General features: G+C 40.0%; 1 protein-coding gene and 3 pseudogenes across 1 annotated transcript; 3 read left to right on the top strand and 1 right to left on the bottom strand.

The window, feature by feature from the left end:
• Positions 1 to 4729: 4729 nt before the first annotated feature.
• LOC116591973 lies at positions 4730 to 5527 on the bottom strand (annotated as a pseudogene).
• Positions 5528 to 20654: 15127 nt separating this feature from the next.
• Positions 20655 to 21559, top strand: LOC116589967 (annotated as a pseudogene).
• A 9072-nt stretch (positions 21560 to 30631) lies between these two features.
• On the top strand, positions 30632 to 31570 carry LOC116589966 (olfactory receptor 4F15-like). The gene has a single exon (XM_032341694.1). It carries the CDS (start codon positions 30632 to 30634, stop codon positions 31568 to 31570), a length of 939 nt encoding a protein of 312 aa, XP_032197585.1.
• Positions 31571 to 57312: 25742 nt separating this feature from the next.
• Positions 57313 to 58294, top strand: LOC116589964 (annotated as a pseudogene).
• Positions 58295 to 65253: the final 6959 nt, after the last annotated feature.

Genomic DNA, 65253 nt, shown 5'->3' with positions numbered 1-65253 from the left:
GAGCCCAGATATGGACCCTCAACTCTATGGTCAAATAATCTTCGACAAAGCTGGAAAAAATATACATTGGTATAAAGACAGTCTCTTCAATAAATGGTGCTGGGAAAATTGGACAGCTATATGTGGAAGAATGAAACTCAACCTTTCTCTTACGCCGTACACAAAGATAAACTCAAAATGGATAAAAGACCTCAACATGAGACGGAATCTATCAGAATCTTAAGCAGTAACTTCCTCAATATCAGCCACAGCAATTTATTAAATTAAGTAAATTAATTAGTTTTTAATAATTATAACACTACTATTATATAAATAATAATTAATTATATAAATAATAAATAATAAATAAATATATAATAATATATTATATAATATATAAATAGTAATATATAATAAATTATATAAATAATAATATTTAATAATTAATTTAATTAATTTTAATTAAAAAATTAAAAAATATTGTTTAAAACATATTTTTTCTTTCTGTTTGTTTTTCTCTTTCTTCTCCTTCTGGATTCCCATTACACATTTTTAAACCTTCTTTAATTGTCCTACAAGCCTTAGATATTCCTGGTTTTTTTTATGCTTTGTTCTCAAGGATTCTATTGATATATCATCTTGCTCAGGGATTATACCCTCTTCTGTGTTCATTCTACTAATAAGTCCATCAAAGGCATTCTTTATGTCTGCTATAGTGCTTTTAACCTCTAGTATTTCTTTCTTTCTTTCTTTCTTTTCCATTAGGATTTCCATCTCACTGCTTTCATTGGCCACTTGTTCTTGCATTCTGTCTGATTGGTCCATTAGAGCTCTTAGCATATTAATTATAGTTACTTTAAATTTCTGGACTGATAATTAAAGCATTCTTCTTTGTCTAGTTCTGATGCTTGTTATGTCTATTCAAATTTTGTGCTTCCACCTTAATTATGTCTTGTCATGTCTTCTTTTTTTAAAGATTTATTTATCTATTTGACAGACAGATATCACAGGTAGGCAGAGAGGCAGGCAGAGAGAAAGGAAGGGAGGCATTCTCCTTGCTGAGCAGAGAGCCCAATTTGGGGCTCGATTTGAGGACCCCGGGATCAAGACCTGAGCCGAAGGCAGAGGCTTTAACCCACTGAGCCACCCAGGCCCCACTTGTGATGTCTTATTGATAACTAGGTATGATGTATTTGATTAAAAAAAAACTGCTATAAATAGGCATTTGGTAATGTGGTGATGAGGTGTGAGCAGAGGGAAAGCATTCTGTAGTGCTAGAATTAGGTCTTGATTTGAGTGAGTCTGTTTCTGGACTGTAAACTTCACAAGTGTTTCTCATTTTATTTCTTTTCTCTTAGATGGGACATGATGGCTAGAGTGGTTGAAGATGGGTATTGTCTTCCCCAGGTCAGTTAGACTCCTATAATACCTTAGTAGGCAAGGTTTTGGTTAACTAGTGTCCCCTGAGGTCAAGGCTTCTAGAGAAAAACAGAGTGCTCTGGTACATTTCTAAATGATTCCTTTACCCCTCCCTGTGACAAAAGCCTGAGGGAATTTTTTCTCAGATAGTTATTGGGTGAATCTGGTCCAGCTGCTTAAAGTAAATTTCATAATATAATTGATGTCACCTCTGGATAGGTCCCTCTCACCAGTTCTTAACACAGAGGTCTCTACCCTCCAGCAATTCATCAGTTATGGTTTAGCTTTGTGTCTGCTTGGCAAGCTATGCTGTCCTTATTTGCCTGCCTATCTCTCTAATCATGGGGTAGCAGTTTGCCCTGTCTCCTCCCCTCTCTTCTGGATCAAGAAGAATTGTTTCTTTTCACTCTGTTCTACTTTTAACTTATTATGATGGAATAGTGATTCCAAACTCCTTACATGCAGAACTATAAAGCAGAAATCTTTACATTTGTTTTTGACAAATTTAAAGCTAGTGTGGTAAAATATAGTCTTTTCTTTATTCATGTTTTCTATTTTTGTTGCCTTGCTTAAAATTGCATTTTTAATGCAACTACTATATACATTTCACCATACTGAAATTTATTTAAAAACTGCTTTATGACATAATTTAAAAAATATTTTGATCCAGTTAATTTATTTTGAAATATATGTATCTGTTTTTTGTACGTGTGGTGTGAAGAATCTAACCTTTTTGTTTGTTCAGATGCCTAGTTATTTGTCATTATATGGATTTATTCACATCTATTTAGAGTCATAGAATCCACATTTATTATAGGATAAAGCTTAAATCTCTTCTGGACTTTCTTTACTATTCTAACCATTATATTTTTATTAGTGTAAGTCTGTATTCAACAGCACTGATTTCCTACCTCAAGTTTTTCCTAAATGCTAACATATTGGTTTCTGGAGTTGATATTTCATTCATTCTCTTATTTTCATACCGAATGGTTTAACCAGTTTATTTTATGTATTTAACAAAAGCAAAAGAAATTAACCTAATACTTTGATGGGAATTTTCTAATTACTCTAGTTTATGATATTTGTCCTCATAAATGTGGGTTCAGTTTTATAATTTTCATACAACTAGAATTGTCACTTAAAGTGGATAGTGGTTACTTAACACATGGGCCACATTAAGATATGATATAATTTGGGTTTTTTTTTTGTTTGTTTTTTGTTTTTGTTTTTTTTTTTTTTTTTAGCCAGAAAAAGCAGGAAGAAATACATGTAACTTCTTATTTATGTTTCTGTTCTTACTATAGCTCAAGAATAGTGTTAAATAGCTGCGTTGATAACCTGGCTCAGCCACTGGAGTACTTGCACAATGGGTGATGGATGAAGTAATTATAAATAGCTGGGATGAGTCCACTTCATGTGTTCTTTCATGTGCAATGGGCCAATATGAATGAAGTAATTATAATAGCAAGGATGAAATCTTTCCATGGTTACTTTCTGTGCAATAGGCCCTTGGATGAAGTAGTTATAAATGGCAAAGTTGAAGTCTTTCCATGGATTCTTTCCATATGGTCTCTTTTCAGTTAGGCAGGTATAGTGGCAGGCACTATGGAATGTCCTTCTGGAAGGACAAGTGGATACTGAACACCATTGTGGTTTCATCTTTTGACACATTTAATCAGCAACTCAATTGCTAGCTGTTTACATTAGATCAGCGGATAGTTCTTACTGGATAAACATGTTTTCCAAGTATGGTTTTGACTGTCCTTACAGCAGTACCTTGGCCTTTAAGTGATCCAAAGACACATAGAATGTCCAATGTCCTTTACAACATTGCTTAGGAGAAAGAAATATCTTTGCAGCTAAGAAAGTACAATAGTGAGCACACAACAAAATGACCTACTGCTTTGGCAATATACATATCATGTAGAAGCTGTCAGTCTGATAGAATATGAAGAATAGCTTTTAATGGTGCAAGTAAGTGTGTTTGGGGATGGCACTTTGTGTTTTATGCATGATATATAGTTTGAATAACTGAACATTATAAGGTATTGTTTTGTGGATTGCATAGGCCTGGACACCAAAGATAGGTGGTGAGAATGGCTCCTTTCACCATTACTTCCTTGGAGAACTTGAGCTTTCTAGACCTACACATTTGACCTCACTGGGGTGAGTGCATCCTTCCTCTGGGGACAGAGTAAGCTCTTCAGTAAACCTAAAGTTTTAGTAGCTCACTGGTCATTTTGGTTTTCTTGTGTTTATAGATTCCTGAGTGTTCTAGCATGGCAGGTATTATTAACCTCCATTATAGCAGAGAAATAGAAAGGGCGCTACATTTGATGATAACTCTAAATGGGCAATTGCAGCAATTACAGCCTGACAAAAGCATGGTAATCATGGATTTAGCCTTCTTAGGTGGGAAGATATGGATCTGGGCAAGTGATCTAGAGCAGCAAAAGTGCTGGACAAATGTGAGGAAAATGTAGGATGGGTTGTGGTGGAGGAAGATGAGTATCTTCCTGGGAACATGTGCAGTGGTGGAACCCATTAACACTTGTTTCATTAACAGTCCAATGTTTGAAGGATCAATGATGGAGTAAACTTACATGGAACATGAATGCCTCTAAGCATGAGAAGAAAGATGTGGAGTGTTTCTGATGCTTTTGATGCCACACGCATATCCCAAGAATGTAGACTTTCTTATACCATAAGCTGCAGAAATTTTTCTGCCTGAGGATTTTTCTTTAGATATCGGAACTGCTCAACCCACTCATGGGGTAGCTTGGAACAGCTATGGAGTTAATGCCTTAGAGCTACCCCAAAACAGAAATACACAGCTTCATAGAATTTCAGGTGAGATCACCTAATGTGATAGAGTACGTAAAGTCACTTAGGGGGCCACAATTAGGATTGTGCCCCAATGTCCACAGTAGGAGGGTGCTACTTAATACTAGTTAATACATCTTCTATTACCTTCCTTCTTTTCTCTGACTTATGTCCTCACTTTTGAACCAGTGTCATCTAGCAGTCCCTTCTAAATAAATTCCTCGCCTCTTGATTTTTATCTCTGGGTTTTCTTTTAATGTCATTGAACCTATATATATATACATAACAATTCAGTATAATGATGCTTGTGATTCATTACAACAAATTTACAGGTTATTTTTAGACTTTATATAGCAAGCTTAGGATGGCAGATGATGACTTTGTTCAGGATATGTTAAATCGGTGGGGTCTAAGTTGAGATGGGCCACCATGCAGTTGGATGTTTAGTTGTAAAGCTCCAAAAATATATGTGGTCAACAAATTCTGGAGTGAGATTCTCTTTGCACAATCATTTTATTGCTGTTTTAATGTCTTTGTTCCTTAATGCATAGATGGCTGGATTCAAGACAGAGGTGATAGAAAAGTCAATAATGAACAGGTATTTGTCACTTGATGATGTGGGGAAAGGCCATACGTAAAGAAGCATGCATGGAGTGAAAAATAGAACCACGACAGCCTGAAGCACATTTCTAGATGGTGACTAAAATGAAGACATAGGACAAGATTAGCAGCAAGAAGGTATCCATGTTCATGAAGCCACTGTTGGCAGCAACAATAAACTTGGCTTATAATAAACTATAATGAATATTATAAATTCATTATTCAATATAAATTAAATTCAATATATTATAAATAACTATAATAAACTATAATGAAAGCAAATTGAGACATAGCATTTTAGGATTCATGATGTTAAGATAATGAAGAGGCTTACAGATTGCTGTTTACCTGTCAAATGCCATGGCTACGAGTAACACCATCTCCACTCCTCCCATGTTATAGATGAAGCATATCTGCGTCATACAGCTTTGGGAAGAAATTACTTTGCATTCATTTAAAAGCTCTTTGATTGTCTTGAGAACTATGATGGAAGAAATACCCACATCAATGAGGGACAGGCTGGCCAGGAAGGAAGGACTTAGGAGAGTGTAGGTGAGAATCAAAGATTACCAAAAACAGAACAAAAATGTTTTCCAACATGAGTGCTAAGTAGAGCAAAGCACATAACAAGATGAGAAAAAGTTTTTTTCTCCCAACAGCAAGAAAGGGCCAGTAACACAACTACAGAGTCATTTAATCCACCCATTGACTGGGACAGGAAAGCTGATTTTCAAGTGACCTGGGGATAAAAATGAAAAAGACTAAGTATCACTGTCAGCAACATGGATTTCCTGTTTTGTTAATTAAGTTAGATGTTATTGACTGAGAGAGGAAAAAGAAAGATTTGGAAAAAATAAGGTAGCAACAAATTCATTATATAGAGGGGGTATTTGAAGGAAAAAAATGTGACACTAAATTTTGCAAATAGAGCAAGAGGGATTCCTTTAATTTTAATTAATTCCTTTAATTTTAATCCCATAGTTAAAACTCATTTTAATTTTTCTCAAAGATTCTGGATCATTTACCTGACCTTTTCTCTAAATGTGTTCTCTTATGATTATTATCTTTTCCATCACATCCTTATTAATACTTCCACACTAATTTTATATCCTCTTACCTGAACTTTTCTTAGCCCCTTAGGTTTTTCCTTTTCGCTGCAATTAGAGAGATCACCATGACAAAAGTACTTGAACATATCCCATCACTCCCTACATGGGCTTTTCTTCTTTTCTTTTCAGTGTAACAGAAGTCATTGTTTTTGCATCACACCCAGTGCTCCATGCAATAGGTGTCCTCCTTATTACCCACCACCTGGCTCCCCCAACCTCTCATTTCCTGCCCTTTCAAAACCCTAAGGTTGTTTTTCAGAGTCCATAGTCTCTCACGGTTCACCTCCCCTTCCAATTTCCCTCAAGTCCCTTCTCCTCTCCATCTCCCTATGTCCTCCATGTTATTTGTTATGCTCCACAAATAAGTGAAATGATATGATAATTGACTTTCTTTTTAAATTTAAATGGAACTCAGGTGCACAGGCTCATTAAATTTTTTTGAAGATTTATTTATTTGTTTGAGAAAGAAGAACAAGTGAGAAGGGGAGTGGAGGGAGAGAATATTCAAGCAGACTCACTTCTCTTTGTGAGCCTGGAGCCTGACTTGGGGCTTGATCTCATCACTCGTGAGATCATGACCTGATGTGAAACGAAAGAGTCATATGCTTAACCAATTGAGCCACCCAGGCAACCCCAGGCTCAATAACTTTAACATTCAGTTCACGACATGATTATTATTATGTTTGGTTCATGACCACTTTTATTAAACTGATTACTTCATGACAAATTAAACTAAACTAATATATTGTATATCTCAGAGTAAAGATTAGTAAATATAGTTATGATTAATACTTAATAATCAAGTCTAATGATCCCAGAAAACAGAGTTGAGTGTCTTCAATATTTAAGGCATTGTTTTAGATACATTATTATTTTCAAGCCTCCTAATGACTTCATAAGATAGGTTTAGTTTTATTATCACCATTTCATAAATGAAACTGAGCCTCAGAAAGATGAGGTGGCAAAACCAGTAGTGTATCAAGAGTTCTAGGACTTGAGAATATATTCTTCTAACCAACCCTCTGGGCTCATCAAGGCCAGCACTTCCAAAAATACTCTAGCTCTCCTGAAGGTTTTAGATGCATCAACTTTTTACTGTCATCTCAACTTTTCAATTCCCTTGATGGGTTACACATAGAATCTCTCCTTCAAAAATCAAATCTGTTAGGGATGAGATGGAGGGCAGCCTTCTTATTTTTCTTTCTCTCTCAAACCCTTCACAGGTGAATTTATTAATCTTACACATTCCATTTATTGAACAAGCCCAAACAAGCTAGATTGCATGTCAGAAAATCCTTTTAAAGATCTCACCAGGGATTCAGCACACAATAGTCTACATGTAAAAATATCATATCGAATAATCAGTTTTTAGTCTTTGTCTTACAAACTTGTTCTCCAAATTTGGTACTATTGATCTTGAATTGTTTTTGAAATTTCTTCTGCCATTGGTTGTTGTGTACATATTGGCTGCCTATCCCAAAGTCTTTTCCATAGAGTTTGTGCTAAGAGAACACCTATCTGATTAGATATTTGATGGACATTTCTGAATTTTGGAAGAACGTAGGTTCTTATCTTAGCCCTGGGATGAAATATGATAATCTATGTACCTTGGCCATGATTGGTGTAAGAGAGGCATGTAGCTGTTTTGATGAAATATATAACAATGTCTCTTGTGGAAGGCTTTCTTTCCCAGATTAAAGTGGAAAGATTAATATGGAGAAGTCTCTTTTTCTGGCTCTCTTATCCCTGCATTCAATATTAATGTGATGCCCAAAGATGCAGCAACCATGAGCTTTGGGCATTTACATGTTACAGATGATATTATGAATGGATAGAAAAATAATCCAGTGAAAAGTTCTTTGATGTCAGCAAAGGTCTACCTTCTCATAGCTTGTAATGTGAAAAAAAAAAAAAACTTACTTTAAGAGTCTGTAAATAAGGCAATGCTACTTGAAACTGGATGCATTTTTAATATTTGTATATCTAAGTTCTCTTGATTTTTCTTCTATATCTCTAACTTCCTTCTTGTGTTTTTCACTGATGCATGGATTTTTTTCCCTACATATTTTTGAGTGCTCATGTAACTCAGGAGATATAAAATATATATTTTTTCATTTCAAACTTGATTTGTTGTTTTAACTACTCTCCACTTGTAAGGATTTCTATATCTGTAGTTCTATTCCTGGACTCTAGCATAATATTTCCAAGACTGTACTTCAGTACATGAATGACATCCCTTGAGCACTTCAAAGTTAAATTGCGCAAGTCTGAGCTCAGGATGTTATCCTCTTTTTAATGTCTTAGGAAATATCATGACTATTATCTTTCAGGTGCTTAATCCAAGAATCTCTGAGGCACCTTTTCTCCTCTTTCACCTTATATGTCAGATAGCAAATTGTACCTCCTTCCTGAATATTTCTGTTTTGTGTCCTTCTCTTCATTTCCACTTTCAGTTTTATTTCAGATTTATTTATTTTTCATTTCTGAATGATCTCTCTGCCTCCAATCTTAGCGAAGTGTAGTCTGTTCCATACTCTGCTTTCAGATTTATCTATCTAAAAATCAGATTTGGTCATATTTTTAAATGAAGCCTTTGGTTCTATCATCCAGGATATTTCAAATTCAATTGCATATCACATAAGAATCTTTATGGACTGAACATATTAGTATAGTTTTTTTTTTCACATTTCTCAATTCTTTCATATACTTTCATGTGTATTATTCCTGCATTACAGTGTGGAGCCATCTTTGGCTCTTAAGCCCAATAGACTTGGTTGCCATTCTGGGTCTGCCACTTGTGAACTATATAAACTAGGGTGCACTAGCCAATTATGCTGATGGCATTTATTTGTCCATAAAATGGGAGGTGTCTAACTTACTTCCCTAGATGTTATGAAGATTTGAGAGTATATATGTAAAACTATGTGGCAGAAATGTTAATTCCCTTTTTCTTTATCTTTCAAAATGTAGATCAAATGCTAGCTACTCTGAAGTATATCTTGGCTACCCCAAGTAATGTCTATGAACTACTGTTGTACCCTATACCTTCTTTATAATAAAGTATAATTTCTTATGCATATTAGTTCTTCAGTATCAATTATGATTTCTTTGAGAAAAGGAGCCTTTCACTAATTAGCACAATTTCTGGCACAAGGTAGGCACTATTAAATGAGAGTCTTCACTAATATCATAATTGGAAGTTCAAGAAGACATGGTAATCAAAATCAGGGGCTTAAAAGCCCCTCTGGGAGATTTAGTGGAGAGGAAATTTTTAAATGACTTTGAAAATTAAGCTCACTGATACCTGCACACAGCTGGGAGAATGGAAACCAGCGACCTCCTAGTCATGACAATGTCCTCACAGAGTGACCTCAACAACCCACATTCCCATGGAGATCCTAATCTACGTAAAAGTAGCAAAAGTACAAACTTTCCTCTTCATTTTTTGCGTCAAATGAAATGTCATTACAGATATCTGGAACTTTCCTCAAATTATAGTGTAGTAGTATTGTGTGCTATGGAAATATTGCTGAACAGAAAAGCATCACAATATGTTTGGAAAAATTCAGTAATTTAGAAGGACGAGACAGTTATCATAATAGCCCATGAGAAGCTATTTGCTACATGTATAAGGAAGAGAACTTTTATATATACTTAAACTATGTTTATAAGATTTTAATACAAAATGAAACAAATTTAGAACTTGGCATAAATGAAACTGAAAAGGTATATACTTTGTCATTAAGTTAAAATATTATAAAACACAAAACATTACATGTTATGTTAATTTATATATGGAAATATTTAGACTTTCTACCACAATGTCTCTAGGTTATGGGATTTTGGTGATTTCATTTTTTTCCTAAATATGAACTCTTATTTTCAATATTTATTATAAGTGAAATTCATAGATTTTCTAATTTCCAAAGAAAATTTGAAATTAGTGGAGGAAATAGGAAAAATGATATAGGAGCAATTTTATAAATAGCAGTATTATGTAGGAACTAAAAGCAAACATTCTGGAGACAGACTACCTGGATTCGAATCTCCAACTCCTTGATTTATGAACTACATATCCTTGGGCGAGTTGCTTCACTTCTCTGTCCCTGAATTTTCTCATCTGTAAAATAAGGATGATAATATCACTTAACCTTGTGGTGGTGTTGTTAGGAGTAAAGGAGTTAATACATGGAGAACAATAGAGTGTGTTGTGGTATATAGAAGTACAAAATAAATTTTTTTTTTGTGGGGAGGGGTTAAAAAATTTATTTTTTTAAATTTCTTTTCAGTATTCCAGAATTCATTGTTTATACACCACACCCATTGCTCCATGCAATACATGCCCTCCATAGTACCCACCACCAGGCTTACCCAACCTCCTGCCCCCCATCCCTCCAAAACCCTCAGATTGTTTTTGTAATAATGATAATGTTTTTTAAAAACTTGATTATTCCATGCTTTCCAAAGACAGATCTTGCTCTGTTGGAATGAAATTTCCAACAAAACAGTGTTTTATTTCCATGAATCTAATAGAGGAAAAAAAGGGATGAAAAATTGAAGCCCCTTTACATGTCAATTTAATAAAGATACAGGCTCTTTGAAGAGAAGTTCACCTCACAATACAATTGGAATTGTGAAAATGAGACCAGAATATATATAAAGCTATATGAGTAAAAATGATTCAAATAAAGAGTATGAGCAAAAAGAACCTTGAAATAAAGAAGAAAGAAGGTTTGGGAACAAAATGTTATCAGTCGCTGAGGAGTTAGAGAGCAGGTTTATTTGTACCTGCTCAGGAGCAGGTCTCACTCAGCAGGAGCTTCAAGGGATTGAGACACACAATTCACACCCTTTTGAATCACCACCATTTCTTAAGACAGAAATTTATAAATAGTTCCTACCATTTGGAAGGGAGTCAGTTAGCTGGACTGGATGGTAGGACTGGGTAAAGTCTGTAATTTCTTCTAATGGAAACCATGACTTTGTGTATTCTGGTTTCCCCAAAGGTAAATAATCTCAACGTGCAGAAGAGATCCAGGGGAAATAGAGCGGTTTAATGTAATGATCTGTGATTCTGTGCTCTGATGTATTTTTTTCAAATTAGAGAATTTTAGGTTAACTGTCCCCCATGGCCTAGAGTGATTTCTTGCTCGGTTCATGTCACGGCCATCCAGAAAAAGCTCCAAGACAATGCTGCCCACCCGAGGGCCCCTGAACAGGGGAGCTTACCCAGAGCAGATTTGAGGGAGGGGTTGTGGCCGGGCATCAGCCTCCGACTTTCTGGGCCACTGTGGTGCTGAAGTTTGGGGATAGCCTCAATGGGGGCATGAAGGTTTCTCTTGCTCTGGGGGTTTTCTGCAGCTTCAAAAGACACCATTTCTTCCTGGGTGGCAGGTGGACTCATGGCCTGTGACTTAGGGCTCCCCAGTTGGAGGGCTCAAGGAACAGGACCCTGGAAAAGGAAGACTGAAAAAGTAGAGAAGGGTTAGGGCCTGGGTCTACGAGCATGGCAGGCCCCATCTGCCAGTGCCAGGGAGGGTACCCCAGGAGGCTGAGTAGCAGGAGGCATTGACCTCACCTGCACCTGACTCATGGAGGGCTTTCTGGCAGGGTTCAAGATGCGACTACTCGGGATCCTGGGCCAGGCCCAGGGGGCAGCTCTGCAGAAATGTGGTGCACAAAGGGAGTTCGCTGGGCATTTTCCGATCAATTCTCACCAGCTTTCTGCCCAAATTGACATCAACATGGGTAGATATTGGGCGGCCCTTTGGACCACACTGTCTCCCGTGGCCTAGAGCAATTTCTTGCTCGGTGCATGCTGTGGACATCCAGAAAATGCTCCAAGATGACCCTGTCCCCCCCCCCCCCCCCCGGCCACTATGCAGGAGAGCTTTCCCAGAGCAGAGTTGAGGGAGGGGTGGTGGCCTGCCGTCAGCCTCCGACTTTTCGGCTGCTGTGGAGCGGAAGGTTGGGGTTGGTCTCTCACTCTAAGGCTTTTCTGCAGCTCTGAAAAGCACTTTTTCCTCCTGGGTGGCAGGTGGACTCATGGCATGTGACTCAGGGCTCAACACTTGGAGGGCTTGAGGGTCAGGGCTCTGGGGAAAGACATCTGAAAACCCAACTCAGTTTAGGTACAGCGCCTAGGGTCATTGCAGGCCTGATCTGCCAGAGCTGAGGTGGGCTCCCCTCAGGGCTGAGTTGAGAGCATTTGTCCAGCACTGAGGCAGAATCCAGCTTTATTACCGGGGGCCGGTGATGGTTGGTGTAGTTCTTGAGGAGCATGCATGTTTCTCCTGCTCTACATGTTTTGTGTAGCCCCGATGGGCATGATTTCCTCCTTGGTGGCAGCCAGAGTCCTGGGGTGAGGCTCAGGTGTCCCCAATCTGGAGGGATTGGGGGCTAGTTTTCTGAGGATAGAAACCTTGAAAGCCAACATCAGGTTAAGGTTAGGGCCTAGGGGCCTGGCAGACCTAATCCGCAGGACTGAGGCAGGTTCCCTGATTGGCTGAATGGAGAATGGGGTTCAAGTGGCACACAGGGCCCTTGGTTTCTTTGTCGTTCGGTCTGCGGTGAGGGTGGCCTCAGAAATGCATGCGTGTCTCTTGAGATCTGAGTGTTCTGGGCAGCTCCGAACCAAAGGGTTTCCTCCTGGATGTCAGGCAGAGTCCTTAGGTGTGGCCAAGGGGTTCCCAGTCTGGAGGGCTTGTTGGCCAGGTCTCTGGGCATGGAAGCCTGAAAACACCAACTAGGGTTTGGGTTAGGGCTTAGGGGTATCCAGGCCCAATCTGCCGGCGCTGAGGTGAGAGCCCTGGGGGATGAGTTGAGCACAAGGGTCAGGCTGTGAGTTTGTGAGGTTGGGGGAGGCATGCGGGTTGTTCCATTCCTGTGGTTGTACATAGCTTCAAATGGCACAGTTTCTTCCTGGGTGGCAGGTGGACTCGTGGGGTGTGGCCCAGAAGTCCCCAATCTGGAGGGACAGTGCCAGTGTGGCTTTAGACCTGTGGAGGGTTTGTGAGCTGCATTAGGAGTCTGTGAACACCTGGCAGTGCCAATTCATGCCACTGGGGGGAGTGGTGAACTGTGGTGCAAGAGAGCACGGTAGGCATGGCAATGCTGCTTGCCACCACCGGAGGCAGTGGCGAGCTGCTGTGGAAATAACACCAAAGGCGGAGTCAGAGCAGCCTGCTGGCTCTGAGAGCAGTGGGGAGGTGCTGGGTGAGAGACTCTGAAACGTAAGGCATTGCAGCTTGTTTTTACAGGACAGAGTGTTGAACTGAAGACTCTCTGTTTCCCCAGGCTCAAGAGTGGTGTTAAAAACCGCTGGAGCCAGGCTCCCACTCAGCACTGTGCTCCATTGTCCCAGGTTTGATGGGAATGTGCTGTCAGGATGGTTCAGGAGAGTCCTCCCGGTGGGGGTCTGGAGCCAGGGGGAACCAAACCCGACATATGGTGCCTTTGGAACCAAGAAGTTGAGTGTTTGTTTGGAACAGTCTATTTGCTTCTCCAAAAAGGACAAGGGCATTGGCTGGCTTTAGAAGGAAGTGAATGACCACCACTAGGCTGTGGTGGAATGGCCAGCATCTAGAGTGAAGTGGCTGTGGTCAGACAGAGGCTAGGATGATGGCTTCTTCTTTGTTCAAGGTGATGTATCCTAATGGATTCGTCTTTTTTATCCAACGAGTTCTGATGAGGGCAGAGGGAACATTCAAAAGGATTCCAAGGAGACTTGTATGATTGAAAAGGGAATCTTGACTTTCTACTTTCACCCAGTGGACCATCTAGAGAGTTGGACATGTCATCCTTTCTCTGCAGTTTCATGGATGGTGAAGTCAGAAAGAGAGTCTTTGGGAATTCCCCTGGATAGAGGTATTCTGATGGCTTCCCAGGGCATTTCCTCCTTAGGAAATTGCTGGCAGGGAATGTTCTGCTACCAGCGGAACCCTCCTGCACTGTCGGTGGGCATGTGGGTTGTTGCAGCCACTCTGGAAAAGAGCAGGGTGGTTCCTCCAAAAGCTAAGAACGGAACAACCCTAGGATCCAACAGTTTCCCTCCTAGGTATTTCCCTAAAGGACACAAAAATGTACATTCAATGGGATACAAGCTCTGTGATATTGACACCAGCATTATCAACCATAACGAAATGATGGAGGGAGTCCCAATGTCCATTCACTGATGAGTGTATATATGTATATATGAACATAGATATATAATCTCCCACATCTTCTTAATGGAATAGGAGCCAGGTTCAGAAAGAATGAAATCTTACCATTTGCAAGGATGTGGATGGATCTAAAGTGGCTTTAGCTCAGCAAAATCAGTAAGAAAAGACCAATAGCCTATAATTTTACTTCTATGGAATTTCAGAACGAAAGCAGATGAACATAGTGAGGGGAGAAAGATAGGTGAATTAGGAAACAGACTTAAACTTAGAGCACAATCCAAGGGTTTCTAGAGGGCAGGGGTGGAGGGGAAGGGTTAAATGTGTGACAGCTATTAGGGAGGGTACTTGTTGTGATGGGTTCTGGGTATACTATGCAGGTGAGGAATCACGAAATCCTACCCCTGAAGCAAAAGAATGAACACTGCATGGAAACAGATTGGAACTGAAGTCAAGGAAGGAAAGACCATGTTCTACTTTATGAAGAGTGAGGTAAAAGTGGAGTAATTTTTGCTCTCCTGTTCTGTTGATGAATATTTTCAAACACACTGTGGTAGGATACACTAGTTTGTGTTTGCATAAGGAGCCCTCAGAAAGCTTCCAGGAAAGATTCAGATGTCAGAGCATGTCCGTGTTCCATGGATATGTTCCTTCCAGTTTGCCCACGTACAAAGGTAAGTGGAGAGAAATATGGGAAAAGAGGAAAGGAGGTGTTAAGCATTCAGGAGATAGACTTCCCCACTTCTCATGAAAGCCTTGGGCCAGTGTAAAGTGAGAAGAGGGGATCCCAGAACTTTGTGGCAGGCAGGAGAGTTCCAGGTCTGCCTAGAGCTGACAGGGGTCCCTGTGGAGAGCTGAGCTAGGGGTCTGGCAGGCCTAACATGCTGGTCCAGAGGTGGGTTCCCCGAGGAGCTGAGTTGAAGATGGGGGTCAGGCGGCGCATCAGGCTCCAGGGCACTGCAGAACGTGGGGGAGTACTCATGGGGACACTCAGTTATCCCCGGCTCTGAGGGTTCCATGCAGCTCCAAACAGACTGGTTTCCTGATGGGGGGCAGGCAGACTCCTACAGTGTGACTCCAGGGTTCCCAACCCAGAGGGCTTGTGGGAACAGGCCCCTGTAGAAGGAAGCCTGAAAACACAACTTAGGGTTACGGTTATGGCCTTGGGGAATGGCAGCTCTGATCTGCCGGTGCTGATGCGGGCTCCCCTCGGGGTTGAATTGAGGGAATACATCCTGCAGTGCAGTAGAATTGGGGGTTCTGGCCAGGGGGACCACTGATGGTAGGGGTGGTTTAGAGGGTGTGCAGGTTTCTTTCTCTCTGAGGGCACTGTGGAGCTCCAAACGGCACAGTTTGCCCCCCGCATGGTAATCAGATTCTTGGGTTCTTGCAGGGGTGTCCTTAATCTGGGGAATTGGGACCAGGTCTCTTAGGATGGGAGCCTGAAAACAGAAACTAGAGTTATGGTAAGGGCCTCCAGGCATGGCAGGCTTGATCTGCTGGTGCTGAGGTGGGCTCCCCAGTAGGCTGATGTCAGAGTGGGCATCAGGCATCATGTCAGACTCCGAGTTTGTGTCCAGGGAAGCTACAGAAGCTGGGGGTGTCCTCAGAATGGTGTGCAGGTTTTTCCCAGTCTGTGGGTTCTGCAGATCTCCAAAGGGCACGGTTTCCTCATGTGTGTGGGGCACAGTCCTGGGGTGTTACTGAAGTGCTTTTAATCTATGCCAGCATGAGTCTCAGAGATGTTCCATCAGCAGGCTTGGGGAACAGGCCTCTGGGCATGGAAGCCTATACACCCCACTTAGGGTTAGTGTTAGAGCCTAAGGGCATGGCAGGCCCAATGTGCCAGTGCTGATGTGGGCTCCCCTCAGGACTGAGTCCAGGGCATGCTTCCAGACGCACAGCAGAATCTGGTTTTATGGCTATGGGGGCCTCTCATGGTGGGGGTGGCTTTAGGAGGGCTTGCATGTTTCTCCCCATCCAAGGGTTCAGTGCAGTGCCAAACCACAAGATGTCCTTCCACGTGGTGGGTGGGGTCCTGTGGTGTTGCTCAGTAGTCCTTAATCTGGGGGACCAAGTCTCTTTGGATGGAAGCCTGAAAACCCAAACAAGGGTTATGGTAAGGGCCTAGGGCATGGCAGACCCGATCTGCCAGTGCTGAGGTGGGCTCCCTGGTGGGATGAGTTGAGGGTGGGCACAAGGCAGGGGGTCGGATTCCAGGTTTGAGTCCAGGGGGGGTCAAAAATGCTGGGGGTGGCTTCAGGGGGCATTCAGGTTTCCCAGCTCTGAGGAATCCGCGCAGCTCCCAATGGCACCACTTTGCCCTAGGAGGCCGGGGCATGCCAGGGTGAATCTGGTGGGTTTGTGGGCCAGGCCTCAGGGTATGGAATACTATACACCCCACCTAGGGTTAGGGTTAGGGCCTAGGGACATGGCAGGCTGGATTTGACAGCACTGAAATTGGCTTCCATTGAGGCTAAGTTTAGGACATTCATCTGGCCACCCTGAAGAATCAGGGTTTGTCCCCAGGGGGCCACCAATGGTATGGATGGCTTTAGGGGGACATGCATGTTTCTCCTCCTCTGAGGGTTCAGTGTAGCTCCAAAGGGCATGGTTTCCATCTTTGTAGAGGACAGATGCCTGAGGTCTCACTCAGGGGTCCTTAATCTGGGGGCCTAGGGGCCAGGTCCCTTGGAATGGAAGCCTGAAAACCCAAAGTAGGGTTAGTGTTAGGGCCTTGGGTCACTGCAGGGAATATTTGCTGGATCTGAGGTGGGCTGTCTTCAGGGCTGAATTGGGGGCAGATTTCTGGCATCACAAGTATATGGTTTTATGGCCAGGGGGGCTGCGATGGTCAGGATAGCTTTATGGGTGCATGCAGGTTTCATCCCCTTTGAGGGCTTGACACAGCTCCAAATGGCATGATTTCCTACTATGTGGCATGTGGAGTCATAGGGTGTAACTCAGACCTCCATTATCCACATGGTGTTGGGGTCAGGAGCCTTGGAATAGAAGCCTGAAAACTGAAACTAGGGTTTATTTAGAGCCTAGGAGCATGGTAGGCCAGATCTGCTGAGACCAAGGCAGTCACACAGATGCTCAGTAGCAGGAGGCAATGGACTCGCATCACCTGGCTCATAGAGGGCTTTCTTGCAGAGTTCCTGCCGAGACCTCTAAGGACCTGACTCTAGATAAAGCCAGTGTCACTGCAAATATACGCTGCAGGAAGTGAATTCTCCAGGGGATTTCCCACCAATGCTCACCAGCTTTCTGCCCAAATCAATATCATGAGAATTGGCTGGCATTGGGTGGCAATTCGGACTGCCCTCTCCCCTGTGGGCTATAGCAATTTCTTGCTCAGTGCATATCTGGGCCATCCAGACAACAGACTGAGATGAAGATGCCCACTGAGGGGCACTTCCCAGAGGATATTTCCCATAGCAGAGTTAAGTGAGGGGTTGTGGCTGGGCGTAAGCCTCCGATGTTTCAGCCCGCTGTGGCGCCAAAGGTTGGGGATGACCTCAGTGGGGTTATGGAGGTTTCTCTCACTCTGAAGCTTTTCTCCAGCTCCAAAAGACACCGTTTCAGCCTGGATGGCAGGTAGACTCATGGTGTGGGACTCAGGGTTGCCCAGTTGGAGGGCTTGAGGGACAGGACTCCAGAAAAAAGAAGAATGAAAAACCAGGGGAGGGTTAGGGCCTGGGCCAAGGGGCATGGCACGCCCCATCTGCCAGTGCCAAGGAGGGTACCCCTGGAGGCTGAGCAGCAGGAGGTGATGGCCTCACCTGCACCTGGCTCATGGTGGACTTTCTGCCAGGGTTCGAGCTGCGACAACTCAGGATCCCGGGCCAAGCCCAGGGGGTGGCACTGTAGACATATGGCGCATGAAGCGAGTTCACCAGGGTTTTTGCCCAGTTCTCATGAAATTTTGACTAGGACAGAAAGTCGTGAGAATTTGGCGGGCATTGGGTGGCTCTTTGGACCGTCCTGTCCCCCGTGGCCTAGAGTGATTTCTTGCTCCGGGCATGTTGAGGCCACCCAGAAAACACGCCAAGACAACACGGCCCATGGGGCACCTGGGTGGCTCAGTGGGTTAAAGCCTCTGCCTTCGGCTCGGGTCATGATCCCAGGGTCCTGGGATCAAGCCCCACATCAGGCTCTCTGCTCAGCAGGGAGCCTGCTTCCTCCTCTCTCTTGGCCTGCCTTTCCACCTACTTGTGATCTTTGTCTGTCAAACGAATAAATTAAAAAAAAAAAGAAAAGACAACACGGCCCACCCAGGGGCCTTGGCGCAGGGGAGTTTTTCAGAGCAGAGTTGATGGAGGGGTTGTGGTTGGGCGTCCGCCTCTGTCGTTTTGGGCCACTGTGGTGTCAAAGGCTGGGGATGGCCTCAGTGGGGGCATCAAAGTTTCTCTTGCTCTGAGCCTTTTCCCACTCTGAAAGGCACCATTTCCACCTGGGTGGCAGGTGGACTCATGGCGTGGGACTCAGGCTTCACCAATAAGAAGGCCGGAAGGACAGGACCCTGGAATCGGAAGACTGAAGGAGAAGAATCAATGAAACAAGATGGGATTGGGAGGGAGATAAACCATAAGTGACTCTTAATCTCACAAAACAAACTGAGGGTTGCTGGGGGGTTGGGGGTTGGGAGAAGGGGGGTGGGGTTATGGACATTGGGGAGGGTATGTGCTTTGGTGAGTGCTGTGAAGTGTGTAAACCTGGCGATTCACAGACCTGTATCCCCTGGGGATAAAAATATATGTTTATATAAAATAAAAAATTAAAACAAAACAACAACAACAACAACAACAAAAAACAGGCGAGGGTTAGGGCCCAGGCTAGGGGCATGGCAGGCCCATCTGCCAGCGCCAGAGCGGGGACCCCCCCTCCCCAGGCTGAGAAGCAGGAGGCAATGGCCTTACCTGTGCCTGACTCATGGAGGGCTTTCTGGCAGGGTTTGAAGCTCGACAACTCGGGATCCTCAGCCAGGCCCAGGGGGCAACCCTGCAGATGTGCGGCACATGAAGTGAGTTTGCTGGGGGTTTTCCGGCCAATTCTCATGAGCTTTCTGCCCAATTCAGTATCAATTTGGGCAGAAAGCTTATGAGAATTGGCCATGGTTGGGCGGCCCTGTGGACCTCCCTGTTCCCCGGGGCCTAAGGCCCTTTCTCGCTCAGGGCATGTCGAGGCCAGCCAGAAAATGCGCCGAGTTGATGCAGCCCACCATGGTTTCCCGGTTCAGGGGAGTTTTCCAGGAGCAGAGCTGAGGGAGGGGTTGTGGCTGGGTGTCTGCCTCTGACTTTTCAGGCTGCTGGTGTGCCGAATGTTGGGGCTTGCCTCAAGGGGGGCACGATAGGTTTCTCTCACTCTGAGGCTTTTCCACAGCTCTGAAAGGCACTGTTTTCCTCGGGGTGGCAGGGGGACTCGTGGCGTGGTACTCAGGGTTCCCCAACTGGAGGGCAGGAGGAACAGGACCCTGGAAACGGAAGACTGAAAAAGCAGGCGAGGCTTAGTGCCTAGGCCTGGGTGCATGGCAGACTCTATCTGCCAGGGTTAGGAAGAGAACCTCGAAGGGTGATGAACAGGAGGCATTGGCCTCTCCAGCACCTGACTTCTGGAGGGCTTTCTGGTAGGGTTCGAGCCTCGAGAACTCAGGATCCTGGGCCAGGATGCACAATGCGAATTCGCCAGGGGTGTCCCAGCCAATTCTTAGGCACTTTCTGCCCATATCGGTATCAATGTGGGCAGAAAGCTCATGCAAATTGGCCGGTGTTGGGCTGCCTTCCGACCACCCTGTGCCCCGTGGCCTAGAGCACTTTCTCGCTAAGGGCATGTTGCAGCCATCTGGAAAATGTGTCAAGAGACATGGGCTGCCTGCGGGCCCCTCCACAGGGAAGATGTCCCAGAGGAGACTTGAGGGAGGGGTGGTGACCCAGCATCAGCCTCCGACTTTTCAGCCCACTGTGGTGCCAAAAGTTGTGGATGGCCTCAGTGGGGGCACAGAGGATTCTCTTACTTTGAGGGTTTTCTGCATCTCCGAAAGGCACCGTTTCCACCTGGGTGGCAGGTGGACTCGTGGTGTGGAATGAGGGTTCCCCAATTGGAGGACTTGAGGCACAGAACCCCAGGAAAAGAAGACTGAAAAACTAGGTGAGGCTTATTGCTTGTACCAAAGGACAGAGCAGGCCCCTTCTGCCAGCACCACGGAGGGTACCCCTGGAGGCTGAGCAGCAGGAGGCATTGGCCTAGGCTGTGCCTGACTCACCGAGATCTTTCTGGTAGGGTTGGAGCCACCACAACTTGGGATCCAGGGCCAGGCCCAGGGGGCGGCCCTGTAGACATGTGGCGGACGAAGTGAGTTTACTAGGCATTTTCCAGCCAATTATCACCAGCTTTCTGCCCAAAATCAGTATTGATTTGGGCAGAAAGCTGGTGATAATTGGTGGACATTGGGTGGCCCTTCAGCTGAATCACCCAAGATTAAGTTTCGTGCCTTTCTCCTACATCATTTCTCCTTACTTTCCTCTTTCAGGTGGCATGAGAGGTGTCACTGCTGACAGTGACCATGGATGAAGGCAACCACTCAGTGGTGTTGGAGTTTGTGTTCCTGGAACTCTCCACCTCACCGGAGATCCAGCTCCTTCTCTTCTTCTTTTCCTGTGTGTTCTATGTGGCCAGCCTGATGGGAAACCTCCTCATTGTGCCAACTGTGACCTCTGACCCTCATTTACAGTCCCCCATGTACTTCCTGCTGGCCAACCTTTCCATCATCGACTTGATATTTTGCTCTTCCACAGCTCCCAAGATGATTTATGGTCTTTTAAGAGAGTGCAAAACCATCTCTTTATCTTCTTTATCCACGCATTTGGGGGCAGTGAGATGGTGCTGCTCATTGCCATGGCCTTTGACAGATATGTTGCCATACGTAAGCCCCTCCACTACCTGACTGTCATGATCCCACAAAGATGCATTTTATTTCTGGTTGCATCCTGGATCATTGGCCTTATTCATTCAGTGACTCAACTGGCTTTTGTTGTGGACTTGCCTTTCTGTGGGCCTAATGAATTAGACAGCTTTTTTTGGACCTTCCTCAGTTTATCAGACTTAATTACACAGAGACAAACACATTGGGATTCATGGTTACTGCCAATAGTGACTTTATTTCTGTGGCCTCCTTTTTGAATTCTAATAATCTCTTACACCTTTATTTTGGTGACTGTTCAGAAAAAATCTATGGGGAGTATGTCCAAGGCCCTCTCCCCTCTGGCAGATCATGTCACTGTTGTTGTTTTGTTCTTTGGGCCATTAATTTTCTTCTATGTGTGGCCATTTCCCACATCACATCTGGATAAGTTCCTTGCCATCTTTGATGCAGTTCTTACTCCCTTCCTGAATCCGGTCATCTACACTTTTAGGAATAAGGAGATGAAGGTGGCAATGAGGAGACTATGTTCTCAGTTTGTGAATTAGAGTAAAGTCTCTTAAACATGCAGAGGATTGCATGGTGATGTCGTTCTCTGGACTTTGCTTCTGTAAGAGATTTACAGGTCATGGTTTTCTTGCATTTGTTTGTTTATGAGAGAGAGTGAGCGAGAACAAGTGAGAGAGAGACAGAGAGAGAGAACACAAGCAGAGGGAGGGACAGAGGGAGAGGCAGAAGCAGACTCCACACTGAGAGGAGAGCTGGTAGCAGGGCTGGATTCAGAACCCCAAGATCATGACCTGAGCTGAAGTCACACACTTACCTGACTGAGCCACACAGGCACCATGGTCATGGTTTTCTTATCTCACCAGTGGTCTTATTATGATATGATGCCAAACAGAATTAGTATAAACATGAAACAATACTTTTTGAAAGGCAATATGTGGCTCACTGTTCATTTTCTATTTTCCTCATGTCAACAGACTCTCTTACTTTAAAGATAAATATTAATTTTTCCTTCATCTGATTTGTCTTACTATACAGATGATTTGTTTTCTATATTTGCAGCTCATTATCTATTAGCTTCCCTCATTGTTCCATTGCTAATTTGGCTTTTCCAGGGTCCAGTAAGGAGACAAATTAACCATACCAGTTAATTTGAAAGGAAAAGTTTGGTGTAATGAATGGTTAGCTAAGTAAAAGATTTTAACTAGTTTTTGAAAGTGGATGAATGGTGAGGTATCACGGACATAGCATTTGTAGGAAGCAGCTCTCACTCCTTGGGATGGAAAATGAAGGGAAGAAGTTAGAATTACTAAAACTTAAAAATAAAAAGCTATTAAAATCTTGTAAGAAGGACCTGTGGAGTTGAAACTCACATATCTGAGGAAGGGCTGCTGCTTGGTTGGTGCTAGGGTCTCTGAGTTTAGAGAAGGGCAGGGACACCACCCCTGAGGCAAGGATACTGCTGGTAACACAGGTGTTTCTGAGAAGATGAGCTCTTCTAAGGTTGGGACACAGCTGTTGCCTGGGAAAGAAACCAAGGTTGTTGAGGTGAACAGTGTGGTTGGGTGATGCTCACAGGCATGGTGAGCAGAAAGGAAGCCCACAGGCAGCAAACAGGAAGGAGCAAGGAAGTCCCTCCTTCCTCTTCCACCTTGTAGTCTCCCTTTAGTGACCCTAAATGACAGAGTTGGCCAAAAGAAATGGGTTTGTAGAGCCTTAGCTCCTGCATCCTGGCAGAGTATGAAGGATAGCTTAGATCTGAGAGATAATAGTTCATAGAGCACACACAGTTACTTAGAAAATTATTAAAATTCAATTAGGGAGGTTCTCATGGGTTTTTAAATTTAAGGTAAATCATCTCATAGAGTTTCCCTATTTTAAAAAGTTTCAGGTACTGGAAAATTAGTTAATTAGCTCAACTTCCTAAAGAGACTATGTGGAAGATTTAAATCCAGAGTCCAGGTTGCCAGGCTCCTGGTCCTTTGCTGCCCTCTGTCACTTTAGATCTTGTTTCCTCAGTGGCTAAGTATCATGTCTCCATTGGGCTGTTAAGCTGTCACTGATGGGTACCGCTATATTATTCACCTTGTCTCTTGAATGTCTGTTTGTCATATAGCAGAGCTTCATGTCCATGTTCATGAATAATTTCACTTAATAAATCTATTTGGACCTATTTTTACATTTCTTTTCTGATTTCTTGTTTCATTTAAATAGAGCTTTCATTTTGGACGGTTTCAGGGCTACCAAGAAGTTGCAAAGGGGTTCCAGGGAGTCCCTATACAGCCCTTACCAGCTTCAGTTTCAACTGTTTCTTCTAATGTTATCATCTTACATCTTACATTTCTTGCATTTCTTACATTTCTGTGGTCCATACACTGAGAGGTCAACACTGGTACATTCCTATTAACTCAGTGCTAGACTGTATTCAGATTTCACCAGGGTTTCCTTTAATGTCCTTTTCTTTTCCAGGTTCAATGTAGGAAAGCACACAGCATTTTGTTATGATTCCTTAGCATAGTCTGGTTTGAGGATGTTTCAGTCTGACCTTATTTACAATGGCTATGACAGCTTTTGGGGGTATTGGTCAGGCATTTTATAAATGTCCCTTAATTTGGGTTTGTCTGAAAATGTCCCTCAGAATTAGACTGGGATTTTTGTTTTTTGTAAAGAATACTATAAAGATGAAATGGCTTTTTAGTTTAATCATACCAGGGGTATATAATACATACATGCCACCCCTAGTGATGTTAAACGTGCTCAATTCATTTATTATGTGACCTTAATGAAAGAGAAGCGACTCACAACATGTTACTTCTGCAGCTACTTTTTGTGTATAAATTTTTAGTCTTTTTTTTGTTTCCTACTTTATTTATATACAGAGAAATTTGATATTTATCAGGCTGTTCCAAGTAATTCGTGTTAATTTCTCAGAAATTGAGCTAATTAACTAATTTTCCAGTACTTGAATACTATCAAATTATCTAAGGATGCTTTTATTATTCATGATAGGATTTAATGTAGCAGAGAAAATAATCAAGATGATCTTCTTTAAAGAGAAGTGTCATTCCTCCCTCCTATGATTCATTTAGAGCGCTTTCCCTTATTGCTATGCTCACAATGAATACATTTTTAGTAGACAATTTTCTTGATTAATTGACCTTAATTGTGCATCCTTGGTCATGATAACATTAGTTGGTCACTATCCCTTAGTTCAAGTAATTAGCTATATTTTCCATTTTTAGAAATGTTTTATATACCTCTGTGCATGTGAGATAATAGTCTGGGAATAGTTGCAAGGGACGGATGGAATGAAGTTGACAAGAGGATGAAGGTATTAAACTAGATAAGCTTCAGTGATACGAAAACTCTGATAATGACTTGTTATTTGTCTATTTCAATTATGTTTTGGCTCAGAGTCAGAAAGAAACAGGTGGTGCTGGGGAGATGACAAGTAGAGTAGGAGAATAAATACAAAGGGTTGTCAACACAAAGGACTGAATTAACCTTAAGTAGGTATAAGTGATAAATGAAATAAGAAAAATAAAACCCCAATTTCATAGAATCACGATGAAGAAAGAATAATTAAAAACCTGCTTAGAAGAAAAATACCCTGGGAACTAACTCACTTTAAATTAAATTAATTAGTGTAGGTTAAAATTAAGTGTTGGAAGGGTGGAGAAAAAGTAGGGAACTAAATATGTCAGGTTTCACAACCTGTAATCAAGCCTCCTGCTTTTGTTTGCATTCTTTAAATATTTGTTAGAATTTTTCTAGGTCACTGCAGTAAGATGTTTGGTGGTGAAATGGGGGTAGTTAGGCAGAGTGCCAAGGATGAAGGGATAGAAGATGATCCTATGAAGGAATACTAAAGGAATTGAGGTGGTTAAAACTGGAGGGCAGTGATCTTTATTTGCTTTTATAAGGTTCAAGCATATAAAATATTTATCTGAAGGAATTGCTGACAATGTCTTTATGTTCACAGAGAAAGAATCAAGTGGCCATCAGCTTACTTGAAAGGATGAGAGATTTTCTTTTTGTAAGGATGAAACTTTGGTCTATTACATTAATAAATAGTGGGATGCTAAGGAAGAAAATGAATTTTCAAACCATGTAAACTGTAGAGAAACGGACATATCCAGGATGGAGAAACTAAGGAAAGGAACTGTGTCAGAACATATTTTTAGATCGCTGCCAACTGAATGATTTTATTAATTGGGGATAATGAGCCGCTTTCACTCTTTTTCCCTCCAGAATATTTTAAAATGTAAAATTCCCATGAATCTATTCTAAGGGGTTCCCAAATTCTGATTCTATGTAAACCAAGATACTTATTTATTTATTTATTTATTTATTTATTTATTTATTTAAGATTTTTAATTTATTTATTTGTGAGAAAGAGAGAGAAATGGAGCATATGAGGGAGGCAGAAGGGCAGAAGGAGGAGAAAGAAAACCGGCTCTCTACTGAGCAGGTATCCTGATGGATATGGGGCTCCATCCCAGGACTCCAGGATCATGACCTGAGCTAAAGCTTAACCAGTTGAGCCACCCAGGTGCCCTAAATCAAGACATTTAAATGACGATTTCATAAGGAGGGCATTTGATGGAATGAGCACTGGGTGTTAAATGCAACTGATGAATCACTAAACTCTACCTCTGACACCAATAATACACTATATGCTAACTAACTTGAATTTAAATTTTGAGAAGTTTAAAAATAAGTGATGATTCCATTAAATGCTGCAGAATCTGGATTTTCTGCATACCATGATCATTTACATAGTATAAATAAAGAATGGCTGTAATTTGTGTCATAATTCTTGAGTGGAATAACTAGACCAGGACTAGAGAACTCAGAGTGGAGTATCTTCTAATGCAAATGGCCTTAAAGGAGCGGCGCTGTTTTCCATGGAAGTCTGCAAGGTCTAAAGTTGATTGGGCACCCAGAACCTACTGTCTCCTTCTAGAAGCTGTTGAGACTGTATCTCAGAAGCACTGGAGAGGCACTCAAGAAATTTGAATAGTTGAAGATAAGAGCTGGGTAAGTTTCCAGATCTCCCTTTTATTAGTTGTAGTATTTTGTGTGGTTTTTTTTTTTTTTTTTTACTTTTCAGGATGTAAAGTAGGTATCTTTTGTCTTTGTCCCATTTATCCTTCTGTTCTCAGATTTTGCTCTCATTCCTGAAGTCTGGTTCTCTCTTCCTCAGCTCATCTCTTCTTGCTCTGTCTTCTGCAGCAACCAACTCAAGCTCATCCTTCTTGGGTAATGAGTCAGGTTTTAAAATGAATCAGTTATTTCTTCATTGTGGAAATCATCATTTCTTATACACATAAGATCTCAGTGAAGGAGGGCCATCTGGTAACTTATTTGTTTGTCTATAATAGCTTAATGTGACACCTTTCCCTTAAGCAATGTAAGTAAAACTAGGGGATGCAGTATGTTAGTCAAAAGTTAGGTGATGAGGTATGTTAGTCCAAAAGAAAGCAACTCTAATTCTAGTAGGAAGCAATTCTGAAATGTAGGACTAATGAGATTGCATATCCGAATGAGCTCCCAATCCACTATTTCTTACTGTTTGTCACAATTTTCCCTCTAACTGATCATCTTGGACTCCTGTTACATTAAAAACCCTAATTTCCTGTTGTCTTCCTCTTTGTCATCTTTCCATCAATTTACTTTCTAATTTTAAAAATGTATTTAACTTTCTTTTTCTCCAAAATTGTCTTTTTTGCCCTCTGGCTAGACTGTTTTTATTGGAGCCTTACACATATTCATATATATATATATATATATATATATATATATATATATATATATTTCCCCCTATGATTGACTCAATAAATCATTTTCTGATTTTGCTAACCCTTTTCCTTATAAACTTAGCAGTCAGATTTCTCAGTATTTCTTTTACCTTCTCACTTGTCCTTTTTTTTTTTAAGATATTGTTTATTTATTTGACACAGAGAGAGAGAGATCACAAGTAGGCAGGAAGGCAGGCAGAGAGAGGGGGAATCAGTCTCCCTGCTGAGCAGAGAGCCTGATGCGGGGCTCGATTCCAGGACCCTGAGACCAGGACCTGAGCCAAAGGCAGAGGCTTAACCCACTGAACCACCCAGGTGTCCTCTTCTCAGTTGTTCTCTTCTTTTCTTTTTTTACAGGGAAAGAGACTATGTGTGACACATGAGTGTCAAGAAAGTGTGTGAGCAAGTGTGGTGGGTGAAGGACCAGAGAGAAAGGGAGAGAGAATCTTAAGCAGGCTCCATACTCTCAGTGTGGAGTCTGATGTGAGGCTTGATCTCATGACCCTGAGATCTTGACCTGTGCTGTAATCAAGAGCTGAATGCTTAACTGAATGAGCCACCCAGGAGCCCCATCACTTTTTTGTTTGTTTGTTTTTGTTTTTGTTTTTGCTCTTCTCATTTCAATGTGGAGGAAACAACACTTGTATTTTTAGGTCATAGTATATTCTCACTATTACACCTACTTCATGGAAACCTTGGAAGAGTTTTACTAACACACTTTCACACAGAAGGAATGATTTTGCCTTATTTTTCTGCCCATTCCTAGAGAAATTTTTGATTAGTTAGTTCATATTTCATGATATAGAGTTGTGATTTTAAGTCCTAAAATAGATTAACAACTTTTACTTAAAATTGTCCAGATAACTGCCACCTAAATATTTGTTGAATGAATAAGTTGATTAGCCAAGACATCTGACCATCATTTCTGAGCTGCTTTTCAGTGAGAACAAACAAGTGTGATACTCAATTCTGTCCCAAGTGTCTTGTACAACATTTGGGGAGATAAAATCCATGCATATTTATCAAAAAGGCATTGAATGATTACCGTGATAGGAATTATAGAAGCAAAAATTCAGATAAAAAAATCAGTCAATACTGGGAGGGGACTCTGTGAAGGTGGAAATTGAGCTAGAAAGCAGCGGAGTGTTTGTGACTCCTCAGTATTTGATGAATTACAGCATTTCTTCAAGTGTTCTTATCCTTTCTAGGGAAGGAAATTTGTATGTAACAGACCAGAATTGCATTTTCTGTCATGAATATGGACTTCACAAAGGCAGGAATGCTTGTGCATGTTTTATCCTCATTGCCCAGATTGATACTTGGCATTCTAGGCACTCAAAAATATTTACTGAATTAATGAACAAAAGTCATTTAAAAATCATTCAGAGAAGCACTCAGGACTAAATTGTATACCTAGTTGCCAAAGAACATATATTTTGACTGATTGGGATATCCATCTTATCTATCTTGGGATAATCCCAGGATTGGTTCCTTACCATTAGTGGATATTAATTGGCTAGCCTTGGTCCTGGATGTAATAGGACTCAGTAGTGTCTATGGTGTAGTTTCCGGGAAAAGGTCCCGATGGACTACCTGACCTTCCTCCTTCAATATCTCTTCCATCTTCATGACAGGCTCTCTGAAAGTTCCTCTGTCAGATTCATTGCTTAGTGATAAGGTCTTCTTTCTCCCTAAAACATGTTCACTTGTGAGATGTTGTGGTATTACAGAATAATGGCTCCTAAATATCCATATCTTAATCACTGAGCCTGTGAATATATTACTTTACATGGCACAAGGGACTTTGTCAGCGTGATTGAGAACTTTGAGATGGTCAAATTATCCTGGATTATGTGGATATTGTAGTCATATGAATCCCACCTTACAAGTTAAAGGCAGGATGGTCAGTCAGAGAGGAAATGTGATGACAGTTGGCAGAGTTTGGGATGACGTACTTCGAAGAGGGAGGAAGGGGACATGAAGTAAAAAATGCAGATGACCTTGGAAAAAGGAAGATACTGGATCCTCCCCTAGGTCCTCTAGAAGGAATCCAGGTCTGCTGACACATTGATTTTAGCTTAGAAGACCCATTTTGGCCTTCTTATCTTTAGAACTGTGAGATCACACGTTTGTGTTTTGGTACACCACTAAATTCCCAGTTATTTGTCACTGCAGAAATAGAGAATGAATACATGTGGAATTAATACAAAGTTTAATTTCGGGCATTCAGTGGGAGCCATGGGTTCTTGATCCTCTGTAACTCTCCCACCAACTGTCTTTGGGATAATGAGCAGGTCACCTCATATATCTCTTTCTATATAAATTATTTCATTGGTATAACATGGAGTCATGCAGTTGTACTAAATCAGAAACAGTCACTGAACAGTGGGCCTCTGATGATTTATTTCTGGTATTTTTTTTTATCCTTAAAGAACTGTAATTGCATCCTAGCTACCCATGCTGCAATTTGGCTACTGTCTCTTCATTTTGTGTGTGTGTGTGTGTGTGTGTGTGTGTGTGTGCGTGTGCCCATTATCCCTCTAACTCAATCGTGACCCTTTCTCAATTGCAGACACAGATTTGTCTGACTCTTTTCACCAGTTTTCTTTTCCTGTTGCTCTTTTATCCATTCCAAATGTATTTTGAAAAAGAAAAAAGACTGTTATGTGGAAGAGTTCTTACCTTTGGGTATTCAATGACTCTCTTTGTCTGTCTGTCTACTAGTGGAGGAGATTATTTGCCTCAGGTGTTATGTTGGAAATTGTGAATTTTTTGGAATATAATTTTTTGGAATATAATTAAAAGATAAAATATTTTTCCTGTTTGAAATTAATAGTTGAGATCCCTTATTGCATTTGTTGACAGACTTCTCTTGTGAAATAATTATGTTATGTATTTAAACAATTGCATGATGAGGTTTGGGATCCTGTGATCCTGACTGGTACCACAAAATGTATAATCAATGGGAACTTTTGTAGATTATGATAAACTCTCTTAACTGCAGGAGTCATTCTTCAATCCCTTTGATTTCTTCCTTCATTCAACCAATGTTTAGTATTCATTAACTCATTGTGTTAGTCACCACTGGTGATTGTGATGGAGGTGGGGGGTACTCATATAAACTTAGATGATTCCTATATCCAAGAAACTACCCATTAATTTGAGAAATGGAAACTTATATAATCAGGAGAGGCAGAGTGAAATCAATGCTAACAGTGCAGAGAGAGTAGAGACTGAAGCAAATTTGGAAGATTTCACAAGGGGGGGAGCATTTGAACTTGGGCATTGAAAACTGGGACAGTAGAGAATGAGAAATTTTGAAAGCTGAAAGAAGGAAGATGTTTAAAGTCTAAGCAAGCAATAGGATTAATGGACAGAGACTTTGAAAGCTATGTGCTGTGTATGAGGGATTGTTAGTTTGCTCATATGAATGGCGGAAATGCTATCTATTCAAAAGGTTTTGAAATTGACCTTGTATGTTACTGATAGAATGCAGGGTAGGAGGAAATACGAAATAGCCATGTGATAGTGAAGAAAACAGAAGGGAAACAGGTCCAGGGATGGAATTCTTTTAGTTGTAGCAATTTTAAATCCATACTGGCATTGGGAACCAGCTGGCTCCTATAAGTAGAAGTCTTAATGTGTATATGTGATGAAGATTATTTGGCTCTGGGAGTTTTTAATATGATGACTGTTTCCATGGGCAGGAGGCTTCCTTTTGTGAACACCAATACTTGCCTAGGCATTTTTTTAAAAAAAAATTTTCTTTCTTCTTTTAGGGAAACATGAAACCTGATCCTTGTGTCTGAGGCAATGGACAGAATGAACCAATCAGTAGTATCAGAGTTTGTGTTCCTTGGACTCACAAATTCATGGGAGATCCAACTTCTCCTTTTCATTTTCTCCTTTTTATTCTACTTGGCAAGCATGATGGGAAACCTTGTCATTGTGTTCACTGTAACCTTGGATGCTCATCTGCATTCCCCTATGTATTTCCTCCTGGCTAACCTCTCTGTCATTGATATGTTGTTTTCCTCAATTGCAGCCCCTAAAATGATTTGTGATATTTTTAAGAAGCACAAAGCCATCTCTTTTTGTGGATGTATTATGCAGATCTTCTTTAGTCATGCTCTTGGGGGCACAGAGATGGTGCTACTTATAGCCATGGCCTTTGACAGATATGTGGCCATATGTAAGCCTCTGCACTACTTGAACATCATGAGCCCAAAGATGTGTCTATACTTTTTAGTCACTTCTTGGGTCATTGGCTTCATCCATTCATTGGTTCAATTAGTTTTTGTGGTAGATTTGCCTTTTTGTGGCCCTAATGTATTGGATAGTTTTTATTGTGACCTTCCCCGACTCCTCAGGCTTGCCTGCACAAACACTCAAGAATTGGAGTTCATGGTTACTGTCAATAGTGGGCTCATTTCTGTTGTCTCATTTATCCTGCTGGTCTTTTCATATATCTTCATTTTGTTTACTGTTTGGAAACATTCCTCTGGTGGCTCATCCAAGGCTGTCTCCACACTGTCGGCTCATATCACTGTGGTGGTTTTGTTCTTTGGGCCACTGATGTTTTTCTACACATCGCCTTCTCCCACATCACACCTAGATAAGTATCTTGCTATTTTTGATGCAGTTATCACTCCTTTTCTGAATCCAGTCATCTACACATTCAGGAACAAAGAGATGAAAGTGGCAATGAGGAGACTGTGTGGTCATCTCACGTGTTACAGGAAGATTTCATGAACGGATGGCTTTGAAGATACAAAATCACAGATTTTCCCTCATGCTGGTTGTAAAAAAGACATTATGCAATTTCAGAAAAATCCGTTACACTTAGGACATGTTATATGTCTAGAAATCTACTATGATATTATGGTATCTATTTCACCATTAAGTTAGAAGTCATGTTTTTCTTTGATACCCTGTATGTCAAAGTGCTAAAAAGTGAATAATACATGCTTTGAAACCTACATGGTTAAGGGAATGTCATCATGTAATTGAGTAAATAATAAAGTTTGATGTTTTTCCTATATTAAACAGACTATTCTACTGCTAGACAAATTATGCATTTATATTATCCTCCATCTGCTTACTTGAGTTTATACCTTGATTTTAATTCTCTTTGTTGCTAGATTATCTCCTCTATCTGGTAGTGTAATAAATTGTTAATCCTATGTGAGAGCTATAGCTATAGCTAGATTGGATTACTAGCATTATTGCCTTTAATCCCTTCTGTTGCACTATATATAACCCAGGAGATGAGGGGTGATTGCATTAGCCCAGGGTTAGAACAAAATTTATCAGAGAGTCAGGCTCTGAAAACCTTGACCCTGGTTGCCATGTCAGTGTCTGTTGACTTTCAAATCAGTTTTGTGTTTGAATTTCTGAACATATTCTACTCTTTCAGCCTTTTCTTATAGGTCTATCTAATGTAAGAGGTGTAAATCTCTTATGTGTATTCCTTTTTTTTCTTGTAAACTTCTCAGTGAGCACTATGGACTTCCTTATCATTTCTAAATCTTTTCTTACTTTCTACCATGACCGTATGTTTCCTTGTTCAGGTTCCACCAAAGCTGACTCTTAAACTATTGCATTAGTTATGAAAAACATGTTTAGAATTCATTATGCAAGATTCTTTTGTCTATAGTGGTAACCAGAGATTTTTGATTAAGTTCTATTTTGAAGGCCTGAAGTCTCCCCAGATACTTACAATTAATGATGTTATTTCATTTGTGGGAAAGAAATGTTGTTGATTAAATTTTATTCTGCTCGTGCTCACTTCAGCAGCACATATACTAAATTTTACTCTGCTTAAGGAAGTGTCACTAAGATCATTGTACCTCTCCCAGAAAGAGAATTTAAAATATTTCAACAAAATGAAATATTTATAGATATCCATGAAGGGTTCCCCCCCTCCCCATACATTGAGAAGCTTGTTATTTAACAAAATTACTAGACAATAGAATGGAATGCACACACGAATTGAAGTTTCCTTCATGAGACAATAAAATTATTATTGTCATCATTTGTGTTCTAGGGGAGGTAATAAGTGACTCATATGGTGCATTTTACAATCTATTGTCCTCAGGGATTAACCTTGAAACTTATGGAGTAGATATTCTCACCATCCCCATTTTACACAGGAGGGCTCTGAGGCATGAAGATGTTAAATATTCTCAAGTTGCATTAAGTAATCAGACTGGACAGAAAGCCTTGTGGTTTTGATGCAGGATCTGTAATCTTAACCCTTGCACTATAATGCATCTCTGGTAATAAAAGATATCAGAATTACTTATTTACCTGGAAACAACCTCTACTTGTGGGCTTCCTCTGGAGACCTCCTCACCATCAAAACCCAGTTTTTATGAGGTTAGTAAATTCACAAATATTTTTTGTGTATGTGAAATTAATGGGGCATATTGTGCAAGGCACTCACTACTATCGGGGAAGTTGAAATGCCAGATTTCCCTTGATATATTGTAGAGGAAGGAGCCCAAAGGATAAAGAAGATATCTGAATGGGTCTATTATGTGTAACATACTTAGATAACCCCTGGCTGTATCCTTCTGGGAGGGGCTAGGGGGCATGGCATCACCAAGATCACTTTAAAAAAATGCAACATACATGACAATGATCCTCTCTACTTTCTCCAAAGGTATGCTTGACCATGTGCTTGCATAATCAAATATTAGGAATAAAGGAATATCACAACATTCTGAGGACTGTTGGGCACAGTCTGAGTTGAAATGGATACTCAAATCTTTAAAGGCTCATTGTGGTCCTTTATTTGAAGGGAGGCATGTGGGACTTAACTATATACAGAGTCCCTGTCTAGATCTGGTGGATCCACCAGTGGGTCCATCAAATGACGCCCCTCCCACCCTGTGATCAATATGCCATTTTCTGAATGTATAATTTGAATCAATATACTTGGTTGTTAGTCCAGCTCCCACACTATTTCTTTGCCCTGTGGGTTTCAGGTATTGTAGAGGGTATGGCACCTAGCTTGTCACATCCATACACTCAGTATTTAAAAAAAAAGGACATTATATTCTGCAGGGATAAAGGTGGCAGTAAGATACCCAAACAATGTAGAAATGGTGATCTCCAACCTCTGACTATTTAACCCACCACTGTGGCCCCTACAAAAGTCAGGCAGATCTTAGAAAATGACAGTGGACTACTGTAAACTCAGTCCAGTAGTGGCCTCAATAGCAGTTGTTATACTAAAGGTGTTATTGTTGCTAGAGCAGTGTTTTTATTTTTTAAAGATTTTATTTATTTGAAAGAAAGGGAGAGAGCACAAGCAGGGTGAGTGGCAGAGGGAGAGGTCCCTACTGAGTAGGGAGCATGATAAGGGACTCCTTCCCAAGACACTGGGATCATGGTCTGAGGGAAAGGCAGACACTTAAGTGACTGAGCCACTGTAAAGAAGATTAACACAAACTTGGGTATATGATATGTGGTTATTGATCTGGTAAATATTCTTTTCCATCTCAGAAAGTAGAGTTAGAAACAATTCACATGGAAAGGACATCAATATCTATTTGTTGTTCTGCCCTTTGATAGTCTGGACAGAAATGAATCATCTGGATGGTTTATATCTATTTAAGATTGCCTATTATATTAATGACACTATCTGTCAAATTAGAATAGGACAAATGGCAAGCACATTTATGCTTAGGTTGTACATATTTGTTATCAAAGGAGTGAATAAATTGCATAAAGAATAAGGAAACATGCCATTAAAATTTTAGGAATTCAGAGATATGTATCAAAGACTTAATCATAGGAGAAAACACAGGCAAAGTTCTTGACATTGGTCTAGGGAATGATTTTTTGGGTAAGACACCAAAAACACAGGCAACAAAAGCTGAAATCAATAATTGGGAAGGTATCAATCTGAAGAGCTGCTACACAAAAGGAAAAGATACAATGAATTGGACCCTAAACTCTATGGTCCAATAATATTCAACAAAACAGGAAAAAATATACAGTGGAAAAAAGACAGTCTCTTTAATAAATGGTGCTGGGAAAACTGGGTAGCTATATGTAGAAGAATGAAACTCGACCATTCTCTTAAACCATACACAAAGATAAACTCAAAATGGATAAAAGACCTCAACATGAGAATCCTAGAGGAGAACATAGGCAGTAATCTCTTCAATATCAACCACAGCAACTTCTTTCAAGATATATCTCCAAAGGCAAAGGAAACAAAAGTGAAGATGACTTTTGGGACTTCATCAAAATCAAAAGCTTCTGCACAGCCAAGGAAACAGTCAAGAAAACAAAGAGGCAACCCAAAAAATGGGAGAAGATATTTGCAAATGACAGTACAGATAAAAGGTTGATATCCAGGATCTATAATGAACTCCTCAAACTCAATACACACAAAACAGACAATCATATCAAAAAATGGGCAGAAGATATGGACAGACACTTCTCCAATGAAGACATACAAATGGCTATCAGACACATGAAAAAATGTTCATCATCACTAGCCATCAGGGAGATTCAAATTAAAACCACATTGAGATATCACCTTACACCAGTTAGAATGGCCAAAATTAGCAAGACAGGAAACAACATGTGTTGGAGAGGATGTGGAGAAAGGGGAACCCTCCTCCACTGTTGGTGAGAATGCAAGTTGGTGCAGTTTTGGAGAACAGTGTAGAGATTCCTCAAGAAATTAAAAATAGTACTTCCCCATGACCCTGCCATTGCACTACTGGGTATCTACCCCAAAGATACAGATGTAGTAAAAAGAAGGGCCATCTGTACCCCAATGTTTATAGCAGCAATGGCCATGGTTGCCAAACTGTGGGAAGAACCAAGATGTCCTTCAATGGATGAGTGGATAAGAAAGATGTGGTCCATATACACTATGGAGTATTATGCCTCCATCAGAAAGGATGACTACCCAACTTTTGTAGCAACATGGATGGGACTGGAAGAGATTATGCTGAGTGAAATAAGTCAAGCAGAGAGAGTCAATTATCACTTATTTGTGGAGCATAACAAATAGTATGGAGGACATGGGGAGATAGAGAGGAGAAGGGAGTTGGGGGAAATTGGAAAGGGAGGTGAACCATGAGAGACTATGGACTCTGTAAAACAATCTGAGGGTTTTGAAGGGGCGGGGGGTGGGAGGTCGGGGTACCAGGTGGTGGGTATTATAGAGGGCACAGATTGCATGGAGCACTGGGTGTGGCACAAAAATAATGAATACTGTTATGCTGAAAATAAAAAATAAATTAAAAAAAAGAATGAATTGAAAAGGCAACTTACACAATGTGAGAAAATACTTGCAAATTCTGTACTTGATAAGGGGTTATTATAGATAATAAGAAAGTCATAGAATTTATAGCAAAAAGCAATTAATCCAATTAAAAAAGGATGAAAAACCTGAATAGGCATTTTCCCAAAGAAGATATACAAGTGGACAAAATACCCAAGAAATTTGCTCACCATCACTAATCATCAGAGAAATGCAAATCAAAACCACAATGAGATTCCCCTCACACTTGTAAGGATGACTATTCTAAAAAAGATGAGAAATAAATGGTAACAAGGTTGTGGTGGAAAGAGAACCCTCTTGTACTCTTGGTTGAAATGCAAACCGCTGCTAATTTACAGTAAATAGTATGAAAGTTAACAAAGAACAATATGGTGGTTCTGCAAAAAATTGAATACAGAACTATACAATGATCTTGAAATTCTACTTCTGGTTATATATTGAAAGGGAATGAAATCAGGATTTTTTTTTTAACTGAAACTTTTTTTATTAAATTATTTATTTTCAGCATAACAGTATTCATTATTTTTTCACCACACCCAGTGCTCCATGCAATCCATGCCCTCTATAATACCCACCACCTGGTACCCCGACCTCCCACCACCCCGCCTCTTCAAACCCCTCAGATTGTTTTTCGGAGTCCATAGTCTCTCATGATTCACCTCCCCTTCCAATTTATCCCAACTCCCTTCTCCTCTCTAACATCCCTTGTCCTCCATGGTATTTGTTATGCTCCACAAATAAGGGAAATCATATGATAATTGACTCTCTCTGCTTGACTTATTTCACTCAGTATAATCTCTTCCAGTCCCGTCCATGTTGCTACAAAAGTTGAGTATTCGTCCTTTCTGATGGAGGCATAATACTCCATAGTGTATATGGACCACATCTTCCTTATCCATTTGTCTGTTGAAGGACATCTTGGTTCTTTCCATAGTTTGGCGACCATGGCCATTGCTGCTATAAACATTGGGGTACATATGGCCCTTCTTTTCACGTCATCTGTATCTTTGGGGTAAATACCCAGGAGTGCAATGGCAGGGTCATAGGGAAGTTCTATTTATAATTTCTTTCTTTTTTTTTAAATTTTATATTTTTTATAATTTCTTGAGGAATCTCCATACTGTTCTCCAAAAAGGCTGCACCAACTTGCATTCCCACCAACAGTGGAAGAGGGTTCCCCTTTCTCCACATTCCCTCCAACACATGTTGTTTCCTGTCTTGTTGATTTTGGCCATTCTAACTGGTGTAAGGTGATATGTCAATGTGGTTTTAATTTGAATCTCCCTGATGGCTAGTGATGATGAACATTTTTTCATGTGTCTGATAGCCATTTGTATGTCTTGATTGGAGAAGTGTCTGCCCATTTTTTGATATGATTGTCTGTTTTGTGTGTGTTGAGTTTGAAGAGTTCATTATAGATCCTGGATATCAACCTTTTATCTGTACTGTCATTTGCAAATATCTTCTCCCATTTTGTGGGTTGCCTCTTTGTTTTTTTGACTGTTTCCTTTGCTGTGCAGAAGCTTTTGATTTTGATGAAGTCCCAAATGTTTATTTTTGCTTTTGTTTCCTTTGCCTTTGGAGACATATCTTTTTTTAAAAATTAAATTTATTTATTTTCAGCATAACAGTATTCATTATTTTTTCACCACACCCAGTGCTCTATGCAATCCGTGCCCTCTATATACCCACCACCTGGTACCCCAACCTCCCACTCCCCTGCTACTTCAAACCCCTCAGATTGTTTTTCAGAGTCCATAGTCTCTCATGATTCAGGAAAGCCCATCTTTGGAGACATATCTTGAAAGAAGTTGCTGTGGCTGATATCAAAGATTACTGCCTATGTTCTCCTCTAGGATTCTGATGGATTCCTGTCTCACGTTGAGTTTATCTTTGTGTACGGTGTAAGAGAATGGTCGAGTTTCATTCTTCTACATATAGCTGCCCAATTTTCCCAGCACCATTTACTGAAGAGATTCTCTCTTTTCCACTGTATATTTTTTCCTGTTTTGTCGAAGATTAATTGACCATAGAGTTGAGGGTCCATATCTGGGCTCTCTACTGTGTTCCACCGGTCTATGTGTCTGTTTTTATGCCAGTACCATGCTGTCTTGGTGATCACAGGTTTGTAGTAAAGCTTGAAATCAGGTAACGTGATGTGCCCAGTTTTATTTTTGTTTTTCAACATTTCCTTAGTTATTCAGTGTATCTTCTGGTTCCATACAAATTTTTGGATTATTTGCTCCAGCTCTTTGAAGAATACCAGTGGAATTTTGATTGTAATGGCATTAAAAGTATAGATTGCTCTAGGCAGTATCGACATTTTAACAATCTTTATTCTTCTGATCCAAGAGCATGGAATGGTCTTCCATCTTTTTGTGTCTTTTTCAGTTTATTTCATGAGTGTTCTGTAGTTCCTCATGTACAGATCCTTTACCTCTTTGGTTAGGTTTATTTCCAGGTATCTTATGGCTCTTGGTGCTATAGTAAATGAATCGATCTTGAAGAGGTATCTGTACACTCGTCTTCACTATAGCATTATTCATGGTAGTTAAGATACGAAAACAGTGTAAATTTCTTCCAATCGATGAATGAATAAAGAAAATGTGGTATATACACAAACTTGAATATTCAGCCATGAAAGGCAAAACCCCATGTGTGATAACATGATGAGCCTGGAGGTCATTATAGTAACTGATATAAGTCAAGCAGAGAAAGACAAATAATATGTAGTATCACTTATAGATGGAGTAATTTTCAAAAAAAGTGCTGATTGTATAGATACAGATAATAGAATGGTAGTTGCCAGGGCTTTAGGGGAGGAAGAAATGGGGATATATAGGTCAAAGTGTACAAATTTTCAGTTGCAGGAAGATAAGTTCAAAAGATCTAATGTATAGTGTGGTGACTCTAGTTAACAATATGGTATTGCACACTTGAAGGTTGCTAAGAGTAAATCTAAAGCATTTTTATCACAGACACAGAAAGACACACAGTCCCAAGAGTTTACTATATGAGGTTATGGATGTGTTAATTTTCTTCATGTTGGCAATCATTGCACAGTATATGTGTATACTAGGTCATCATATTGTAAACTTTAAATGAATACAATTTTGTTTGCCATTTATCCTGAATCAAGTTTGAAAAAAAACTGTAAGAGTTCAGTGGTCTGGGGAATAAGGACATCCCTTTAAAGTAAAGGAAAAAGACTGAACCTGTACCTTCCACCACCAATAAGGGAGCACGATGTCTGGAAGACTCCTGTTTCTGGAGGAAACATATTCTACAACAGGAATAGTACCCAACTTATGCACTGAAAGATGTGAAAGGCTCTCAGCTTGAGCAGGGTACAGATATGGAAAAGGTCTTCTTTTCCAGCATTTCCAGATTTAATGCAATCAACCCTGGTACTTGGACCATCCTACTTGGCATTTTGTAGTATTAGAAAAATGTGAAAATTTAGTATTAGATGTAGCGTTGGGAAATTCATGTAGCTGATCTTATGCAGAGACATCAACTCTGCTGCTATGCTTTAATGCCACTTAAACTGTTCTAGAACAGCTGGGGAGAGAGGCTGACTGACAACCACAGGGGCAGGTCATCTTACTCATGTACATCTTATTCATGTACAATGAGTAACCTCAATTGAGCTCCTATATGGGCATGAGTACTGTCATTCTCTCGTTATTCTGAGAAGTCCAGCTACCTACCTCTCCCTAGAACTCCAAGCCAATAATTGTATAAGCTCATTCTTTTTTAGTCCTTGCACAAGCCAAACAATTATGCTTCCAGAAATTGTAAGATTTCTACCACAGCTATTCTTTTCTTCCAAGGGAAACATAAAACTAAAGGTACTCCCTGAAGTTCTTTCCATTACAAGGGTTTACATATAAAATATAAATGTAAATATAAATATCTATCTATATCTGTATCTCAAAGTATCAAGTCCAAGCTGTTACTTCAGCTGCACCTGCAGTAAGCCATTCCATTCCTTTGTTAGGCCAGCAGATTCTTGTTGGTACTGTTTGATACTACTAATAGATCCAGTGTTCATGTGCTAACACCTCCTTTTCTTTACAAAACGTGGATCCATAGTATGATGTGATATATTGTGTTATCATGTGTCTGTATTTCACTTGAACTGTGATCCTTGGGGGAAATTGTTCATCCAGAACTATAAAAAATTGTGTTGTGATTATTCAATTAATGCTTGCCATAAACTTCACATCTTTTCTTTTTTCACTACCAATTTTTCTAATACTACAAGGATGCCAAGTAGGATGGTCCAAGTACCAGGATTGATTGCATCAAATGTGGAAATGCTGGAAAAGAAAACCTTTTCCAGGGAACTCTGGGTGGCTCAGATGGTTAAGTGTCTGTCTTCAGCTCAGGTCATGATCCTGAGGTCCGAGGTCCCAGGATCAAGCCCTGTATTGGGGAAGACTGCTTCTCCCTCTCCCTCTGCTGCTCCATCTGCTTGTGCTCTCTCGCTCCAGTCAAATAAATAAATAAAATATTTAAAAAAGAAAATAAAATCTTTTCCAGATCTGTACCCAGCTCAAACTGAGAGCTTTTCACATCTTTTAGTACATGAGTTGGGTGCTATTTCTGTTATAGACTACGTTTGCTCCAGAAACAGGAGAAATCTTCCAGACATTGTGCTTCCTTATTAATGGTGGAAGGTATAGCTGTTTTATTCCCTTTCACTGGAATTTCACATTCTCTGGAATGAATTACTGTATAGTTAAGTCTTTGTATACATCTGTAACTACTCAATATAATGATTGCATAAAAATGAAATTATATGTACATTTTTCTACTATTTAAATTATGCTAAAAAAATAAGCACAGTGGCTTTTTTGGAGATGATCAAGATGATCAGAATTTTTTGTTAATATTTGCCTATTTTCAGAGATGGGTAATTATCAATATTTATAAAATTTCCAACAAAATAGCACAAAGATATTAAACAAAAATATTCCACTTTATTTCCCTCTTCCTTTCTAGTGTTTTATTATGAGTTTTAGATCACTGGTTGCCCTGGTCAAATCAAATAGTTATCTAGGGGGTAAAGTCCCCTGATCCAGGAGCTCCTTCTAAACTATAATGTTTTTTGCAGTATCATTTGGTTATTGTATTCTTGAGCTATAATTAGCTTCATTTCTTCTAATAGCAGGATTTTAATAGGGCACTTTGTATTAGAAACATAGGAAAATTTCAAACTTCCTGAAGATGCTGTTCCATTTATTCAGGTAGAATAGAAGAACTAAAATAAATTCAGCAATGCAAAAAGTGGCTTTGATTTTATACACGATTTTGTTGTTGGAATTGCTGTGACTATGAGTCATATCCTCAAGTGCATGAGTGTTATCCTAAAGCAAAGACAATAGTGTTCGGGATAAGTAATTGAATAGTATAGAAGAATAATTGTGAAAAAGTTAGTTGACATTTTGGAAAAGGTTAACTGACCTTGACTTTTTGCTGGAATCGCACTGTACCTTGGGTATCGTGCAAGATATTAGAAACAGTCAAATGGTTTTGTAATATTTTGTATTCAGCATAGGTTGCAATTAATCAGTCTGTGCTGATTATATAAATGTTTCTCACCCTCTGCCACTTGATCAACTGATGAGAAAGACTGATGACACAGGAAATTAACAAGGATAACTATATTTCTCCCCCACTAGCTTTTTAAAAGAGATGGGTATAAATTGATCATCTTTTGTGAAAAGGGAAGCAAATTTATCAGGAACTTGTCAAGTTTATAAGATGGGAAAGGATTTCATAGGCATTTCAATAAAAATAGAAGACATGAAGACCAAAATCCCAAAGCTGAAAAAATAATTTACAATTAACATTAATTACAATTAATTAATTACAAATAAAATATGATGTGAAAGATTTAAAAAACCTCATAAAGCTACTTGGAGATTAAACTAATTTTTCTGGTCCCTTAATGGTTTGGAATTAGAGTGTTTTATATGAATTTTATCTTTAAGTTGTAAGTAGAAAGAAGAAAGGTTTAAAGAAGGCTGAAAAATGAGATTTTTTTTTTCATGGGAGGGAGAAGAAGATTCTAGCGACAAAATCAAAAATAACGAGTCTGCTCAATCTTGCAAACACAAAACTCATGATTGACTTAATTTCTTGCATTTGTGTAAAGAAACAATTATTTGAAAACTCATTTTCAAGATTTATTTTGCCCAGGGTGATATAAAAGTAAAGTAGAGAAGGCCGGTTTTACTTGAGTATAAAGAAGGTTTTGTGACAATTTGAAAGATAAAAATACAGAAGGTGTGAGCTGAGGGATATATTAAACTAAAAATATTTTTATATTGAGAACATTGATACAGATGGTGATTTTTCAAACCTAACAACTGTCTTTAGATCCTTTTCACCTTGATGACTATTATTTAGAACTTCAGCTCCCAATATTTCCTTCATATATACAGGATTAAATGTCTGGGGATCTGTTTGGATGATTAATCAGTTCCATTCAGATTGAGATAAAGGATTAATCACAACAGAAGATGAAGAGTTAGACCTTGTCTTTTGCACAATAGATAAAAATTATGGGTAAAATAAACATGTTTAAGAAAAATTATTTCATTTTTTGACATGATTATCTGTTTTGTGTGTGTTGAGTTTGAGTTCTTTATAGGTCCTGGATATCAACCTTTTGTCTGTACTGTCATTTGCAAATATCTTCTTCCATTCCATGGCTTGTCTCTTTGTTTTGTTGAGTGTTTCCTTTACTGTGCAGAAGCTTTTGATCTTGATGAAATCCCAAAAGTTCATTTTGCTTTTGTTTCCTTTGTCTTTGGAGACATATCTTGAAAGAAGTTGCTGTGGCTGATATCAAAGAGATTACTGCCTATGTTCTCCTCTAGGATTCTGATCGATTCCTGTCTCACGTTGAGGTCTTTTATCCATTTTGAGTTTATCTTTGTGTACGATGTAAGAGAATGGTCGAGTTTCATTCTTCTACATATAGCTGTCCAGTTTTCCCAGCACCATTTATTGAAGAGATTCTCTTTTTTCCACCGTATATTTTTTCCTGTTTTGTCAAAGATTATTTGACCATAGAGTTGAGGGTCCATATCTGGGCTCTCTACTGTGTTCCACTGGTTTATGTGTCTGTTTTTATGCCAGTACCATGCTGTCTTGGTGATCACAGCTTTGTAGTAAAGCTTGAAATCAGGCAACGTGATGCCACCACTTTTGTTTTACTTTTCCAAACTTTCTTAGCAATTCAGGGTCTCTTCTGATTCCATACAAATTTTTCAGATAATTTGCTCTAGCTCTTGAAAAATATCAGTGAAATTTTGATCAGAATGGCATTAAAAATATAGATTACTTTTTCCCATGGAGGAAGATAATTGCTGTAGGTCTTTCATAGATAGATTTTATGAAGTTCAGAAATGTTCCCTCTATCCCTATACTTTGAAATGTTTTAATCAGGAACAGATGCTGGATTTTGTCAAATGCTTTTTCTGCAGCCTTCCCGTTGAGATCAGGAACACAAGGATGCCCGCTCTCACCACTCTTGTTCAACATAGTATTAGAAGTCCTAGCAACAGCAATCAGACAACAAAGAGAACTAAAAGATATACAAATGGGCAATGAAGAAATCAAACTCTCTCTCTTCGCAGATGACATAATTCTTTATATGGAAAACCCAAAAGACTCCACCCCCAAACTACTAGAACTCATAGAGCAATTCAGTAACATGGCAGGATACAAAGTCGTTGTGCAGAAATCAGTGGCTTTCTTATACACTAACAATGAAAATGCAGAAAGGGAAATTAGAGAATCGATTCCATTTACTATAGCACCAAGAACCATAAGATACCTGAGAATAAACCTACCAAAGAGGTAAAGGATCTGTACTCGAGGAACTACAGAACACTCATGAAAGAAATTGAAGAAGACACAAAAAGATGGAAGACCATTCCATGCTCTTTGATCAGAAGAATAAACATTGTTAAAATGTCTATACTGCCTAGAGCAATCTATATTTTTAATGCCATTCTTTTTTTTTTTTTTAAATTTTATTTGACAGAGAAGAAGAGACATCTAGAGAGGGAATACAAGTGGGGAGTGGGAGAGGGAGAAGCAGGCTTCCTGCTGAGCCAGGAGCCTGATGCGGGGCTTGATCCCAGGACCCTGGATCATGACCTGAGCTGAAGGCAGATGCTTAACAACTGAGCCACTCAGGCGCCCCTTTAATGCCATTCTGATAAAAATTCCACTGGTATTCTTCAAAGAGCTGGAGCAAATAATCCAAATATTTGTATGGAATCAGAAGAGACCCCGAATTGCTAAGGAAATGTTGAAAAACAAAAATAAAACTGGGGGTATCACGTTACCTAATTTCAAGCTTTACTACAAAGCTGTGATCACCAAGACAGCATGGTACTGGCATAAAAGCAGACACATAGACCAGTGGAACAGAGTAGAGAGCCCAGATATGGACCCTCAACTCTATGGTCAAATAATCTTTGACAAAGCAGGAAAAAAATATACAGTGGAAAAAAGAGAATCTCTTCAATAAATGGTGCTGGGAAAACTGGACAGCTATATGTAGAAGAATGAAACTTGACCGTTCTCTTACATCGTACACAAAGATAAACTCAAAATGGATAAAAGACCTCAACGTGAGACAGGAATCCATCAGTACCCTAGAGGAGAACATAGGCAGTAACCTTTTCAATATCAGCCACAGCAACTTATTTGTGGAGCATAACAAATAGCGTGGAGGACAAGGGGAGATGGATAGGAGAAAGGAGTTAAGGGAAATTGGAATAGTAGGTGAACCATGAGAGACTACAGACTGAAAAACAATCTGAGGGTTTTGAGGGGTGGAGAGTGGGAGGTTGGGGGAACCAGGTGGTGGGTATTATAGAGGGCATGGATTGCATGGAGCACTGGGTGTGGGACAAAAGCAATGAATACTGTTATGCTGAAAAGAAATAAAAAAAAAAAGATATGTCTCCAAACACAAAGGAAAAAAAGACATAAATGAACTTTTGGGACTTCATCAAGATCAACAGCTTCTGCACAGCAAAGGAAACACTCAACAAAACAAAGAGGTAAGACACAAAATGGGAGGAGATATTTGCAAATGACAGTACAGACAAAAGGTTGATATCCAGGATCTATAATGAACTCCTCAAACTCAACACACACAAAACAGACAATCATATCAAAAAATGGGCAGAAGACATGAACAGACACTTCTCCAATGAAGACATACAAATGGCTATCAGACACATGAAAAAATGTTCATCATCACTAGCCCTCAGGGAGATTCAAATCAAAACCACATTGAGATACCACCTTACACCAGTTAGAATGGCCAATATTAGCAAGACAGGAAGCAACATGTGTTGGAGGGGATGTGGAGAAAGGCGAACTCTCTTACACTGTTGGTGGGAATGCAAGTTGGTGCAGCCTCTTTGGAGAACAGTGTGGAGATTCCTCAAGAAATTAAAAATAGAGCTTTCCTATAACCCTGAAATTATACTTCTGGGTATTTACCCCAAAGATACAGATATAGTGAAAAGGAGGGCCATCTGTACCCCAATGTTCATAGCAGCAATGGCCATGGTCACCAAACTTTGGAAAGAACCAAGATGCCCTTCAATGGATGAATGGATAAAGAAGATGTGGTCCATATACACGATGGAGTATTATGCCTACATCAGAAAGGATGAATACCCAACTTTTGTAGCAACATGGACGGGACTGGAAGAGATTATGCTGAGTGAAATAAGTCAAGCAGAGAGAGTCAATTATCATATGGTTTCACTTATTTGTGGAGCATAACAAATAGCATGGAGGACAAGGGGAGATGGAGAGGAGAAGGGAGTTGAGGTAAATTGGAAGGGAAGGTGAACCATGAGAGACTATGGACTCTGAAAACCAATCTGAGGGTTTTGAAGGGGTGGAGGGTGGGAGGTTGGGGCAACAAGGTGGTGGGTATTAGAGAGGGCATGGATTTCATGGAGCACTGGGTGTGGTGCAAAAACAATGAATATTGTTATGCTGAAAAGAAATACAAAATTTTAAAAAAAGTATAGATTACTCTAGGCAAAAATGGGCAGAAGACATGAACAGACACTTCTCCAATGAAGACATACAAATAGCTATCAGACACATAAAAAATATTCATCATCACTAGCCATCAGGGAGATTCAAATCAAAACCACATTGAGATACCACCTTACACCAGTTAGAATGGACAAAACTAGAAAGACAGGAAACAATGTGTGTTGGAGAGGATGTGGAGAAAGGGGAACCCTCTTTCACTGTTGGTGGGAATGCAAGTTGGTGCAGCCACTTTGGAGAACAGTGTGGAGATTCCTCAAGAAATTAAAAATAGAGCTTTCCTATGACCCTGCAATTATACTACTGGGTATTTACCCCAAAGATACAGATGTAGTGAAAAGGAGGGCCATCTGTACCCCAGTGTTTATAGCAACAATGGCAACGGTCGTCAAACTGTGGAAAGAACCAAGATGCCCTTCAACGGATGAATGGATAAGGATGATGTGGTCCATATACAGTATGGAGTATTATGCCTCCATCAGAAAAGATGAATATACCCACCTTTTGTATTGACATGGATGGGACTGGAAGATATTATGCTGAGTGAAATAAGTCAAGCAGAGAGAGTTAATTATCATATGGTTTTCACTTATTTGTGGAGCATAAGAAATAACATGGAGGACATGGGGAGATGGAGAGGAGAAGGGAGTCAAGGGAAATTGGAGGGAGAGATGACCTATGAGAGACTATGGACTCTGTAAAACAATCTGAGGGTTTTGAAGGGGCGGGGGGTTGGAAATTGGGCCAGCCTGGTAATGGGTATTGGGGAGGGCACGTATTGCATGGAGCACTGGGTGTGGTGCATAAACAATAAACTCTAGTACACTGAAAAGTAATTAGAACAATTAAAAATTTAAAAAAAACAGTGAGGGCAGAGTCCATTGATTTTGTTCAGGTTTATTTTTATTTATTTATTTATTTATTTTTTAAGTACTTAGAGTAATGCCCGGTACACAGTAAGAGCTTAATCAATATGTTTGAAGAAATAAAACTTCACTTGTTAAGTTAAAAAAAATGTAATTTCAAAACATAGTAAATATATGAGAAGGTGAGTTCAAAATACCATTGTTCAGGAAATTTCCCTGTATTTGATAACTTTTAGGTGAATAAACACATTTTTGTGTCTCTATCTCTGACTTTATTTCTTGACTGAGGTTTGGATATGACCCTGTCTCAAGTCACTTTAAATTTGTGAGGACCCAAACTTTTCAAGTTTATTTATTCCCTGATATTTAAAGATGTGTTTGTATCTTTATTGCGTCTACTTCCACATTCAGATCTTTTCTGCTTTAAAGTCACTTTTCTTAAAATTCTCAGCTCTTAATGTAGTTGATGAAGACTGGAGAGCCAAAAAAAAATGCAAATGAATCCATGGCTCTGTAAGCATAGCTGATAAAGGATTATTGAGACATTTTCAAGAGCTTTAGCACCTAAAAGACACTTGGAGACATAATGCCATTATTTGTGATTACAGAATTTGTGAAAAGAGGGTCCAGAAAGTAGTGCAAATCATAACCTCATAAACTACCTTTTACTCAATTTAAGTAAGATTTAGCCTTCTTTTCTTCATTATTATACATATATTTTCCTAATTTCTTCATCCTTTTTAGATTTCCATTTTTAAAAAGATTTTATTTATTTATTTGACAGAGAGATCACAAGTAAGCAGAGAGGCAGGCAGAGAGAGAGAGAGGAGGAAGCAGGCTCACCACTGAGCAGAGAACCCGATGTAGGGCTCGATCCCAGGAACCTGAGATCATGACATGAGCCAAAGGCAGAGGCTTTAACCCACTGAGCCACCCAGGCACCCCTTAAATTTCCATTTTAATTTTGCTTATTTTATCTTTTTTCTTGAATCTTCTTCTCTTCCAGAATCATTTGTTTTCTATCTTCTCTGTTGCTTAGGAACTATGCACTCTCTTTACCCATATTCCTTATATAATTGGACACATTTTTTTAATTATCCAAATATATCTTCTTCTTTCAGCAAATATTTATTTCCTGAAATATTTACAAATTCCTGGTGTGGTTTTGGGATAAACTGGACAACAAGACAGATGAAGTTCTTTGTGGGGGTTGCAGTAACATCAGGAAGGATAACAAACAAACAAATAAAAATCAATGAGTTACATTTGTTGAAAGTACTATAAGGAAATACAGTAAAGCAAGGGGCCTAGAGGATGAGAAAAATGAGGGGGAAAACCACCAAACCAACACATTTTATTGTATACCTTGAACCTCTACAATGTTATATATAAATTATACCTCAATAAAATCACATCTGCAGATAATAATGTTATCTGCACGACCAAAAAAAAAAAAAAAAAGAAAGAAAGAAATACAGTGATTTTTGAGAGCAAATATATTTAATCTGCACAGGATGGTATTTATCTTGATCACTAAAAGATTATGACTATTATGTCTGTTATGTGGAAGGAGATAATCATAATGTATTGTTGGAATACTCTGGGAAACAAACTGAGGGTTACAGAAGGGAGGGGCATGGGAGGATGGGGTAACTTGGTGATGAGTATTAAGAACGGCAGTTATTGTCAAAAAGATATTGTCGGAGGAGTCAAGATGGCAGAGAAGTAGCAGGCTGAGACTGCTTCAACTAGCTGGAGATCAGCTAGATAGCTTATCTAAAGATTCCAAACACCTGAAAATCCATCGGCAGATCGAAGAGAAGAAGAACAGCAATTCTGGAAACAGAAAAACAACCACTTTCTGAAAGGTAGGACCGGCGGAGAAGTGAATCCAAAGCGACGGGAAGATAGACCCCGGGGGGAGGGGCCGGCTCCCGGCAAGCGGCGGAGCAACGGCGCACAAAATCAGGACTTTTAAAAGTCTCTTCCGCTGAGGGACATCGCTCCAGAGGCTAAATCGGGGCGAAGCCCACGCGGGTTCAGCGTGGCCTCAGGTCCCGCAGGGTCACAGAAGGATCAGGGGTGTCTGAGTGTCACAGACCTTGTGGGTATTGGAACGGGAAAGCTGGCTACAGAGACAGAGCCGACAGTAAGCTCACAGCTCGGTGTTACCTTGAACCGGTCGCAGGCTCGGTGAGCTCGGAGCGCGGCCGGAGGTCAGGCAGACGGGAGTAACTGGGCGCTGTTCTCTGAGGGCGCACTGAGGAGTGCGGCCCTGGGCTCTCGGCTCCTCCCGGCCGGAGACCAGGAGGCTGCCATTTGCATTCCCGTCCTCCGGAACTCTACGGAAAGCGCTCAGGGAACAAAAGCTCCTGAAAGCAAACCTGAGCGGATTACTCACCCCGACCCCGGGTAAGGGCGGTGTAATTCCGCCTGGGGCAAAGACACTTGAGAATCACTACAACAGGCCCCTCCCCCAGAAGATCAACAAGAAATCTAGCCCAGATCAAGTTCACCTACCAAGGAGTGCGGTTTCAATACCAAGGAGAGCAGCAGAATTCCAGAGGAGGAGAAAGCCAAGCACGCAACTCATGGCTTTTTCCCTGTGATTTTTTTTTAGTCTTGCAGTTAATTTAATTTTTTTCTTTTTCATTTTTTGTTTTTTTTTTTCTCGCCTTCGGGTAAATTTTATTTTTTTAACTGTTACCGTTTTCTTTTTTAAAGATTTTTTACTAGTATATCTAATATATATATTTTTTATTTTTTACATTTTTCTTAGGTTTTTTCTTTTTTATTAAATTCTTTTCTTTTCTTTTTTTTTTCTTTCCTCCTTTTTGAACCTCTTTTTATCCCCTTTCTCTCCCCTCACGATTTTGGATCTCTTCTAATTTGGTTAAAGCATTTTTTCCTGGGGTTGTTGCCACCCTTTTAGTATTTTACTTGCCCCTTCATATACTCTTATCTGGACAAAATGACAAGACGGAAAAATTCAACACAAAAAAAAGAACAAGAGGCAGTACCGAAGGCTAGGGACCTAATCAATACAGACATTGGTAATATGTCAGATCTAGAGTTCAGAATGACAATTCTCAAGGTTCTAGCCGGGCTCGAAAAAGGCATGGAAGATATTAGAGAAACCCTCTCGAGAGATATAAAAGCCCTTTCTGGAGAAATAAAAGAACTAAAGTCTAACCAAGTTGAAATCAAAAAAGCTATTAATGAGGTGCAATAAAAAATGGAGGCTCTCACTGCTAGGATAAATGAGGCAGAAGAAAGAATTAGTGATATAGAAGACCAAATGACAGAGAATAAAGAAGCTGAGCAAAAGAGGGACAAACAGCTACTGGACCACGAGGGGAGAATTCGAGAGATAAGTGACACCATAAGACGAAACAACATTAGAATAATTGGGATTCCAGAAGAAGAAGAAAGAGAGAGGGGAGCAGAAGGTATACTGGAGAGAATTAATGGGGAGAATTTCCCCAATATGGAAAAGGGAACGAGCATCAAAATTCAGGAGGTTCAGAGAACGCCCCTCAAAATCAATAAGAATAGGCCCATACCCCGTCACCTAATAGTAAAATTTACAAGTCTCAGTGACAAAGAGAAAATCCTGAAAGCAGCCCGGGAAAAGAAGTCTGTAACATACAATGGTAAAAATATTAGATTGGCAGCTGACTTATCCACAGAGACCTGGCAGGCCAGAAAGAGCTGGCATGATATTTTCAGAGCACTAAACGAGAAAAACATGCAGCTAAGAATACTATATCCAGCTAGGCTATCATTGAAAATAGAAGGAGAGATTAAAATCTTCCAGGACAAACAAAAACTGAAAGAATTTGCAAACACCAAACCAGCTCTACAGGAAATATTGAAAGGGGTCCTCTAAGCAAAGAGAGCCTACAAGTGGTAGATCAGAAAGGAACAGAGACCATATACAGTAACAGTCACCTTACAGGCAATACAATGGCACTAAATTCATATCTCTCAATAGTTACCCTGAATGTTAATGGGCTAAATGCCCCTGTCAAAAGACACAGGGTATCAGAATGGATAAAAAAACAAAACCCATCTATATGTTGCCTCCAAGAAACTCATTTTAAGCCCGAAGACACCTCCAGATTTAAAGTGAGGGGGTGGAAAAGAATTTACCATGCTAATGGACATCAGAAGAAAGCAGGAGTGGCAATCCTTATATCAGATCAATTAGATTTTAAGCCAAAGACTATAATAAGAGATGAGGAAGGACACTATATCATACTCAAAGGGTCTGTCCAACAAGAAGATTTAACAATTTTAAATATCTATGCCCCCAACGTGGGAGCAGCCAACTATATAAACCAATTAATAACAAAATCAAAGAAACACATCAACAATAATACAATAATAGTAGGGGACTTTAACACTCCCCTCACTGAAATGGACAGATCATCCAAGCAAAAGATCAGCAAGGAAATAAAGGCCTTAAACGACACACTGGACCAGATGGACATCACAGATATATTCAGAATATTTCATCCCAAAGCAACAGAATACACATTCTTCTCTAGTGCACATGGAACATTCTCCAGAATAGATCACATCCTCGGTCCTAAATCAGGACTCAACCGGTATCAAAAGATTGGGATCATTCCCTGCATATTTTCAGACCACAATGCTCTAAAGCTAGAACTCAACCACAAAAGGAAGTTTGGAAAGAACCCAAATACATGGAGACTAAACAGCATCCTTCTAAAGAATGAATGGGTCAACCGGGAAATTACAGAAGAATTGAAAAAAATCATGGAAACAAATGATAATGAAAATACAACAGTTCAAAATCTGTGGGACACAACAAAGGCAGTCCTGAGAGGAAAATATATAGCGGTACAAGCCTTTCTCAAGAAACAAGAAAGGTCTCAGGTACACAACCTAACCCTCCACCTAACTGAGCTGGAGAAAGAACAAGAAAGAAACCCTAAGCCCAGCAGGAGAAGAGAAATCATAAAGATCAGAGCAGAAATCAATGAAATAGAAACCAAAAAAACAATAGAACAAATCAACGAAACTAGGAGCTGGTTCTTTGAAAGAATTAATAAAACTGATAAACCCCTGGCCCGACTTATCAAAAAGAAAAGAGAAAGGACCCAAATAAATAAAATCATGAATGAAAGAGGAGAGATCACAACTAACACCAAAGAAATACAAACTATTATAAGAACATACTATGAGCAACTCTACGCCAATAAATTTGACAATCTGGAAGAAATGGATGCATTCCTAGAAACATAAACTACCACAACTGAACCAGGAAGAAATAGAAAGCCTGAACAGACCCATAACCAGTAAGGAGATTGAAACAGTCATTAAAAATCTCCAAACAAACAAAAGCCCAGGGCCAGACGGCTTCCCGGGGGAATTCTACCAAACATTTAAAGAAGAACTAATTCCTATTCTCCTGAAACTGTTCCAAAAAATAGAAATGGAAGGAAAACTTCCAAACTCATTTTATGAGGCCAGCATCACCTTGATCCTAAAACCAGACAAGGATCCCACCAAAAAAGAGAGCTATAGACCGATATCCTTGATGAACACAGATGCGAAAATACTCAACAAAATACTAGCCAATAGGATTCAACAGTACATTAAAAAGATTATTCACCACGACCAAGTGGGATTTATTCCAGGGCTACAAGGTCGGTTCAACATCCGCAAATCAGTCAATGTGATACAACACATCAATAAAAGAAAGAACAAGAACCATATGATACTCTCAATAGATGCTGAAAAAGCATTTGACAAAGTACAGCATCCCTTCCTGATCAAAACTCTTCAGAGTGTAGGGATAGAGGGCACATACCTCAATATCATCAAAGCCATCTATGAAAAACCCACCACAAATATCATTCTCAATGGAGAAAAACTGAAAGCTTTTCCGCTAAGGTCAGGAACACGGCAGGGATGTCCATTATCACCACTGCTATTCAACATAGTACTAGAGGTCCTAGCTTCAGCAATCAGACAACAAAAGGAAATTAAAGGCATCCAAATCGGCAAAGAAGAAGTCAAATTATCACTCTTTGCAGAGGATATGATACTATATGTGGAAAACCCAAAAGACTCCACTCCAAAACTGCTAGAACTTATACAGGAATTCAGTAAAGTGTCAGGATATAAAATCAATGCACAGAAATCAGTTGCATTTCTCTACACCAACAGCAAGACAGAAGAAAGAGAAATTAAGGAGTCAATCCCATTTACAATTGCACCCAAAACCATAAGATACCTAGGAATAAACCTAACCAAAGAGACACAGAATCTATACTCAGAAAACTATAAAGTACTCATGAAAGAAATTGAGGAAGACACAAAGAAATGGAAAAATGTTCCATGCTCCTGGATTGGAAGAATAAATATTGTGAAAATGTCTATGCTACCTAAAGCAATCTACACATTTAATGCAATTCCTATCAAAGTACCATCCATCTTTTTCAAAGAAATGGAACAAATAATGCTAAAATTTATATGGAACCAGAAAAGACCTCGAATAGCCAAAGGGATATTGAAAAAGAAAGGCAACGTTGGTGGCATCACAATTCCGGACTTCAAGCTCTATTACAAAGCTGTCGTCATCAAGACAGCATGGTACTGGCACAAAAACAGACACATAGATCAATGGAACAGAATAGAGAGCCCAGAAATAGACCCTCAACTCTATGGTCAACTAATCTTCGACAAAGCAGGAAAGAATGTCCAATGGAAAAAAGACAGCCTCTTCAATGAATGGTGCTGGCAAAATTGGACAGCCACATGCAGAAAAATGAAATTGGACCATTTCCTTACACCACACACAAAAATAGACTCAAAATGGATGAAGGACCTCAATGTGCGAAAGGAATCCATCAAAATCCTTGAGGAGAACACAGGCAGCAACCTCTTTGACCTCTGCCGCAGCAGCATCTTCCTAGGAACAACGCAAAAGGCAAGGGAAGCAAGGGAAAAAATGAACTATTGGGATTTCATCAAGATCAAAAGCTTTTGCACAGCAAAGGAAACAGTTAACAAAATCAAAAGACAACTGACAGAATGGGAGAAGATATTTGCAAACGACATATCAGATAAAGGACTAGTGTCCAGAATCTATAAAGAACTTAGCAAACTCAACACCCAAAGAACAAATAATCCAATCAAGAAATGGGCAGAGGACATGAACAGACATTTCTGCAAAGAAGACATCCAGATGGCCAACAGACACATGAAAAAGTGCTCCATATCACTCGGCATCAGGGAAATACAAATCAAAACCACAATGAGATATCACCTCACACCCGTCAGAATGGCTAAAATCATCAAGTCAGGAAATGACAGATGCTGGCGAGGATGTGGAGAAAGGGGAACCCTCCTACACTGTTGGTGGGAATGCAAGCTGGTGCAGCCACTCTGGAAAACAGCATGGAGGTTCCTCAAAATGTTGAAAATAGAACTGCCCTATGACCCAGCAATTGCACTATTGGTATTTACCCTAAGGATACAAAGGTAGTGATCCAAAGGGGCACATGCACCCGAATGTTTATAGCAGCAATGTCCACAATAGCCAAACTATGGAAAGAACCTAGATGTCCATCAACAGATGAATGGATCAAGAAGATGTGGTATATATACACAATGGAATACTATGCAGCCATCAAAAGAAATGAAATCTTGCCATTTGCAACAACATGGATGGAACTAGAGCGTATCATGCTTAGCGAAATAAGTCAAGCAGAGAAAGACAACTATCATATGATCTCCCTGATATGAGGAAGTGGTGATGCAACATGGGGGCTTAAGTGGGTAGGAGAAGATTAAATGAAACAAGATGGGATTGGGAGGGAGACAAACCGTAAGTGACTCTTAATCTCACAAAACAAACTGAGGGTTGCTGGGGGGAGGGGGTTTGGGAGAAGGGGGTGGGATTATGGACATTGGGGAGGGTATGTGCTTTGGTGAGTGCTGTGAAGTGTGTAAACCTGGTGATTCACAGACCTGTTCCCCTGGGAATAAAAATATATGTTTATAAAAAATAAAAAATTAATTAAAAAAAAAAAGAACGGCAGGTATTGTGATGAGCACATGTATTACATGCAACTAATGAATCATTGAACACTATATCAAAAACTAATGATGTATTATATGTTGGCTAATTGAATATAACAATAATAAAAAAATAATATCTTTTAGATATGAAATTTTGATGGTATGTGCTGGCCAGTGCCATTTTATTTTTGTATTCATTCATTTAATCTCATATGTTGAACACTATTAAGGACAAGCAAAATAAAAGGAAGTAAAATCAACATTTGCTAAATATTTACACATTGAATACATAATGGCAAAATTATCTTTACAACTTACTCAGAGAAATTAGTATTATTAACTCTATCTCACAGATAAACTGAAGTTCAAAAATTTAATTAACTTGCCCAATATAAATGTAGTGCCTAACCAGAACAAAACTCGTTTTTGTAATCCCAAATCAGTGTTCTTTCCACTATGTTATGTTGCTTCTCTAAATTAAAATTACAAGGTAATGGGATGCCTGGGTGGCTCAGTTGGTTAAGCAGCTGCCTTTGCCTCAGGTCATGATCCCAGCATCCTGGGATCGAGTCCCACATTGGTCTCCTTGCTCGGCAGGGAGCCTGCTTCTCCCTCTGCCTCTGCCTGCCATTCCGTCTGCCTGTGCTCGCTCTCTCCCCCTCTATCCCCTTCTCTCTCTCTGATAAAAAAAAATTACAAGGTAATGTGATAAGTCCTTATAAAGAGGTTTGAAAAAAATACTTCTGATTGCACCATAATGCCTATGATGTAGACTTCTCAGATCATGTGTTCAGTATTCTAGGGCAGTGCTTCTCAAATGGCAAAGAGAAGTTCCTTTCCCCACTCCCATCCTTCATGGAGTGATAATCTAGTAAATACAAAATTATATATCTGGGTTTTGCTGTGATGTGAGATTGCTAGGTAAGTTTCTTAGCACTCTCAATTTCTGTCTCTAGCATGATGAGAACTCCTAACAGTTTATGGACCTGCACTTCTGTGTTGGCCACTTCTTCATTACTTCAGGGAATCTAAATACAAATAAGTCATAATCTCTGTCTTCAAGGAGCTTACAGTCTTTTGGTGAATTAGAACTGTGCTTAGAATACTAAAACACAAGACACAGTAAATTAAATGCTAATGATATAAAGCAAGATCTCACAAATATAGTTAAAATTTAAGAAGCCATGAAGATAAAAATGTTCTAGAGGTGGGGAGTTAGGAGGAGGAGTCCGTTTGTCAGTGTAAGGTTTGTACTTTTGGAAGTGAATGAAATAGTGTAGAAGTGGTGAAGGAAGCAGGCTCTATTAGTCTTAAACCAAAATCAAAAGAATTTGGTGCTGAGGGTGCCTGGGTGGCTCAGGTGGTTAAGCAACTGCCTTCGGCTCAGATCACAATCTGGAGTCCTGAGATCGAGTCCCGAGTCAGGCTCCCTGCTCAGCGAGGAGTTTGTTTCTCCCTCTGCCTGCCCCTCCCACCTTGTGTGCTTTCCCATTCTTTTTCTCTCAAATAAATAAAATCTTAAAAAAAAAATTCGGTGCTGAATTCTTATTACGCAACTTGACTAATCTTGTGTCTCATGAAAAGCATCGTAGTATCTACCCTGGGAGGAAGCGGAGAGTTAAATGTAGAGAAAACTTGGTGGCTATGCTGGTAATACTAAAACAAGACTTTGTAGATGTTGTAAACATTTAAGTAATATTAAAGATGGATATATTCCCAGAGCAGGGTGCTGGGATGGAAGAGAAGAAGGGTCTGTCTTCCAGATAAACGCTTATGGACTTGGAAGGGACTGCAACTGTGATTAGTTCTATGTGACTGGGGCCAGATCATATTAGTTTTGAACCCAAAATCAAAAGGTTTGGTTCATGTTGACTATGTTATATCTCATGAGTAATCATGGCATCAACCCTGAGAGGAAGCACAGGGTATCACATGCAGACATGACCTGGTCATAGAGAGAAGCTCCACATGAGAGCTACCAATTCTTCTGGGTAATCTCAGTTAAGAGGACATGAGCATATCAGTTTGGTCCTAATGCTGTAGTAGAAACAGGCTTTCATACTTTTGACCTCTCTCCCAATCTACTAACATAATTAGTATAGTTGACATTTTCTCCTATTGTCCTTCTTCAGGATGCCGTGCCAACAAAACCAATGGATAGAATAAATCATTCTGAGGTGTCAGAGTTTGTATTCCATGGATGAAGATCCCGGAAGTTCCAAATTCTCCTCTTTGTGTTATCCTCCACGTTTTATGTGGCAAGCATGATGGGAAGCTCTCTCATCATGCTCACTGTGACTTGTGACTCTCATTTGCACTCCCCCATGTACTTTCTGTTGGCCAACCTCTCTTTCATTGACCTGGGAGTTTCTTCAGCCACTTCTCCCAAGATGATTTATGATCTTTTCAGAAAGCATAAGATCATCTCCTTTGGTGGCTTCATTGCTCAAATCTTCTTTATCCATGTCATTGGTGGTGTGGAGATGGTGCTGCTCATTGCCACGGACTTTGACATATATGTTGCCATATGTAAGCCTCTCCACTCTCTGACCATCATGAACTCAAGAATGTGTATCTTTTTTTAGTGGCTGCCTGGATGACTGGCCTCATCCACTCTGTGGTGCAGATGACTTTTGTGGTAAACGTGCCCTTCTGTGGTCCTAATGTATTGGACAGTTTTTACTGTGACTTGCCTCAATTAATCAAACTTGCCTGCACAGACACCTACCAACTAGAGTTATGGCCTCAGTTAATCAAACTTGCCTGCACAGACACCTACCAACTAGAGTTTATGAATCCAGTAGTGGATTCATCTCTGTTGGCTCCTTCTTCATGCTGATCATTTGTTATATCATCATCATTCTTACTGTTCAGAAACACTCTTCAGCTGGTTCATTCAAGGCTCTGTCCACACTCTCAGCTCACATCACTTTGGTATTCTTGTTCTTTGGTCTTTTGATATTTGTCTATATGTGGCCATCTCCCATCATACACCTGGATAAGTTTCTGGCCATCTTTGATGCTGTTCTCACTCCCTTCCTGAATCCAGTCATCTATACATTCAGGAATCAAGAAATGAAGGTGGCAATGAGGAGAGTATGCAGACAGCTAGTGAATTATAGGAAGATCTCTTAACTGATGCCAGTATTGTGAAGAGCCCTTGTTGATTCCTGATGTTCATTACTGGCAGTCAAACTCAGAGAAAAGCTCTTGTTTGTTCAACCTTGATTTGACTATACATGCTGATATTGAGTCTATTTTTATGTTTCATTTAGGAGGGAAGGACATTCACTTTTGAAAATAGAGAAGGAGTTACATATGAAGTATTTTATATATTTTTAAAATATTTTATTTATTTATTTGACAGACAGAGATCACAAGTTGGCAGAGAGGCAGACAGATAGAGGAGGAAGCAAGCTCCCCACTGAGCAGAGAGCCAGATGTAGGGCTCCAACCCAGGATCCTGGGTTCATGACCTGAGCCGAAGGCAGAGGCTTAACCCACTGAGCCACCCAGGTGCCCCCATATGAAGTATTTTAAATTTAAGATAATAATTTTAAGCCTTAATTCCCAAGGAATAATATTTATATGAAATAATTGTTAGAAATGCAAAAGAGGGTAGCTTCTTTAAGGAATTCAGAACAGGGAGAGCTGTATAACTCTCTCTCTCTCTCTTTTTTTTTTCTCTCACTCTCTTTTTAAAGGAAACCCTACTCAATGGGAGAATTTGCTGAGAGAAATGAACTAAGTCTTCTCATTGTATGCTGAGCTTGCCCACATTTCACCCCTTCTGTGGGTCATTGTTAGGGCTGTGCAAAGATGGCAGTATCTTTGAGAGAACACACACAGAATCTTTGAGAAGGCACATACTGAAGCCCAGTGGGTGAACATCTCGGTAGTAGCCATGTATTCATGGAAAAAAAGGAACTGAGAAAAGGCTCTTTCTCCTTGATTGGTATTATACTATTCAAACCCAGCAAATTCTCATTCTCTTTTCTCTTCTACTTCTTCACTTTTCCTCAGTCACTTAGGGCCTCTGGGCTAGGAAGATCTCTATCCCCCTTCCTTTCATTTTTCAGGCTTTCTTTCTTCTCCTTCTCCCTGTGCCATCATTCCTCCTTTGTCATGTCAAGTTGTGCAAGACATGAAACCTGTGGAAGAGGCAATTTATCAGTTAGAGTCATTTAAAAGCCCTTCACTCGCTGTTCTGTCCCCTTCTAATTTTCCTTACTGCTATCCTATTAATTTATTAATTTCTCTTCTTTCCTTTATTGAAGTATAAATGAAATATAATATTGTTAGTTTTGGGCATACAAAATAATGATCCAGTGTTTGTATATATTGCAAAATGATAACCACAATAAACCTAGTTAACATCTGTCACCATACATTACTCTCTGCTTTATAAATTTTTAAAAAAAAATTAAAAAGTATTTATTTATTTGACAGAGAGAGAGAGACAGCAAGAGAAGGAACACAAGCAAGGCGAGTGGGAGCGGGAGAAGCAGGCTTCCTGTGGAGCAGGTAGCCAGATGCAGGACTGGATTCCAGGACCCTGGGACCATGACCGGAGACAAAGGCAGACCCTTAACGACTGAGCCACCCAAGCACCCACAGTACTCTCTATTTATAACTGTGATAAATTGCTTCTTCCACAGGTTTCATGTCTTAAACAATTTGTTTTGCACAGAGGCTCAGCCATGGAGTGTGAAGAATATCTAAGTGGCTAGGGTAGAGTTACTTAGAGCAGTGTCTTTCACACTTTTTGATAGTGACCCACAGTAGGGAATACAGTATACATTGCAGCATATATCCTGTCCCATCCCCATAAAGAACAGAAATAAGTTTCATTTAATGACATTTAATTTTGATGAAGTTTTCTGTTGTTTTTTCCTTTCCGTTTCTCTTGTCTTCTGTTAAAAAACTTGCTTACAACCTCCTTTGTGGACTACAGAAAATCTGCTTACTTAGAAAATTACAGAGAAGATACAGAATTACATGTACTTCTTCCAGTTGAGAACAGAATGAATGCACCAAGATTAATGCTATGTCGTTCTAATAGAAAAAAATTCGAGTCTTCCTTTATTATTATTATTATTATTATTATTATTATTATTGAATTTTTGAGCCTTTTAATATTTTTCTACAACATGATTTTTTAAAAGCTTTTTATTTATTGAGGGAGGGAGGGGGAGAGAGAAAGAGTGCACATGCTTAAGGGGGGGGGGCAAAAGGAAAGGGAGAACCAGACTCCCTGCTGAGCTGGATTCTAGGATACCTGTTTGATGACTTGAGCTAAAGGCAGATGCATAACCATCTGTGCCATTCTGACACCCTCTAGTCCTACTTTCATGTAGTATTTGATAGCAAAACATTTCTACATTTATTTATTTAATTTTAAAGATTTTATTTATTTATTTGACACAGAGAGAGAAAGAGAGAGAGATTACAAGTAGGCAGAGAGGCAGGCAGAGAGAGAGGGGGGAAGCAGGCTCCTTGTTGAGCAGAGAGCCCAACGTGGTTCTTGATCCCAGGACCTTGGGATCATGACCTGAATCAAATGTAGAGGCCTTAACCCATTGAGACCGCCAGGTGCCCCTTTGTCATGGCCAGCATGACAAACTGACCAGGAGAATGTCAGGGCTAAGAGGATGGTGAAAAGAAATTAAGAGATAAAGAGATGGGGGCAGGAGGGACACTGAAGATGATGTCCAGCAGTGCTGATTTTATTCCACATCTTACAGTCATTTATCAGGGAGACCAGAATAGGAGGAGTAATACATCAGTACCTCGTCAGATGATCGCAAGTTTCTATAACAAGTTTACATTAACTACAAGCAAACCTTGTGATACCAGGTAGTTTCGGCTAAAGCCATTAGCAAGACAATCAACCAGGGAGTGGGTTATGGGAGGTACAGGAACAACCAGGACCAACTAAGAATTCAGGACCCTGGCCACATTGTTCCCTTCTATAGGGAGAGCATGTGGGAAGTCACATAGGCGAGCACACGACACATAGCACAGACACTTTTCTCAGTGTTACTCAACTTTCCCGTCCTCAGCCTTGTCAAGGTGTCTGGACTTTGAAGGAGATACAAGTCAGGGCCTGGTTTGATCCTCGACTCCAACCATACCATAGCCTCCAAAACCCCTTCTACATTTATGTAAATTAGCTGATCATTTTGAGCTGTGCAAAATTTTCACATCTATCATTGCTTCTTTTCAGGCTCATTATTCAAAGATATATATGCACACACACATACATATTTTCCTTCCAAGATTTTTAAAATTCCAGTTAGTTCACATACAGTGTAATATTATTATTTTGAAAAATATTTCATATTTATTTTAGAGAGACAGAGTGTGAATGAGAGTGAGAAGGAATCTGAAAAAGACTGCAGTGAGCACAGGGCCCAAAGCAAGTCCCTATTCTACAACCAAAATATGACCTGGGCTGAGACCAAGAGCTGGATGCTTAACCAACTGAGCCACCCAGCTGAACCTACACTGTAATATTAGATTCAAATGTATATGGTGATTTAACATTTCCATGCAGTACTTAGTGCTCATCACAACAAATGAATTCCTTAATCCCCATCATTCATTTCATCTATCCCCCTTTACCTCAGTTATGGTAACCATTGTTTTGTTTTCTATAGTTAAGAGTTTGTTTCTTGGTTTTACTCTTTGATTTATTCCCCACTTTCATTTGTTTTGTTTCTTAAATTCCACATTTGAGTGAAGTCATTTGGTATTTGTCTTTATCTTACTTATTTCACCTAGCATAATCCTCTTTAGCTTCCTCCACATTGTTGCAAATGGCAAGATTTAATTCTTTTTATGGCTGAGTTTCCACTGTGTATATATATTACATCTTCTTTACCCATTCATCAGTTGATAGACATTTGGGCTCTCTCCTTTATTTGGCTATTGCTGATAATGCTGCTATAGACATCAGGGTGTGTGTATCATTTTCAATTAGTGCTTAAAAAATTAAAAATTAAAATCATATATATAACCAAAGCAAATAAAATTACTCCCTGAAAATCATCTACAGCTTTCTGTATCTATTTGGTTTTATTTTTTAATATTCCTTTCACATTCTGGAATAACATTTTATCATAAGCTAAATATACATCTTTTCCCTTGATAAACCAGATTCTATTACTTGCATAGTCAGTGAAACTTTTTGGTGATGTTACTTCTGGTATATTCTCAGTCACCCATATTAATTATGACTTCTAAACAAAGCTAATATCTATTTTACTGAGAGTTGTGAAGGTAATTGAGAATTGTCTTTCATATACAATCATTTTAGTAAACTAGCAAAGCTCATGAGCACATTAAATATAATGCCCAATGCCATACACACCCTGCTTATACCTTCTAATAGGCAAGATATATTATTCTTTTTTTTTTATTTTTTTTTAAGATTTTATTTATTTATTTGACACAGAGAGATCACAAGTAGGCAGAGAGGCAGGCAGAGAGAGAGAGGAGGAAGCAGGCTCCCTGCTGAGCAGAGAGCCTGATGCAGGACTCGATCCCAGGACCCTGAGATCATGACCTGAGCCGAAGGCAGCGGCTTAACCCACTGAGCCACCCAGGCGCCCAAGATATATTATTCTTAAATGAGCACATTGACTAAGTTGATCAAAAGGTATAGACATTCTATAGACATAAGTCACACACTGTGACCAGTTGTTCAATATTTAACCTTATTTTAAAATTATCCAAAAAATATTCATTAGTAACTTTATGCTAAATCAAGGTATTAAAATTGCTAAGGATATTAGACATTATGTTTAAGTGGACACACTGCAGAATTGTCAGAAGTGTAACAAATTGACTGGACATGTAATTTTACATTTTTTTCTCATTTTAAATGCTTGTTTTATGCTCTGTACTGTAATGATCAGGGAGAAAATGTATAGCTGTTCTGTTAAAAATATCAAATTAGTCTGTATTGTCCAAGAATTTACTTAGATTTTATGATTTTATGATCTCATATAAAAATGCTTCTGAGTTAGTAAATTCTATGAGAATTTGTTTCTGAAGAAGCCAACTAATTAATTAACTAATTATTTAATTAATTGAGAGAGAGAGTGATCACGAGAGGGGGAGGGGCAGAGGGATAGAGAATCTTTTTTTTTTTTAAAAGATTTTATTCATTTATTTGTCAGAGAGAGAGAGAGAGCGAGCACAGACAGACAGAATGGCAGGCAGAGGCAGAGGGAGAAGCAGGCTCACTGCCAAGCATGGAGCCTGATGTGGGACTCGATCCGAGGACGCTGGGATCATGACCTGAGCTGAAGGCAGCCGCTTAACCAACTGAGCCACCCAGGCGTCCCGAGAATCTTTTTTTAAAAAAAAATTTATTTTTTATAAACATATATATAGAGGGGGGACAAGATGGCGGGGAAGTAGGAGGAGGCGCCTTTTCAACCTGTATCCTAAAGTTAGCTGATTACCTACCAAAGAACTCCGATCACCCATGAAATTAGCCTGAGATCAGAATTATACACGTCTGGATCTCTACAGGGATAGAAGATGCCAGTGGGCAAGTAAAACGGAGTGGGAATGGTGGACTGATATCTGAAGATAAACAAAAGGGGGAGGGATCCACCAGAGGCGACCGGTTGGAAAGTAATACCCCAATCTGAGATTGCCCTGCGTCTGGGGACCAGCATTAACTTGGAGACTGGTTGAAAGCACTCAAAAAGAGCAAAGGATCGCAGGGGGGAAATTGTAGGAATCCGGGCGGCTAGGGACAGGGGCTGAAGTCCCCGGTCCCAGGACAGCCTCCCCTAGCGCTGAGCCAGAGAAACCAGGTCTTGGTCGCTAAGCTGCCAGCGTGTCCGAGAATGCATGGGTTCTGGCTCCTGTGAGGGGATGGGAGCCACGCCAGATGGCAGAACAGGTGAGCCCTGCAACAAAGCCTGAGATACGCGCGCACGTCCCTCATCCTCCCCTGAGAGAGTTACAAAGGCCCAGCCGGCGCTCTTTGACCCGCGCCATTGTTTCAGAGCCTAAGACACACGTCCCAATCTCTCCCCTGACAGAGGTGCGCAAAAGGCCAGCCTGGTGCTTTCGGACCCGCGCCCCGTTCTCAGTGCCTGAGACACCCCTGCGACCCATAGCCGCCCCTGAAAGAGGTGTGTGCAAGCCCTGCGCTCTTAGACCAAGAAAGACCAGGCATTCCCAGCCCAGACCGGCGGAAAAATTTCAGTGTGCGATCACTGCTTGGAATCTCTTTGGCGGTCTGGAGCTCGCAGACTGCCACCACTGCTGTGGTTTTGGGTATGAGCAAAAGATCCCGTGTCCCCAGGGACCACGACTCTGAACCTGCTTTGCCAGTGGCAAAAGGGAAAGTCAGACTGAGGCTTCTCTCTGAGAGGAAGGTCAGGGTGCAGTCTGTTTTCCTCTAAAACTACAAAAACCATCAAAAGCGGTCAAGGTGAGGAAAAAAAAAGTGAAAAAAAATAAAAACCACCAGAGAACAAAAGCCTGAAAAAAAAAAAAAAACAGTTTCCTCAGAGCCAACCCTTTTGAGGTGGGTGGTAGGACATAACTCAGGGAACATCATTGACTGAAAACCCACGTGGCAGGCCCCTCCCCCAGAAAACAAACCAAGAAAAAAAAAAAAAAAACACTGCAAGAGAACAACCACAACTACTTCATAGGACAACTTTTATTTTCTAACTCGTTCCCACTATTCTGGTTCATTTTCTTTTTTTATATAGATAATTTTTTAACCTATTTACCTTCACAGTGAGCTGTCCAGTACATCAAATTCCATAATAACCTTCTAACCTGAACTTTTTGATGCATACACCTGTGTTTTTCTTTTACATTTCTATTTTTTGAATTTCGTTTTTTTAAATTTTAGTTTAGTCTAGTTTATTCCTTTTTATTTTTATTTTCTAATATTCATATAGAGTTAAACTTCAAAGTAATCCCCTTTCCCCAATCAATACTACCCCTATAGGTAAAACAATTTTTAATCTGGCTTTATCTTAGGAAAGTTGAGTCCTTTAACAAAGATATCAAGATACATCCAGGAAGAATCAAAACAACGTTCCTCACCCACACTG

Source organism: Mustela erminea, chromosome 5 (genome assembly GCF_009829155.1).
Source record: "Mustela erminea isolate mMusErm1 chromosome 5, mMusErm1.Pri, whole genome shotgun sequence".
Classification (NCBI taxonomy): domain Eukaryota; kingdom Metazoa; phylum Chordata; class Mammalia; order Carnivora; family Mustelidae; genus Mustela; species Mustela erminea.
This window is presented reverse-complemented; position numbering and strand designations above follow the sequence as displayed.

What these genes read in the sequence shown, in the direction of transcription:
- LOC116589966 (XM_032341694.1), top strand. Translation starts at nt 30,632, where the DNA reads ATGGACAGAATGAACCAATCAGTAGTATCAGAGTTTGTGTTCCTTGGA.